The following is a 65,935-nucleotide window of genomic DNA, read 5'->3' as shown; positions in this document are numbered from 1 at the left end:
CGATATAAAAAGAACCAGACAGGGCTATGCCAATTAGAACTTGTTTGTGGTCTGTGATACAGATACAAGTCATAAATCAGGTATTGTTGATACTTGTGATTATTTGTAAAGTTAGTAGCTTTTGTTTCAGTTGAATGACATCAAAGTTTATCGCATTTTGCACTATGTTGGAACACTATCACGACTACCTAACATAAAATATAATAATTAAATAATCAAATCGCATGCCTTACCAGTTTATCGTGATTTATTAATTGTATTTTGATTTCTTTAAATCTGAACAACCGTAATTTCAACTAAAAGTGGTCGTCAGCAAAACAAAACGGCAACATTGAAAACCACAAAAGACAATTATAACTCCGGTGGCTTTAATCGTTGTGCTGATCTTTGAGTTATATGTATAATTCCTTATGAAAATGAGCCGAGACTAGTCTCAAGTTTGGATGGAGTCATACATTTATAGACCTAATTTTTTCACAACTTGCCAAATAACAATAATGCGTCCATAATCATTACACAATATATTTCTTACAGCAGCCGGTTGTACGAACGTGTCATTAGCCTAATGGGTCATTAAGTCTTCATTAAGCCTTTATGATGCATTAGGCTAATGGAGACTTAATGACTCATTAGACTAATGACACGTTCGTACAACCGGCTGCAGAGCAATAAACCGGATTCTTCTAGATATCTTACTAATAAAATCAAAAATTAAAACCTAATTATTTCAATACTATATATGACGAATATCAGCATTCAATAACCCAAATTAATCAAAGATTGGAAATAATATTTTGGCCTCGATCATCACTGAAGAGACATCGATTGTTGAAATGCGCATCTGGTGCAGAAAAATTGGTACCGTTTAAGTTATTACTACCACTTGGTCGATGCCTCTGCTGGTGGACTGATAGTCCCCGAGGGTATCACCAGCCCAGTATCCAGTACTTGAAAATACGGGTTTTATGTTATTAAAATTTGCTGTTACAAAACTATGGAAATTATGTAAAATTAAGGAATGTATCTCCCTCATGGGAAGCTCTGATTCCTTGCCCAGCTTTGGCTATACTTTTTGGTCCCTTTTTTTATAGCTCTTCGTATTTTTAATAAGCTTTGGATTTTCAAATATTTTGGCCTCGAGCATCACTGACGAGACCTTGATTTTCGAAATGCGCATCTGGTGCAGAACAATTGGTACCGTTTATGTGATTACTACCACTGGGTCGATGCCTGTGCTGGTGGACTGATAGTCCCCGAGGGTATCACCAGCCCAGTACCAAATACTTTGGTACTGGCATGAAAATACAGATGTTATGTTATTAAAATTTACTGTTACAAAATCTTGGAAATTATTTAAAATTAAGGAATGTATCTCCCTCATGCAAAGCTCTGATTTCTTGGCCAGCTTTGGCTATACTTTTTGGTCCTTTTTTGTATAGCTCTTCATATTTCTAATAAGCTTTGGATTTTCAAATATTTTGGCCTCGAGCATCACTGACGAGACCTTGATTTTCGAAATGCGCATCTGGTGCAGAAAAATTGGTACCGTTTATGTTATTACTACCACTGGGTCGATGCCTCTGCTGGTGTACTGATAGTCCCCGAGGGCATCACCAGCCCAGTAGCCAGTACTTTGGTACTGACATGAAAATTCCGTTTTTAATGTTATTAAAATTTGCTGTTACAAAATTTTGGAAATTATCTAAAACTAAGAAATGTATATCCCTCATGCAAAGCTCTGATTCCTTGCCCAGCTTTGGCAATACTTTTTGGTCCATTTTTAATAAGCTTTGGATTTTCAAATATGTTGGCCCCGAGCATCACCGAAGAGACATTGATTGTCGAAATGCGCATCTGGTGCAGGTAAATTGGTACCGTTTATGTCATTACCAGTACCTCATTAGTTCGCAGGAGTTAATTTTGGTTTAATAAAACTAAGGAAATACGGTATAATTTCGAATGATACAACTATCCATCGAAAGAAATTGATTTTAGCGATTATAGGCATCTGTACTGCTTTCAACAATGAGAAAACCCAATACCATATGGTCGGCTATAAAAGGCCTAGAAAAGAAAAATATGAAACAGTTCAAGTGAAAAAAAAACAGCGGCCTAATTTATAACAAAACGATTTAAGAAAAACAAATATGACAGATATGAGCGAACGACAGCCAACTAACTACTGGAAATTGAAATCCAAAACTCCACTACAGACACGGGCATAACGAACGAGTTGGGCTATACAAAAAAAAAAAAAAAAAAAAACGTAAGACGGTGCAAAAGGGACATCCCCGTCCAAAAAGGAAAATTAACAATAGTGAAAAATTATCCATTTTGTCGTAAATTTTTGTGTACAGTTTCTGATGTAACACTGACATATCTTAATCTTGGAATAGACAGTTATTGCTGTCAATATAATAATGATTTATTTAAAGTAAGTTCCTTTGGGTAAAATTCAGCAGTATATTTAGAGAATTCTTGATTATTTAACGAAAACATATCATCAAGATAACGGTAAGTGTTGTTGAATTTATCAATTACTAGTAAATGGAATTTAGACGGTTCTTTACTGAGTTTAGCCATAAACTTCGATTCAAAACAGTATACGAACAAGTCTGCTATTAAATGTTGGTTATAGATTTGGGCCATGTTCCAAAAATTCCACTAAACCATATCTGCCGTTCCTGTACTCGAAATATCACTAACATAATATTATCTTTAAGTTGTAAACACTCGTAACCAAACAAACCGCGTTATATTGCTATGCATGATAAACGAAATATATTTTCATACAAGTACCATGATTACTAGTAATAATAATATTTCTAAATATTCCACATCAATTTCATCCACAATATAAACACACTTTAGATCTTACCTGAAACCCGATAGATAGGGCTGCGTGAATAGTTAATTATATACTGTTAAATTATAAAGATATATTAAGGACATGCAATAAAAATCATTCTTTCAGTGCAATATTTGAATTATATGCATGAATTCTGACAACAATCCGCTAGAGACCAAATGATGTTATCCTATATAGGCCATCGTACTACTTTCAACTATGACAAAAAGCATATCTTATGGCAAGTTATAAAAGCCCCCGACATGAAAAAATGTAAAACCACTCAAACAGGAATACCAACAGCCAGATTTATGATTAAAAAACGCATTCCAATGACGTATTGCTTGTCCTTATGTGAACGATAGATTAATTTACGTTCTGTTTGTTTTCAAGCATTTCTTCAGATCAATATGAAATAGACCCATTATCCGCTAACAGACAAACATGTACAACAGGATTAAATTCAATTTCTACGGCGCCAATCTTCAAGTTCAAAATATTAATGTGTACATATGTAACATGCAACAATGGCAATTTCAGTGAATGTCACGTTCAGTTCAAAATTCTGAAGCGTAGAACACATCATGCACTTTTGTCTTAAATCGGACAATGTTTTGTTATTTCTTTTTTACTGTGGAAAATAGTTATGTTATGATAAATAATTATTAATTTGACCGATGTATTATTGATTAATTTGCGGTATTCTTTTCGGCGTTTTCAGCTGATTGTGTGAATATTTTTTCCTTCTTTCAAAGCAAAAACAATGTACAAAATCAATTGCAGGATAAAGACAATAACTGTTTATAGTGTCCTTAAATATCAGCTGTATTTGTACTGGGATCGATACAGGAGTAAAAGCTCGCTGTTTCTTAGCCTCGTACAAATACAGCTGATATTTAAAAACACTAAACATTTACTGTCTATTTACCTGCATCATAATTTGCTTATATAAGCTTTAAATAAAGAAGTCATCTGTATTTATGATTTTTTTTTAATTTTAGATTTATAAAAAATAACAGCATGGTATCAAACGAAGAGGAAAACTTTCTTCGTATTGTTTATCTGAACTACAGAGTAGCCACTGGAGCACTCACAAGATTCTTTGATAAACTACATCCACATTTATTAGCTGATTTACATACACCAGGAAACAAGGCTATATTGCAACAGCTGTATAATCCCCCTCCCGGAAGAAGACGAGTTCTCTATCCAGGACAATGGAATATTCTGTATCCTCCACCGGGTAGGCAAAAGCAAACTCTTTAAAGATACCAGGTTTTAATTTTGTATGCCAGTAGCGCGTTCTGTCTACAGAAGACTCGTTAGTTGCTCTTGGATCGAAATAATTGGAAGGATAAATACAATATGCATAAATAGAGCATTAACAATTAAAAAAATAGAAAGGTGTACACAATTTTTGCTATGCCAATCTATGTCTGGTTTGAGTATTTTGAGTGATTCATTTTTTTAGATGGCATATTATGTATCCTTCATCAGTAAGATCCAAGAGAAAGCCAGACCTCTGTCGTATCAAGTGTTTGACATTTCCTAAAGACAAAGCCCCTAGACTAGCCTCTTAGGAATTTTGGGCTGCCCTATAGTTGAGCTAAATATCCTGCTGGACCTGCTTCTTATGATTGAAGCCGAAACTAAAAAGTTTCACTCTTTGCGTCATTCATTCACAAACCAACTTTCGTCAAGAGTTTCATGTGGTCAAACTTTGTAGTTAAGTTGCAATTGCATTCTTCTAATGCATTGTCATGCATATTGAACGCCACCTCGTAATTGTAATTTGTAAGTCATATTTATCTTAAGATTATCAAACCAACTTGTTTTTATTACTCTTTTGTTATATCTCATCCAGTGCTGAATATGCATGAAATAATTTCCACTGGATGGTGAGCAAACATCAATCAATCAATCATATTTCCATCTTCGTATATAAACGATGAATAACGTATGGCTTAACAAAAAAACTGTTAACGCTGACAAACAAAAAATAAAGGCGAAAAAACAGTCTACAAAACACAACATAGCAAATTTAACACTGAGAAATTCAAAACCCGCCAAAAAACGTAGAAGTAAGTAGTAACTAGTGTGTGAACTACTAGTATTACAATTGACAAATAGTCCCGATTTCTCTTTATCCGTTGTATTCTGATACAGGGGACCGCCATTGAAATGTTTGCAAACCATTAAAGAGGGTATAAAGGTACCATAAAGTGTTGATTCCAAATTAATATTAGAAATTCGATATTGTGATTGTACTGTCACATGTATCATCAGAAATCATTTCTGGTGATTACATATTTTCTATTACAATATTACTGACAGTTACCTCAGCCAATTAAAACCCGACAATAAGTATTTGCTTGCTCCGGACTATTGCTTCTGCAGTATCCGCGTATTGTATCCATTATTCTATTGTTATATATTTCTATTACAGGGGCACCAGCAGTACCCTCGGCAGAGTTAGACTTGACATTAATTGTTTGTCTACTTCGTAACTTACCTCCAGTGGTGGTAGCTCCTGTGAATGGATTTGACCTGCTACCTAATCCTAATGAAATAAGTGACGGGGCAAACATTGCACGCTTAAAATATTATAAAAACTTTCTGGTGTCGCATTCGGAGGATGGTACACTATCCAATGTAGACTATGTGGGTATCTGGAATACTTTAGAGCAGGTAATTATAAAATTGTAATATATGGCTGCTAAAACTATCTATATAACAACTGCGAAGTTATAACAAGCCTTTTAAACATTCTTTGCAAAATGGATAAAAATCAACTTGTTTTGTTATAGATGACATAAAATATGAAAGACATCAAATCTCAGGGACATTATGCTTGCTAAACTGATAAATTAACGGGATTGGATCAGGCAGATATCTTAAATAAAAAAGCAATTCTAAAAGATTGTTATACTACAATAGGTCAAAATAATTCAATTAAACCCTATGTTAATAATCATTAAACAATAAATGGTATAAAAAGCATGCTTAAAAAAGTAATCGACTCTAAAATGATTACAAAACAAATTTATAGTAACATTATAAATGACAACAAATAAAGGCAACAGTAGTATATCGCTGTTCAAAAGTCATCAATCGATTGAGAGAAAACAAATCCGGGTTACAAACCAAAACCGAGGGAAACACATCACTTACAAGAGGAAAACAACGGAACAACAGAAACACTGGAGTGCAACAAAAACAAACAAAAAAGTTTCAATCAGTTTAATTGAGGTCACATGTCAATAACTGCTAATGGTCCTTTGTTAATTTATGTATAATTGTCATACTTAGTTTCTTCAGTTACCTATTCTAATATTGGACTCGGACTTCTCTTACACTGAGTTTTACTGTACGTATTGCTGTATGTTTGTTTATTCAACATTGGCTAGAGGTATAGGGGAGGATTGAAATATCGCAAAACATGTTTAAATCCGCAGCATTTTTGCCCCGATCCCAATTCAGGAGCATCAGGCCTTTGTTAGGCTTGTATGTCTTTCTTACATTTTGGTTCACTTATATGTTTATGATTTGAGTATCACGTCCATTTTCGCTGAACTAGTTCACATTTTTGTTTAGAGGTCAGCTGAAGTCCGCCTCCGGATGCATGATTTTCTCGCTGTGTTGAAGACCCATTGGTGGTCTTGGGCTGTTTTCTGCTTTTTGGTCGGGTTGTTGTCTTTTTGACACATTCCCCGTTTCCTTTTTCCATTTTATTCTAAATAAGGAAAATCTTATAGTAGGATATAAAATAAAAGATGAAGCTTACCATGAAATTAACTACCTCATATGAATCGGAGTTTCTTCAGATACTTGTCAAAAACAAGAAGATCAAAGAAGCCAGGTCATTTAATTTCACATATCAGATATATAAATGATGTTCTTTCCATTAACAATCCTAATTTTTCCATTAATATACCCCCCAGAACTAGAAATTAAAGAAACATCAGACACGGCTTCCTCCGCCTCATTTTTACACTTATACCTCGAATTTGACATACACGGTCATCTCAATACCAGAATCTATGAAAAACGAGACGATTTTAATTTCCCCCACCTTAGTAGCAATATACCAACTTCACCTGCATATGGGATATACATTTTCCAACTTATTCGGTATTCAAGAGCAGACTTTGCAAAACGTCACCAGTGTCTGAGCGGAAAGTTGTGAACCAGGGGTATGTCAAAAAATGTCTCGTCCTTTTTCTATAAAAGTTCATCGGAAGGTACCAAGACCTTGTTGATAAATATTCCGTATCAACTTCACAAATAATACACGATGGTCTTGAAGTATAAATTCTGGGTACTGACGTTGTTTATCATCTTAATAACGTGTTATAATATTCTTTTATTTGTCTTTATGAATATTACTTTTACTGTTTAGTCTGTTTTTGGTGATACCCATTTGACGTGACTCTGTACTTATACGTCCCGTCATTGTGTTATTGTTCTATGATATTTTTTGTATTCTTGTCTTTCATTTTTGCTAATATGCTTTGTCTATATGCCTTTTTGTGTTTCTTTGATACACATGACGTGGCTCTGTACTTATACATCCCGTCATTGTGTTTTTGTTCTATGATAATTTTTGTATTCTTGTGTTTCATTTTTGCTAATGTGCTTTGTCGATATGCCTTTTTGTGTTTCCATGATACATATGAAGTGGCTCTGTACTTATACATCCCGTCATTGTGTTATTGTGCTATTGTAAATTGTTGTATTCTTGTCTTTCATTTTTGCTAATGTGCTTTGTCTATATGCCTTTTTGTGCTTCTTTGTTACAAATTGTTTGTTTTTATAGTGATTAAGATTATAACACAATGTTGACTGCTGTACCCCTATTTGTGACATTTTTACGTATTATGTCTGTTTGTTTTGTTCACACATCGTTGTCAATATAATGGAATTTAGTGCGACTATCATACAAGTGAGAGGTTTAGCTAGCTATAAAACTTGGTTTAATCTACGATTTTCTACATAAGAAAATGCCTGTACCAAGTCAGGAATATGACAGTTGTTATCCATTCGTTTGATGTGTTTGAGGTTTTGATTTTGCCATTTGATTAGGGACTCTCCGTTCTGAATTTTCTGAGCTCAGTATTTTTGTGATTTTACTTTTGACTGTAATATTTTTTCCATATACAAATCATGTTATATCTCTGAATCTAAGAGAAACAGCATATATATATATATTTTTAATATTTAAAGCAAAAATATGAAGAAAAAAAAAACTGTTCTAAAAAATGTTAATAAAAGTATACATTGCAAATTAATTGACAAAAAAAAACCTCAACTTCATATAACAATCATCAAAGTGTTAACTCTAAAGATATACTGTACTACCTTACCAACATATGTAGCACGTTACTCGATGACTTTTGCATATATGTACTTTCCAACACCAGAAACATGTTTAAAAGATATGATATTGAATAACACGTACACTTATTTTCATTTTTTTTGTAATTTTGTGTTGTAGATTTTGATGTATGCATAATTATGTCTACCTGGGTATTTTATAAATCTAATCAAAACTTCACAAACAGGTTCAAATTGTGACTTGGATGGAGAGTTGTTGCATTGGCACTCATACCACATCAATACCTAAAGGTTTACATAATAGCGAGACAATTGTAGTTCAAACTAAAACTTATGCTACCAAAAATGAATGAGATTATGATAATAATTGAAAATTTGTTTATATATATTGTATGTATTCAAACTATCGAGAACATCATAACTGATGCTGGCAAACACGCTGGATAAATGAACTAATGAGAAAAACCATTATCGGATAGAAATGACCTACTCTGGTAAACATGGAATCATTAAAGGGAAAATTCGCAAAAAAATAAAAATTTGATATTATGTTCATTCTGAAAAAAATAAGCATAAATCCAAAATACTAAAGGTTTATTCGTCTAGATAAGTGAGTTAATCGATTTTTAAAACCGACTATCAATTATCGACAAGTCGCCATTTTGACAGCATTTCGAAACTAATAATCACGTGATATCTAAAGCCCACAAAGTCCTAGTACCTAGCATGACATGTCATAATCGTTAATCAGTATTAAAATGGCTTGTTAAGCTCAGTATGGATGTTCTACCCGACCAAGTAACGGAAAAAGCCTACATAGTTTCCCGGATCCAGTAAAAAAAGAATTGTACCAGACTTGGATCTGCAACTTAAACTTACAAGAATTAAGCTTTACTTGTTACCTGTTACCTGTCGGGTAGGTTCACCCTTTCTAAGGGTCACTCCCAATGGGATTTATTTAGGTTAATAATATGTACATCATATTCAGTTGTACATTTAAACTTTTATAAAATATCAATATGTACCAAGAACAAGGTTGTGTGTGAGGACCATTTTGAAACATCTTGTTTCGAAGGAAATTTGATGGTAATTATAACTTTTTTCTTGGCAGTTATATTAAGAGCAGACCTGGGGTAATTTAAAATGTAATTGTAATTAGCTGTAATTAATTTCAATTTTGAAAGTAATTCAATGTAATGTGTAATTGAGCATATTTTCAATTACATGTAATTGAAGGTAATGAATTACATTGCCTATTTGACATGTAATTATGAATTACTTTTCGATTACTTTGAATTACATTTAAATAATTGCTAGGAAATTTTAATCATGTTTTGGCTTTTCTGATACAACTTGTGATTTTTTTCCCCTATATTTAGTATGCACTTGGTACTTTGATTTATTTAAATATTTTTTAAACATTTATCATGATGAAAAAAAATATAACATTCCTTGATGTTCATTGATCATCATAGGATGTATAATAATCTTTATTTGTATCTAATACATTAATTTTTTCACATGTTTACATGAAAATCTAAAAAATAAGACCATACCAATTTATTTACTTAGCACATTCTTACAACTTCTCGTCCAATCAAATTGCTTATATTTGCCTTCTAATTTTCATAGAACATACTTTTTCCGTGTACTAAGTAACTTCGCATGAATGACCACAAGGGTAAGATTTCATTGTATCGTAATCAAGATATTTAAAACAAAAATTGCCACTGGCTATTTTGAAATAAAATGCTGTGTTCCAAATTAAATTAAATAGTTTGTAATTAGTTTTCACGTTGATTTTTAAATATCCTGCTTTTAAAATCTTTGGATCTAAAAAATGTTTTTGACAATTGCAAATTTCTTTCATTTAATTAAAGGGTAATACATAGGGTTCTTTATACCTTGATTAGAGTACAACGATATCTTAAAATTATGATAATGTATCATCCATGCAATTACTTTGTACAAAAACAGTGTGTACTATGAAACCTTGTGAAGGGAAATTAAAGCAACTTAGTAATAATTTTTCAAACTTTCTTAAGGAAGGTGATCTATATATTTTGAATTGATTGATTAATTGATTATTGATTGCTTAATGTCCAGTGGCAAATATTCCATGCATGTTCAGGACGATGTCATGAATTGAAAAACTGTGATTATGTCTGAAGATAATATGCCACCTATATATATACTAAGTACATATAAACATATTCTGATAAATCTTTTAGTTTTTACTTAAATTTGAAATGATAAAAAAAAAAAAAAACACACACACAAAACCTATAATCTCTGATCTATTGGTAGTTGCTTTTTAATGCCTATCTGCTAGACTATTTCTATGGGGACAAACTATCTATATGTTTCAAATTTATTATAGCTTTAGTTTTACTGTGAAATTAAAAAAATGCTTTCAAAACATGTAAAGCTTCCACTGCAATTTAATTATTGCCTGCTTTTGGTCAATTTATTTGGTCATCTTACCATGTAAGAAGAACATGTATAGTAAAACATCGCTTTATATCAATATACATACTTACACCAGCAGCTACCATATTTTCATTCTGAAGTCAAGGGCCTTTTGAAATAACATATTTTACAATGATACTAGTGAGTAGATTTACAAAACTTCGTTAATGAGCTCCGTTTTATAAACCTGTGATACAAGTAGTGAGCCAAAATAAACTATCAATAGACCAATTAAAAGAATACTCGAGTTGTAAATATGTGCTAAATTGGATAGTTTATGAAAAGGTATATACTATGAAATTAAGAGCTCGGGGCAAGCCCCTCGCTCTAAATTGCATAGTATATACCTTTCCATAGACTAACCTAGACATACAATTTATAAATATGTTGTTCTAACAATTAACTACAATCTTAGCCTCAGGATATCTCCTTTCACTTAACTAAAATTATGAAATACAAGTTTGTCCCTGGATTAAAAGGCATTTTTTTTAAACCATTATATATATATATATATATATATATGTTAGAATCTGTACAGATGGATATTATTTTAATACTTTCTACACAATTTTAAATACAGCAGTCAAAAAATACAAGAATGGATACCAATATACTTGAGAGTTTTGACTTGCCAAAAGACAAGACTGGAAAATGCTACCATTACTGTTCTGTATTAAATGGAAGCTTAAAAGTGACTTCAAATTTCACATGAGGTACACGTGGAAACCTTTAATATCTAAATTAACTTTTTTTAGAAGAAACTTGAAATTTTTTGAAAATTATTTGAAGAATAAAAAATATATTAACTTGGATGTATATCTATATATTTATTTATAGTGTTCCCCCATAAAAATAAGAAATGCAATCAAATAATCAGCATTGAAAATCTAATGGTGATTAAATGTAACAATGACTTTAGAAATTTGAAAACGTTTTTGTAAAACAAATCCTGTACAAATGTTTTCACTGTTAAAAAATGCATATATAAATATAAAAGTTTCTATTCTAACCCTTTGTCATTTTTATGATTTTATTCTAAATGATATAGCTCTTGTATTCCTTTGGACAAAAGTAATTGCAATGTAATTAATTACATTGGCAATGCAATTGTAATGCAATTAATTACATTTAAAAATCAATGTAATTTCGATGTAATTAATTACATTTAACAATTAATGTAATTGAAATGTAATTAATTACTTTGGTATGTAATTGACCCCAGGTCTGATTAAGAGATAGTTATTGCTTTTCTGTTGTTCTCTGTTCTAAAGACATGGTTGTGCAAAATAGTATGAACTCGAAGGCCAGGTGCTTTAAATCTATTAAACTTAATTGTAACCTGCAGTTGTTAACTTCTATGTAATTTGGTCTCTGGTGGAGAAATAAAACAACACTTTTTTTTATTTTTATTTTTTTTGTTAACATGTTCAAGTGCTTTGGTATAAAATAATTCCCACTAAGATTATTAAAAAAAGAAGTATGAAAAACAGACAATATTATAAAATCAAGTAATGCTTTACTAAGATTGATTAGAATATTTAAAAAAAATACTTTACAAGACATCTTAATTGTTTCAGTGGGTTTATATATAAGAAATAGTCAGCGTACAATGCCGAAGTCAGATTTAAGAGCTGTAAATGACAGAAGATCGTACATCGGTTTTAGCTCGTCGTTAAATTTACATTTTTGCATTGAGATATAGTATCAAGTATTATATAGGGCTTAGGCTATTATAATGTAATAGTAGTCTCAATAAAGGAAAAAAAGTCCGCATATACTTATTCTGGAGGAATTATAAACTGAGATATACCTTTATGCTCTCATTTAGATTTTAAAAAGGTGTTTATTTGAGATCTTTTGAAAATATCTTTTTTAAATGCTTTTTTTCAACTTATATTTTTAGTTTATTTTTGGGTTTTCTCCCTAACTTGACCAACGTCGTTTCTAACGGTCGACTTCCTGCCAGGTTTGTTAATTTAATACACAATGAACAAGGTACATGAGTCGCGTGCGTGATCGCTAGTGAACCAGGTGTGCACAGGTAAAATTTATGAAATATGCCATACCAAATAAACTGTCCGTGATATATACATCCTGTGTACAACTGTGTGTCACGATTCTAATAGTAATATATAACATATTTGTATAAAGGGATAAAATGTTATTCCAAGTTGTTTCCCGCGGTGCCAAATTGCAGTGCATACTTAACTTTTAGCTTATTTTTTTTTCAAAATGTAAATAAAAATATCTGCCAGTCTCAATTACAGAATGACTTCCGGATTATTGTTCAGGTTGTACAAAATAGAAGCTAGGACAATACGGAAATAGAAATACAAATGAAGTTCAGGGTCGGACCCAAAATCTCCATGACTTGTAACACGTAGGGCTCAGAGACTTGGGGGAACAACATTTAAGAGTTGTTTAGAATATGTATAGTACAGGCCAAAATTTAAGAGTTGTTAAGAATAGGTATAGGCCTAATCCCCATGTGATCTATTTCCAATCTAACAAGTATTTATATTTCAGCTCCTATTCTTCCGTTTTCAATAATGTTTAGGTCCCGTTATTTCTAATCAGTACATACCCTCACATATGGTAACGGAAACAATTTTCATTTATCAAGGTCTTTGACCTTTTGTCTTCTGATTTTCTGTAAAACATTCGGAATGCATTTGTGTTATTCAAAATATACGAAACAGTTCAATATCACAGCTGCTCATCCTTCCACAAAAATATTGAATTGCCCCCTCCCCTTTTCCCGATTTTCGGAAGTCAAATTTAGCTGTGACTTCATTTTCACTCTAGATAAACAGTGTTATATTTTGAAATGAATGCCGTTTTTTTCATATTTGTTCATTCATTTGAAATATGAATATCAATTAGTAAACTTCGGGCTATACAAATGCAGAATATACCGTGCAGGTTTGCTTTCGTCGAAAGAGATGAATGACCTGGAAAAAAATTTATCACATCTATATTGCAAGACACCCATTAATTAGTTTGTACTTTAGAGTACCAAACTTCCGCAAAATAAGATAAGTCATTTGAATCAAATAAGGAGTTTTAGTAGGTTTGCCAATGAGACAGCTACACAAATGAAGTGGATTTAAGCAGCTATATAAGTCACGGTATGGCCTTCAACAGTGAGCAAAAGCAAAAGTATAATGTATAATGCAACTAAATATGAACATGAAAGGATTGAAGGAGACATATTTATAAATATACAACAGAATATATATAGCATAAAACAGTTTGATGAAAATTCGGAAATCAAATCAAATCTAATATATGTCCATTTTACAACTATTCAAAGTCTGACGTGTCACTTTCACATTCTCTGAAGCCTTCGTAAACACCATCTTGTGACGGAAATTCTTTCCTAAAAATGTTTACAACACAAGCTGGTATAGTTACTCTGTTTCTCTTGCCAAGTGGTTGACCTTTCCTGACCCAACAAACAAACTGACGATAAGACATTAGTCTGTTTTGCCTGTGAGTTAGTACGTCTGGAGCTCTACCTCTATAGCGCTTGTACCTAAAAATACTTATGAAGCTTGTTTCGAGAACAACCGGGTTCAGGCAAACTGTTCATAAATCGATATTGTCACTGATACATTCACTCAATTCAATCTAAACATAGAAGAGAGTAAATTCGTGGCAACATAGACATTCCGTCAATAATGGCATAACTATATACATGTATTTAGTACATGAACACCAATCAGTGTTAAACTGGCGAGGGTTGCTAATGGTATCATGATGTCGGGAAGTTTCTGCAGCTTCCATTTCCTGGAGCTCCTCTTCAGTATACTCTGGTTCTAGTGCGTACCCAAATTGACCACACCGGTCAAAATCAGTCTCTCTTAAGGGACTGGACACACTTTTAGTACTATCACTCTCTTTTTTTTCTTTTTTGAGCACTCAGACTGTAATTTACATTTACACTTTTTTATTGATATAAAAAAACAAAAATAAAGAAAACTTTTTGAAAAGTGTTACAATTATTTCTTATATCATTACTAATAAAATTTTCCACATATAATAATTAATCTTATTTTCTTACTTTTTGAAAGAAGAAAAATAACAAAGTAGTAACGTAACATGTATGTAAGTTAGTATTAAAGTTTAGAAAATAGCATAGTTGTGTTTTACAGATGCGTAGAAGGAAGAAAGTGAGAAAACTCGACCAGAGAATGTTTAGGAGATATATGTTTTAAAATGAAAATAGAAATAAAAAATAAAAAGATATCACAAAGAGATAACAATAAAAAAAACCCCACAAATTATTAAATTTTACTTGCTATATTCATATTTATTTTCAGTTTCGGCATTTCCACCATAAAAACCTAAGTACTATCACTCTCCGAACAAGTTTTTAGTTATGATTTTATGATTCATTTGTAAACCATATATACACTGTCATATAAAAACAAGCACGCTCAAATCAAAAGAGAAAAAATATGTGAGTAAAAGTAAATTGGATCAGCAAAATTAACAACCTTTGATCTCGAGTGTATTGGTAACTAATTAATGTGTTTTTATAGTATAGCTCCTTCCATTATCCAAATATCAGATAATCTATATTATTTTATAAAATAAACCCTCCCGACCTCACCGATATATAATGCCAAACGTTAAAAGTATTACAGGTTTTAAGTCATTAAATGAATTATAAATTACAGTAATTAATCATAAATGCGCTCTTTATTCGTACATATTCTAGGTTCTATTCCGTTCATGTAAAGTTGACTTTGGATGGTTTCCGATATTAATTAACACCATTTGGTCTCGGCTTTCAAATGTCTAAATTTAAGTGTTCACGTACATTTTTGCCTAATAAGGACAATCAAAATGCTTTGGTAAAACTAGTTCTATTTTCACTTTTTTTGTGAGACAAATAAATGATAAGAGTGTATATCAGTTCATTCTGACACCTGAATTTAATTTCCTGACTTAACCGAAAATTGTTCATCTCTTAGTTATTAACTAATTAAATTCAAATAAATAATAGCACCAAATATAATTAAATCATTCCACGGCGATCTATTTGTATTTGTCACCACCTTGAATATATATTTTAACTTTGTGTATTAAACGCGATCTCCTGTCTTATAGTCCACTGATTCTAATTGACAGTCACACCTGCACGGTGTGCCCTAGAGGCCCGGCCAATTGCCGATCTTCAAATAACATTTTACCTTTTTACAAGCCTTCCACGAGTATTGCCAGAGAATAATACACACATCGTATAAACCTAGTCATAGCGTAAATAGTAAAAGGTCAATAAGCGTACACCTATATTTGGTCTTTACAGTTTAAGTTATATACTTTAATGTTCACGTTATCAGTCGGAAAAAGCAAATATTAAAAAAAAAATATATATATAATTTTTTGTGCTGTCAACAAAAATAAATCGAAATATATGCGATAAATATAGAAAATTTTATCTCATGAAATTCAATGTAAAAAGTTGCATGTCTGTCCGTTTTATTTTCTTTTTATCGGATGGTCATAAGCTATCAAAATTGGTCATCGGTGCGCTTATGATTACGTAAAAAATTTGATTAAAGACCAAGACTTTAAATGATTGTATTTTAAATCCCGGCATGCAATACCAGGAGAAAACGTCACGTACTACAGGAAGTAGTCGATAATTTATTTTATTAATTATTGATTTTCTTCTTTACTACTGCACATATAGCAATAAAACTTTGTGAATATGTATTTCATGTTATAATGAACATATTTAAACTATAAGTAAAAAATCGCGAATTTTCCCTTTAATATTGTTATGTAATATATCAAACTACTTTTACACTAAGTAAATTGATAACAGAGTGCAATAAAAAAAGGCCTTTTAAATTTTCCTAGCTCTCTACTTAAAAAGTACTTTTATTTGTGAGATACCAATTTTTGTGAGTTACCCTAACCAGGAATTTAAGTTGTTAATGCAATATAGCAACTAGTTAACAAGTCAGGACATGAAAAAATACCCAATGCAGATCTTAACCCATGGATACGAGCAATTCAATATATACTTGAGAATTCATTGAATACCAGCACTTACACAAGGAACTGTACAACTGCAGAGAAGATTATACCCGTGAAATCACAACACAATTTAACTGAATGAGTTTTTAACTTTTATTTCTAATGATGAAATGTGAAAATTAGTTTACCATTTTCATCATATTCGTATTACACATTTTGTGTCAAACCTAGATATTACAGCCAAATATTTCAAGTGATCAATTGCTTATTGATTTTTATATGTTTGCTAACAATTGAATCTTTTTTAAGCATGTTTGCCAATTTGTCATGGGGTAAGGGTATATATATTAATTGTGAGAAGAATTGCTAACAACGAAGCTGATAATATTTAGAAAACTAATAGCCTAGGCTTGCAATTGAATTGCAATTGAATCCATACTTGAATATGTACTAAACTCTTGTATATTGGTGGACTTCATCTAATGTACAGTGTGTTGTATTTCCAGTGCCTTATGTCAGCCATCTTTTATACTGCAGTCCAATTGGATTGTTTTTTCTAGGCGCCATATCTGAAATAAGTCCATGCCATTCAATCTTTCATTATGTATAGTTTGATGCTTTTACCTTTAAGTTATGATATCAGCTGACTATAAACAGTAGATATAAATGCATGGTTTAGATGTACTTTCGGATCTTTTGCCTGTGAAAATTGGGATAATATGGGAGTGGTTTATTGTTACAAATTAGAGCAGCTGCAGGTTGAGGCAACCAGAATTGTCCCAGGTCCTCCTATTTTTATTAGTAATAGAACTATTTACAATGACATTGGTTGGGAAACTCTAGCTGAACGAAGAGAAAGGAGGAAGTTACAATGATCTTATAATAGTCAACATATAATGCACTAAGCTATCTTTGCAATTTAATTCCACCAACAATCCAAAGTACAGCTGTTTACCCCATACGTAATGAGAATGATATAATATACACGTTTGTAGACTTTCATCGATACAATAATCTTTCCTACCTGCAACTATACGACTGTGTAATAACCATAATGTGATTGACGTTTTAAGTAAATTCAAAACCGAATGAAAACATATTTAACTGAATTCAAAAGCCCAAGTACCTAGACATTATGAATTTGTCATTCGTAAACTCAACATTATTTTGACTCAACACGATGCTCAGCTTCTTATTTGAATTATGGGCTTAACAGAGGAACCAAACTACTTTCAAATTTCTTTTTGTCGCTGTAATGCAAAGCGTACAGATTCGTATCACATCTTTGTTTAATGTTTTAATAATGCGAATATAAGAATCAAACTATATAATAATCTTGAATGGTTGCCAGAGAACTCTCCACTAACTGTAAACATCTTAACCTCCGATGATTCGTCATTTACTAATGATCGATGAAAATGAAAGATTTTTAAAGAATGAATATGAATTTATGAAAGAGTTGAAGAGGTTTCTAGTTGTATAATATAGCACACAAAAGTGCATATACATGTATATTGTGCATAACAATTCACATCATCACGCACCATTTTTGACATGTCCAATATATATAATGTATAGTGTGCAATAATGCTTTATAAATATTCTATTGTCATAAGAGAAGACTTTATAAACTTGGTTTGTGTCTCATCCCCTTTGCATATTTAAGCAAATAGAATATGTCAGCTTAACTTTTGGTTGAAATAAAGGAGATGTTTTGCTACTGCTGGTTAACAAAAAGTCTCCTCCGGTTTCTTATAAATGTATGGGTTACTTCACACTGGTTCCAAAATTTATGATTTTGATTACTTTTAAACAAAATTAACTGAAAAAAGTCATAGATGAAAGCATGACCTTGTCCTGTGTCGCTGACCTCATGTTGTTTTATATAGATAGACATATGCCATAAAATCAAAACAACCTAGGTCTCTATAACTTTACGTAACGGATTACGAGTTACAATAAAATTTCACTTATGTCGAATACATTTACGGAAATCGCTTTTGTTAAAGTTCCTAATAACTAATTTCATGTGTGTATATAGCAACTTGTAAAACAAAATTCTTCGTTTCTTTCATGTTTCCAAATTAGTAGCAAAAACAAACAACCGTGTTTGGTTAAATTGGAAGAAATGCAAAAGTGCAATAACTCTTTGACATCAAATGCCTAATATGTACTCGACATCTTTTAATATCACAATACGGAATAAGAAGAAAATAATTCAGCAGAACAAATAAAATAAAAAGGTTATTCGACCACAAAAGTTGAAATATCCCAAACCTTAGAACTGACAGCAGCATGGACATTTAGTCAAGTTTGAAACATTAGTTTAAACAATAAGCAAGTCATTTGTATTTTATACTGCAACTCATTTATAAAGAAATCTTATTTTTCAGGCTATTAAGGGTCTTGACAATTCACAACCTACTGCTACAAGTTTAAAGGATGCAAAAACAAAGATACTGGATAACTCAATAGCACAAATGTTGTCAACCCAAATACAACTCAACACAAAGGTTTCTAGACTTCAAGATGAGTTAACACAGATGAATGAAAATATAGAAGACAAAATGAAAGTAACAGAAAGTAATTTAGAAATGGAGATTAAAGAAAGTAATGAAAACATACATATTTTATATGAACGACTGAATACCAAGGAAGAACAAAGGGTTGAAAGAGATTTAAAAGAATTTCAGAATTGGCAACAGCTTCTTGCTTCAAAATTCACTAGTATGGAAACCATTGTCAAGGAAAGTGAAAAGAAGAAAGAAGCAGTAGAAAAAAATGTGAGCTCATTTTTCAGTCAGATTCAAGATTATGTTGGCAAACATAGAAAAAGAATAGAAGCACTTGAACACACATCTGACGGTTTTGATGAAGCACTTCACGAAGTACAGGAAGATGTTGACAGCATAAGAGCGACCACAGGTACCTGCTTTTAAGTTCAATTTAAACATTTCATAATGATGGGGTGTGTGGAAATATACAGATAATTCATATTAATGTTTTGAATTGCAGAATCTGATAGATTGTTAATAAAATGCAAAACGACTAACAGTCGCATTTGCCATGTTTGAAACATTATGTAGAGGTTTTTATGAGTTGGTTTTAGCTACCATTTTGTTGGTATTAGGGGCCATTGCTCTAAAATGCAAGTTTAAGCACCTTATTTTTTTTTTAAATATTATACGTAATAGTTGATTGCCTCTACGATTGATGAGGAATGAATTTCGAAAAGTCCCATTTTATGCATCAATCTAAAATTAATTTCGTGTAGTAGTTTACTTTATCTATCTAGACACAATTAATTTAACACTGATATTCTAGTACATGGATATTTGTGAATAAATAAAAACAAGAACTAAACATTGAAGGTTATTGATGCTGTATATCATATTTGTTTTGTACATAAATCACAAAAATAACAAAAATTAAAAAAAAAGTCAGCTTGTTATTATAACAACCCTCCAATCGTGCCCTGTCTGGCATTCTGTCAGTTGATCTGATTTCTGTCTGTTTGTTCATCCTGTCGTCTGTATGTAAATTCTATATTAATATTTGGGAGTGATTAAGATTATGTTACAAAAATCGCAAATTTTGAAATAAATCTTTTTTTGCTTTCATTGCAACAACATTTAAATGTAGGTTATAATGCATGTAAAAAAATTATATCGAAACGTTACTTTTTTTTACATTAATTTAAAGAGAGAATTGGTGTAAAAACTGAGTTTTGTTAAAAATTCTCAAATTTTGAGAAGCATCTGATATTCTTATGTGCTAGGATTTAAAAATAGGATTTAAAAAAAAATATAGGTGTGATCAGGTAGGATTTATGGTTGGGTATAATATATTCTTCTTTATTGATTCTCCGTGTTAAATATGGGGTGAATTTGAGAAAACAGGATGTTACCGATATTCAAATCTCAAAAATCTATTTAGAAGAAACAGAATAAGGTCAGTGGGTATATTTTGTTAAGAATAAAAAAAAAATATGTTTCTTGATTAACTTTTTCAGGAACATTCTAGACCAATGTTGTTTTGTTGTTTTTTTTAATGCAAGGAACAACAAACAATCCTTAAAATATTACATGTCTAGTTAAGGTGAAGTAAGATAAACATTTAACTATTCTCTCATTCGATAAAACAATAAGATTCACCATGATAATTAATTTTGAAGAATTTGAAAAATTAACTTTCTCGAATGGATAGACATCGAATCACACTTGATAAAGTGGTCGACTCTATATATACAGCATAACGTTTATTGTCATACCATGGCTATGCTACTTCGTTGTACTTAGAACGAGCTTCAGCTTTAAACACAAACATTGTAAGATAAGTATAATAGGTGCAATGGTTGAATAACGATAAAAACATGGCCGTTTTTGGCCCCAACCCCAAATTTCATTTAATTTGTCATGTTGTAACTATATACCACAGACATTCTGAAAATGTTTGCATTTTGGGTTCATCTCGTATATTCTGTTGCCTAGGAACCTGTTTAATGGTGGCCATAAACTCATTTAATACGCATTTGATGTTGGATGTGTACTGATTTATATTTTAGTCTTAGATACATGAGTTTTGTTTTAGTAGTTGCTATTAGCTTTGAACCAGTTGTTAGTAACTGTACTCTCAGGTTTGTACTTATTGTCTTTTTGTATACATACAAGTGAGAGGTTTAGCTAGCTATAAAACCAGGTTTAATCCCTCTACATAAGAACATGCCTGTACCAAGTCAGGAATATGACAGTTGTTATCCTTTTATTTGATGTGTTTTAGCTTTTGATTTTGCCATTTGCTTAAGGACTTTCCGTTTAGAATTTTCCTCGGAATTCGTTATTTTTGTTATTTTACTTTTTGTTGTTAGGTGTGAGGGATGGATATATACCTGTCACTTCCTGTCTGTGTTTTTGTTTGATGTTTTTGTTTGAATCGATCTGATGAGTTAAGCCTTTTTCAACTGATTTTTATATTCTGTTCTTATGTTGTGCTCCTACGATATACACCACCGTCCCAGGTTAGGGGAGGGTAGAGCGTTCACAAGCATTTGTAACCCCGCCACATGATTTATTTGCCTATCCCAAGACAGGAGCCTGTAGTTCAGTGGTTGTCGTTGGTTCATGTTTCGTATATTTGTTTTTCGTAAATTTCAAAAATATGCCCATAGCAACGGCAAGTTGTTTTCTATTTTACAAGATTCAACTTTCATATGTTGAAACAAAAAGATTATTTACGATGAACATTGTAAAAAGTACTAAACTTCAAGGAAAATGTCAAGTATAAAAACCAATGCCCAAAATTATCAACAAACAAAACAGACAAACAACTGTAATTCTGCAAGAAATTGCGGTAACAAAATGCACTTGTAGAGCACCTTTGTGGAGAACAGAAATGTAACATTGATCTTATTGTGAAATTGCTCCTTATTTCATCTGCTTAAAGAATTAATACATGCACACTTTATATATTATTTTCAGTATACCCAGTATTGATGAATATACAGATTTTGTGTAATTTTACAGTTAAAGCATAATAACTCCATATTGCAACTTTCTCTCTTTCGACCTATTTCTTTGTCAACATGTTTATGCTATCCACTATATTATCGAATCTTAATGGAAATTTAAAAGAAGAAACATTTTTTTGTGTCGGATACTGTTTATTTCTTTAATTCTGTACCTGTCGAATCCGTTGCCCATTTATGTCAAATAATGATACATGTTTTGGTTATGATTCAAAGATCTGTTAGCAAACAGAAATGTGAACATCTGGATGACGAAACCATGAACATATAAGGTTTACCTACTATCTTGTAACTTGCCCAATATTTAAGTACACATCTCTTTATTATGTTTATCAATATTGACTCATGAAAACTTATTACACCATTCTCTATATATCTTTTAACATAAATGTCTATCTTGAAATTTTACACATTTTGTTTAAAACTTGTGTTTTAGTCTCATCCTTAAGTAACAAATTCAAATAACACATCATTAACCAAAGAATACTTAAACTCTTGATAGTCTTAGATACATGGGTTTTGTTTTAGTAGTTGCTATTAGCTTTGAACCAGTTGTTAGTAACTGTACTCTCGGGTCTGTACTTATTGTCTTTTTGTATACATACAAGTGAGAGGTTTAGCTAGCTATAAAACCAGGTTTAATCCCCCTACATAAGAAAATGTCTGTACCAAGTCAGGAATATGACAGTTGTTATCCTTTTATTTGATGTGTTTTAGCTTTTGATTTTGCCATTTGCTTAAGGACTTTCCGTTTAGAATTTTCCTCGGAATTCGTTATTTTTGTTATTTTACTTTTTGTTGTTTGGGGTGAGGGATGGATATATACCCTGACACGTCCTGTCTGTGTTTTTGTTTGATGTTTTTGTTTGTATCAATCTGGTGAGTTAAGCCTTTTTCAACTGATTTTTATATTCTGTTCTTATGTTGTGCTCCTACGATATACACCACCGTCCCAGGTTACGGGAGGGTAGAGCGCTCACAAGCATTTTTAACCCCGCCACATGATTTATTTGCCTATCCCAAGTCAGGAGCCTGTAGCTCAGTGGTTGTCGTTGGTTCATGTTTCGTATATTTGTTTTTCGTAAATTGTTTTGTTATAAATAAGGTCGTTACAATTCTCATTTGAATTGTTTCATATTTTTCATGTCAAGGCGTTTTATAGCCATTTATATGGGATAGGTTTTTTTTTATCATTGTTGAAGGTCGTACGGTTGCCTATAATTGCTTGCATCCGCTTTATTTGAACTTCGGTAGGTAGTTGTCTCATGTCAATCATACTACATCTCCTTATTTGTATACATCTTTGATCTCTTTATATTTAAAATTCAATCGGTTTAACATGCAGTAAATTAATGCAGTAAATTATACATTCATACACTATTTAAATTTAAATCAATTAACTGCAGATTTTTGGGCGAAATTGTTGTAACTTATTCCTAGCAACAACAATATGCCCATAGCAACGGCAAGTTGTTTTCTATTTTACAAGATTCAACTTTCATATGTTGAAACAAAAAGATTATTTACGATGCACATTGTAAAAAGTACTAAACTTCAAGGAAAATGTCAAGTATAAAAACCAATGCCCAAAATTATCAACAAACAAAACAGACAAACAACTGTAATTCTGCAAGAAATTGCGGTAACAAAATGCACTTGTAGAGCACCTTTGTGGAGAACAGAAATGTAACATTGATCTTATTGTGAAATTGCTCCTTATTTCATCTGCTTAAAGAATTAATACATGCACACTTTATATATTATTTTCAGTATACCCAGTATTGATGAATATACAGATTTTGTGTAATTTTACAGTTAAAGCATAATAACTCCATATTGCAACTTTCTCTCTTTCGACCTATTTCTTTGTCAACATGTTTATGCTATCCACTATATTATCGAATCTTAATGGACATTTAATAGAAGAAACATTTTTTTTGTGTCGGATACTGTTTATTTCTTTAATTGTGTATAAGTCGAATCCGTTGCCCATTTATGTCAAATAATGATACATGTTTCGGTTATGATTCAAAGATCTGTTAGCAAACAGAAATGTGAACATCTGGATGACGAAACCATGAACATATAAGGTTTACCTACTATCTTGTAACTTGCCTAACATTTAAGTACACATCTCTTTATTATTTTTTATCAATATTGACTGATGAAAACTTATTGCACCATTCTCTATATATCTTTTAACATAATGTATATCTTGAAATTTTACACATTTTGTTTAACACTTGTGTTTTAGTCTCATCCTTAAGTAACAAATTCAAATAACACATCATTAACCAAAAAATACTAAAACTCTTGATACCCAGAGGTGAAATAAAATATAAATCTCATGTTTCTCGCGATTTATATAAATCTTTAGCATAAAATTGTTCATATCCTTTTTCGGTATATTCTATTCTGTTTTGTGGAACCACCTCCTCCCACACACTTCCCTTTTTTAAATCCTGGATCAATCCCTTATACCAAAGAAGATATTGCCCATTTCGAACACCAAATTTTGAATTGAGATTAACCGAAACATTAGAAATGATCAGATTTTGTTATGTTATATGTCTATCTTTTAGTTGAAGTAAATATAATGTTTTCAAAAAATCAGCTGTTTTCCTTGAAATAACATGTATCCTTGAATCCCTTACAATATGTTGTTCATTGTTTTCTTTAAAATAAAAATAGATATACTTACGAAAATTATAATAGAAATGTATGCTTCAGATTCATAAGTGAAAAGGTCAAATGCATATAGACATTAGCATGTATAAATTAAACATTGTCAGAAGAATTGGTGGCATTTTATAGTCAAACTTCTGTGTTTAATAGACCATTTCCATATTACCGACTTATGAATTTGTATTATATGATTTGTCGACAGGTTACTTACTTTGTAGTAGGACATCCCTGTACTTTGACAGGTTAGAGCAACACAAAGAAATAAAACTAAATATATAATCGGTGCAATTTGGTGGGAAAGTTTACTGCTTTCCGATGATTTTTGTCGTGTACAGAAAAGATAAAACAGTTAATTTTGCCACAAAATTGTACCGACTGAAAGCTTTATTTTACTTCTTTGCGTTGCTTTTACTTGACCAAGTACCAAGATGTCCTACCACATAGTTGGTAACCTCTCGATAAGTCTAAAATTCCGGAGTCAAAATTCAGTGATATGAAAATAGTCTATTGCTCTGCTTGGCTATGAAAAAGTATAAAATAAACTATCGCACCAACCTTGCACCAACAAGATTTTTGATTCTGAAGGTTGATATGTATGAAGTAAATGTTAAAATTTCAATTTGGTGCAAGCATGGTGCCGTGGTAAAACATAAAATAAAACCACTCCAAGTTCTTTTTTTGTCATATTTTCCCGATTAGGACGTCATTTACGCTCACCATTTTGACGTCATTAAACATGTTTTGTTATATAAAAACAGTGTTATGAAATCTTTTACTCTAGTTCTGATGACTAATGGTAAAAAAGATGATCAGTTTGACTTTTTATTAATTTGTAAATATAGGGCCATTTTGGGCCATGTAAGCCCCTACTCCTGTTTGTACGGTCGATTTTACTTGAAAAAAAATAGTTAAAAATCACATTGGCAGTATAGTATTGTAGATTATCTATTTATTTTCAGAATGCATAAAGGCAGAAATAAAAAAACAAGATGAAGATCATATTCCGAAGAACATTCGAGGTATGCTTATTTTCTTAATTGTCATGAAACCTCATTGTAAACTACATGTGAATAATATGTATTTTTCTGTCATGAATTATCTCAACTAGCATAACACCGACAATTTTGACTAAAAGCAATCATCATTTATCATGTTGTGAACTATATCACATGTATATATAGCATATCCTGTTTCTACAGACTTACAAGTATCTTTTCTTTTATACAAACAAAAGAAAGCAATAGAAGCATAATTGATTTTCATGCCCGCCTTTATAAGTAGAAAACACTATGTAGATTTATTGTTGACAATTATCAATTTCTAAAATACAAAAAAAAAAAAAAAAAAAAAAAGAATTACTGGGAAAGTAAGTTGATATACCAAACATATTTAATACAGATAATTGAGCAATATATATTATACTGAAATAGGGTGTTACTTAGACTGGTATATCATGTGTATATGTGACTTATTAAATAATAAACTTAAAAAAAAATGTCAATGCTTCATTGCGAAGGGAATGCACTGTTACGATTTTGAATTTATTTACGCATTCAATAATCCATGCACATGATTCATATTAAAGTTTACAAAACATATTTTAAATGATTATGTTTCTTACTTTAGAATGTTATAAATTGTAAACATTTTTTTTATACAAATAAGAAGATATGATATGATTGCCAATGAGACCACTTTTCAGAAAAGACAAAATAACCAACAAGCAAATATTTTTGTTCGGTTTTGATGACGATGAAACAACATGCGATTCGGCCAAAAAGGGAAGTTATTTTTTAACTTTGAAAAAATCTGCATGTGTCTGGTCTGATTTTTTTTCTTTTTGTTATGTATATATTTTGTTTATCTACAGTTGAATGGCTTATAAAGGTTTAGACTGTTTTATACATAACTAGTAATTTCATTTTCTTACGAACGAGTCCTCTGTAAGATAATGACCCATTACGACTGTTATTTCTAATGTTTTCCAAATGATGTTCTTCAACATTTTGCCACAAATACATCTTGATGTGTACACTAACTGTTTTCGTGTCTAATAGAAATCAGATGAAGATCAGGAATCTGGGTAGGTTTTTATCTGCTAGTATTTGCCTATATATATGACGACGTCACATTGTGTACTATGATCTGTGCATCTTTGTCTGTTCCCTATCACTGATACAATTTTTGGTACAGAATGGTTTGGTAATTCGCCATGAAGTTATTGAAGGTCTTTCCACTTGAGATGAGACTAATGTTTTGATAAGAAAAATAGAAAAGGTAAAAATGAATACTAATAGTATGAATAAACATGTAGCCAAAACACTTTTTTTTAAAATAAATATAAATTTACTTGTAACAAAAATATAAGAGTTTATCAGCTACTTTTGGTTTCAAAAAAATCACTTTCAATGTCATATGAAAGATCATTTTAAACTGATTTGAAAATATTTAGTTGCTACGGACTTTTCTGTGAAATAAGGAATATAATACGCAACTTCCGGTTTACCGGTGTCATTAAAAAACTCAATATACAATAATTAAAAAAAAAATATGGTTCTATATAGTTTTGCGTGAAATAAGGGTGATCATGTTCTTTTCCTGGGTAAGAAAATGTCGACTCCGGTACCATATATTAATTTTTCTTTGGTTTATTACATATTTGATTTATATGTACTTTCACTTAGCATATGAGAGATAATCAACCACAAGCCATAAGATAGCTTACTTTACACCGATTAAAAAAAATTATGGTTTCTATGCACTTTGGCTTAACAGAAGGGAGATATATTACCACCTTCGGTTTACAAACGGTCACATCCGGTGCCATAAAATAACTTACTTTACACTGATCTTAAAAAGATATGGTTTGTATGTACTGTTCTTCCAAATAAGGAAATATTTAGCTACAACCTGTTAAAAAAAGGTTTGCTTCCGGTGTCATTTGAAGGTTAATATATTTCAAGGTCATATGTCACCCAATCTATTTTAAACAACTACATGAGTTAAGTATGTGCCAGGATGAGGTAATAATCAACTAAGGCTGAAGTTCTTAATTTCAAAAGCAAATCTCATATATGCATCATATCGTGTTAAACCGAATATACCATGTCTTCTGATCAATAACCCAATCATTTTGCATCTAGTCTTCTTTACCTACTTTTTAGAGTTTGAGAGGTGATGCACACATAAGCAAAGGAATACATTTAGAACATGACCTTGACCTATGACCCTAGCCTTATCTTTTTTTGTGGATTAAGGACATCAAATTAAGATAACCTAGGTCACTTTCACTTACGGTACACGAGTTACATTTGTATATCAATTATATCAAAAAAACAAAAGGGGAAATAACTATCATATGGAGTCTCAGTATCGCTTTGATAAAAATGGAAAGGCGCACCACCATGAGGATTTAACGAGCAATTTGGAAAAATAAATATGTCGATTTCGTTTACGGTTGTGAAGGAGATGTGTACACAGTGTCGGGGAGATTACTCTTACAAAGACAATTGTTAGGTTCTGTAAGGTCAAATAACTAACAGACACAACTGTACGATAACAAAAACCAAATATCTCAGCGACATGTTGTGAAACAATATTGCATGCAAGAAATAAGTTTGGCGGAAAAAAAATAATAATCGAAACAAAATACCAAGGTCTTTCAACTAAGAGTGGATAAATCTAATGAGATGTTGAATGTTTTCCAAGGATACACCAAGGTGTTGCCACAAGCGACTTCAGTAAATGGATGTAAACAGCTAGAAGATGTATCGTTCATTGTACAACCTTAAACAATAAGCAAAACCCATACATTGTCGTAAGTTATGAAATACTCCGAGATGTTGAAATGTAAAATAATTAAAATTAGAAAACTAACGGACTGATTCATGAAAAAACAGTAACAAAAAGTCAAAAATATAGCAGACAGAAACCAACGACAACAACTGAATCGTATGCTACCGACTTTAGACATGCCCATCAAGAGTACTGTGAAGATCACATATAATTGTGAGGTCCAAAACCCTTCCTTAGATGATTCATAACAGTACAAGAACATGTTTGCTATTAAAGGGGCGCAATTGGTGCCCATAGGAATACCTACAACCTGTCGATAGACTTGATTGCCGAAACGTGCATAAATATTACCAAGGAAAAAAATTAGCAGCTGCCATCATCTCATCACGCCTCTAGTAAGAAAATCTAGTATAATTACCTCTTTCATTAGAGAAGATGGCTTTAAAAGAGTTGCAGCAAATCTATTGGCATTCAGATTTACCAAACAACCATTTAGTTAATTAGGAAAACTCTTGTTTGATAAGATTGTGTGGGTGTGTTGTGTAATGAGTTGAAAAGTAAAAATTGTAAACAGAATCAAAATGACCATCAAAAGCACGTAATTTATCTAAAACGTTCAAAGATTTTTTTACTCTCCAAAAATAGTCAATTCCACTATTTTCATATATTGCATTACAAAAGTTAATGATAAGTTCTTTGATAATAGTTTAGGAACCTAGTAAAAGCACTGAAAGATTAGTTGAAGAACACTTACTTGAGGCCGAGATAAAACGATATGTTATTGTTTTTTTTGTGTAGTTTAGGTTACCAATAGATAGTAGGGACCTTCAAATGTTTAGAAGAGGCCTTCAGCTGTGCTGTGGTTATAGTACGTTTGTTAACTATATGACTCACTGTGGAACACACAGACTTGAATGTAGAAGAATTTAAAATTTCAATCTTCAAGGACGTTCGTGCAGTATTTATGGCATACCGCCACCACATTGTAGGCTGCTTTGTCGGCAGTTACAAACACTAACCGCTTTGAAAGTACTTGTAGTTTGTTTCTTATTCTAGAAATAGGCGTATTATGTACCCTTTTTATTTATTTATGAATTATTTTTAAAATGTGATATTCGAATATCTACAACATTCATACAATTGTTTAAATAAGAATCCAGAGATTGTTTATCAGATTTTTTCCGTTTACACCAATTTTTACAATACAATTAAAGAGCGTTTTTGTGACCTGACGACACTGTTTCCAATCTATTTAAGATGGAGGACGATATTTTGGTCCTTTTTTTTTAAATTGTTTAACCTCTCGGTCTTGAACGATATTGAGGTCCCCAATGATAACATTGCCATAGGGATCATATCTTTAATTCGACGATTTAGTCTCAAGTTAGAGGACTATTATTTTCTATATGACGTCTGATGTTACCGACGTATAATTAAAAAGTAATCTTATGCTGTTTTTGTTTTTGTTTTTGTTTTTTTTGGTATGTATACGAAATGATAGGTGGTTCTGTGTTATCAACATAGGGAGGTATAAAGTCTTGAACGGTAGAGTCATTAAATATTCTCGATAAGTTAATGAAATCAATACCTCCGTTAATATATGTAATTTTCAGAAAGTGCCGTATATGATCTCAAGGTTTATCGACACGCGGGAACAGCCTATGGTGGCAACAAACTGTAATTATACCCGAATATTCATAGGGTGGGCTGAAAAACGAGATTGTGTCACACTCTTTGAAAATATGATGTAATTTATTAATTGATATTTTACCCAGTTTACATAATAATTGATGCCTACCATTGTTTTTAAAAAGAGATGTTCAATTCGTTGATTTAGATTGATACGTTTGTCATGAGACCTATTATTACGTTGTCTTTTATCAACAATATTCATGATATCAATAGAAGAAGTTTTAGATATGTTCCCTGGTCCCAATATATTGTCATTTAGACCCCGGGGATATGCTATCAGCAGTCGTTTAATCCAAGACAATTCGATAATTAAAATTTCATTTTTAATGCAACCACTCAGCATACGGCTAAATCATATACCATTCGAAAGCACATCATCTATACTATCTTTTTTGCCGGGTGGTCAAATATTCGTATGGTGCACTTACCGTCAAATCACGATGAAAGGTCAAGGACAGACAATTTCTAACTTTATGTCAGCATTTTTGCATATTCTGTCTTCTGAATAATAATATTGTCTATGGACATATGAAAATCTGTTATAACAGATGTTAATAGTTACTTATCAATAGCACTTTGAAATAGCAATGTCGGATTTTTGATAAATAGCGCCATTTTCCAGAAATTCTAGTGAAAATGATAAAAATGCGTGAAAAACAAACTTTTTGTCTGTGGTTAAATTGTGATTTACCATAAAACCAAGTAACATATTTTATTTAGTTCTATGGATGTTTTTAACATTCTTGTTAATTAAACAGCCAATTATAACAACTCATGCAGTTGCCTAAAATACCGCCATCTGCAAAAAGATAGCCTGTTTAGCTGTTTCATGTTCAAAATAAATATAAGTAATCAATGATAGGTTGAAAAAACACAAACTTTTAAAATGCAAAAAGGTTAATGGATATATTAACAGGCAATTCATGCTTTTAGGGGAAAGTAACTTTGATATTTCAATATTTATACGTTTCTTGGTTGCTTATAATGCATCGTCCATTGACTAAGAAAGTGAAAGCTATTATAAGTTAGCCGCTGAAAATGTTATTCAAACCGGGTCGAAGTATTTAATCCTACACATGTATCAAACTACATTATTTCTTTTAAATAAATTAAGACATGTTGCATATATATTTACTTACATTAATTTTTGATTTGGCAATTTTATCAATTCGTAACAACAATACTTACACTTCCTGAATAGTTAACATATTAGTTCATTGTAATATAAAGATGATTGATTGCTTGTTGGTGTTTAATGCAATTTTCAGGAATATGGGTACTAAAGTATTTTGCAGCGATCACTTTTATTGGTGGAGGCCAACGGAGTGCCAAAGGAACCTCCGACTTTCGGCAGGAACACTGGCAATCCCCGTAAAAATACATTAGTTATATTTATTAGTATCAAGGACGAAATTACTGTGTAGGTGTCACAACAAAAAATCTACCAAAAAGCATCAACAGTCCTTTGTAAAAGTAGGCAACCTCGACCAAACAAAGCAGTTTTGATATTAATGTTTACTTCAGCTACATGTTAGAAATAATTTTGCTTAATAGAAACTGAGATATAAATGAATTTGAACCACTTTTATTTCAAATTTAAATGGCCATGGTTTTGCATCAAAATTTCAATGTGGATGTGCCACACAATATTTTCATTTGAGGCATTCAGAATACAGAGCGCTATTTTAGTAGATCATCTGGCAAGCATTGATTGAACATTGACATATTAAAGATAGTGCATGTATATCAAGAATATATATGGTTAACTAAAATATTTATACAATTATGAGAAATGAAAATTTTTGTTGAATTTATCCAGTTTTTTAATTGGTTTTATGTCATCTAAACTCAAATTATGTTTGTGGATATTTAGTCTGCACTAAGCCCTCTGTTGTTGATCGGACAGCGACTTTTGGTGATTTTCTCACTTTATTTTAATTTTTGTTTTGTTTGGGTTTCTAATGGTGCGAAGATCTCACAACAATAATAAGTGATATTAGTTAACAATTGTATGTATCAGTGTAAACAACATGGGTTAAAACAATCTTACTAAAATTCAGATGTATCACGACTCGCCTGCTCATATATCTTATGAGTATAACGAAATCAGAGATCTACAATTTAATTAGATTGAGATTAGCTTTATGATATAGCTTAATAGCAGTTATGTAATGGTAAATTTGAAGTGCTAACTATTTTTAATTTTATTTGAATATGTGTATTATGAAAAAATCCCTTCATGCACCACCTCCATATGAGCACTTTCAAAACTTTGAACTTCATTAAAATCTACCCATCAATGTAGAAGCAATATTGCTCATTACAAAGTTTTTAGACTAACAGATGAATATAAGAATGGAAAAAAATAAAGAAAAAGGACGTAGGAAGAGAGAGAGAAAGAGAGAGAGAGAGAGAGAGAGAGAGAGAGAGAGAGAGAGAGAGAGAGAGAGAGAGAGAAATCCGTTTTGAATTTTCCTGTGAGTTCGCTATTTTTGTTATTTTACTTGACGAAAATAACAAGGAGGCAGTCTCAAACCATAGTCGAAGAAAAACAGATGACAGCATGACCAAGGTGAAAAAATTGGACAGAAAACAACACTCCTTAAAACACTTTACAGAAATGTGCGAACACTTCCTAAACCCACCACCGGGTTCGCAGTTGCTCAGGAAGGTTATTCAATCTTCCACAATATTAATTTTCAGTCAAATTTGATAAAACAACTAATACAATATATAATTATGGGCTAACATCAAAAGGAATTCGCCGGATTTGTTATTGAAAAGTGCATGGTACAAAGAGTTTTCATTCGAATACTCTGGAATCTTTCGTCCCTCTTTTTTGAACAAGAATAAATTTCGTAACATGACTTTCGACATCGGAAAACTATTTTTTATTTAATATATCTTGTTTGTTCTTTAAGGTACTTCAATTACCGTCTTTTCAAATATAGTTTATTATTTTCTGCCGATATTGACAATATAATCTAGCCAAAAAAAAAAAGGCAAAATGATCCCTATTTGCAGATGGTGTTTGTTTAGGTTAACTGCAAAAGCTTCATTAGAAGGTTGCATCCTGACCTATATCATATTAATTGCAGTTTAAAATGATGAAAAAATTCCCTTGGCCTATAAACGATATATTTATTCTATTTTTGACATATGAATATTCAAATATAAGGAAACATTTAGCTTTTACTGCAATTTTATCATTTTTGGAAGTTTTTTTTCAAGAAGTGCTATTTTCTGTAAATATTGGGCAATCAACATTTTAGTTTCCATTTGATTTGTAATAATGGTATTTTGTTTTATAAGGTTCAGATAATTTTTAGAAAAATAAAAATACAAGTACCAGGAAAGGGGATTTTGTTAAATTCTAGCAAAATTTAGGAATGTTCAGTTTTGACCTTTGACCTTGATTGATCGAAAATTGCACCGTACGAATTATTGTCGATCGGACAAAACAGAAAGTACAGTCAATAAACTTTCGAATGATATATAATATAGCCGTGTGTTAGGTGGGTGAATTAAAGTCGTTAACTAAGCGTCTCTTTGAAAACTGTCACTCGCCTAAATTTGACAGGAATTTTCAAATTGTGTATGCGATCGCCCTTGTTGTTTCTGGATCGTTTCGAGTAATTGAAGTTTTATACATTTGATATTGTTATTGTTTCTTCTTAAATGTTAGTAAATAATACTATGAATTTCTTAGTTTTTTGGAAGCGGTATAGATGTTCCTGTGCTCGTCTAAAATTATCCCGTCCTGTGTGTCCTACGTATTGTATACCACACTTTGGCCTTGTTCAAGTAACCAGATAAACGAGGCTTTGGGTTTTTCATGTAATGTCAAGGGAAAAGTAAAGCAAAAAAGCTTTCCAGTTTACTGTTGACCTAACAGTATTATTAGACGAGGAAAAAAATATCTGCAATATCTTTGTTAAGTTCTAGTTATTTTGGACTGTCATTTTTCTTTCCACAAAGGACTTTTTGAAATTTTTGAGGCAATTGTTTGGCAGAAGGCATAGTCATTTATATAAATAAATGAACACTATAACTCCATGAAATGTCACAAACTAGTTCTTATTTTTTTCTTTTTGGAGATTTCTGATTTTTCTTATTATCTATTCTGATGGCTTTAACTCCTTCTATTATATGTTTTCTAAGAAACCTTACTAATTCATCAACTTTAAGCACTGTTACGTTGTTATCTTCCCCAAACGGTAGTTTTTGTAAATTTTTACTATCATTGGCATTTTATGATCTGAAACAAAAACCCATTTTCTTTGAGTTATAGGGAATCGTGAACAGTAAAAAGCTTGACATATTTAATAGTCAAATGTCACTTGTTGAAAACTGTTATTTGACATCAAGATGGTTGTTTATTTTGTGTATATTTTTTCTCATGTCATATACCACACCTCTATTTTTATCAATCCCCCCTGGGATTTCCTTGAGCGCAGAGGGTCTAGGGTCCAATCCTTAGCCGAGTCAATGAAGCTATTAGTGACTTCTTTGCTAAGCATGCGGCACTTATATAATTATGAGAAAGAGAAAATACTTTTTGTCTTATATCAGAATAATATGTCTAGGTAAAGTGGTGTGTATTCCTGTGGACTATTACCTTGTGAAATAGTCCGTTAAAAATTTGTCTCAGTCAATTAATTTTGTACCAGATTGGATTCATATGCATATCACATTAAAATGTTTTGTCTTTTTATGATTATATAGTTTCTTAGTTTGATTAAGTAACAGGTAAATTAGGGGACGATCAATTGACATTTGGGTTTGGGTGGAGATGGGGGGGTTATTAAATTACTATACTAGTCAACCACAGAAACGATACAAGGCAATGTACTTCATATATAATGAAATTGGATACACTGTACCAAGGTAAATAATTGCCCAATTGGTCTATTATTTACAGTGTTATTTTCTTATAATAACAAATAGATTTAAGGCAAATACGAGAATTTTTTTTGGCAATTTTTGTAATTTCAAAAATCATATTTTCACCCAAAAATCGATATCAGAACTTAAAATTTGAAACTTAAGCATGGTCTGCTTTAAATTTTGAATGCCTTTGCACTTCCTGAATACTTCAGGTTGTATTGGAATTGTTCCTTTAATTAAGGACCTTGAGCATTCAAACATCAGAAAGAAAAAAAAACACATACACTGACATTCACATATTGTTTTATTGAAAGGTTAAACGTATACTATATAAAACAGTTGTGCTGAATATCATGCAATGGAATGTTTGGTCAACATAATGTAATTCAATTTTATTATAAAATAAATATTTTTTGATTATCAAAGAACATTCTATCAGAAATTATAAACCTAGGTTATTTCATATATACTCTGACAATTAACTTTGAGATCATGAACATAATCGATTAATGTAACAAAGAGGATTGTAACATTAAAAATGCGTTTCTTCTTTGCAAAAGAAGTAAAATAGCAAAATTACCAAAAATTCCAAGGAAAAATTCAACACGGAAAGTCCTTATCAAGAATCAAAAGTTCTAACTAATAAAACAAATAGAAAACAACTGTCATATTCCTGACTTGGTACAGGCATTTCTACATGTAGAAAATGGTGGATTAAACCTGTTTCTATAGCTAGCTAAACCTCTCACTTGTAAGACAGTGGCAAGGGAATTCCATTATGTTGACAACAATATCTTGCAACCGGACATAAATTGTTTTTCTTTAGTTTATGGTCAAAATCATACTTTCAATACTGAACAATAGTTGTTATTATTTCTTTTCTGTGTAGCTCAACATGGACAAGAAATAAAAGAATGGGAGGAAGAGGAGACTACCTTTGTCGAAACAAGAGCCACACTTCACATACTGGGATCTTTGCCCTTAAATAACTGTATTATTGTGACAGGGAGCTCGGGCTGTGGAAAATCGTCAAACATACATTATGCTGCATTACACTTACGTGACAGTTTTGAGTATGAGATAATACCTGTTTTAACAGGACCAACGGACATTATGAATTATTTTAATGAAAACAAAAAACAAGTCTTTGTTGTTGATGACATCTGTGGAAAGGAAACAATCAACAGACAGACGTTACACACATGGAGAGATGCATCAGACTACATGATGAAAATATTTAAAATTGCAGAAAATGATGTTGCAAATAAAAATGAAGACACTGTTTCAAAAATAACAAGTCCAAAATTATTGATTACTTGTAGACTGCATATATATAAAGATTCACAGTTTAAAGGATTCACATCACTAACACAAAAAGAATGCAATTTACTATCACCAGAGTTGTGTCTTCTGGAAGTGGAAAGGATGATTATGCTGCACCAGTACCTTCCAAATGATATAATTGACAATGTTAAACATGTCATAGATAACGTTGATTTCTTTCCCTTGCTTTGTAAAATGTCAAAAGACAAAACATCTGAAGAAGTCAAGAAACTTTTTACAGCTCCTTTAAACAGTATTAAAGATAACATAAACAATATCATTAATGAAAACAAAAATCAATTCTGTGCTCTTGCTCTGTGTATCTTATTTGACGGTGGATTCGATACAATTTGGTTAACATCAAGATCACCTTCAGAATTGAAGGACAAAATTGAAGACATTGTTAAAGAATTTGACATAAACCTTTCCAAAGAGTTGCATAGAAATTCTTTAAAATTAGGTTTTTCTACGTTAAATGGCACCTATTTAACAATGAGAGGCACGGAGTATAGAATTGTTTCATGACAAAATCTATAAAATTGCAGCTTTAATCTGTGGCCAGAGTCTGACAGAATGTTTTATCAAAAATGCTTCTTCGGTTTTTATTCGTGATCATTTCATCTTTGACTCATCGGAAAATCATGAAAATGATGTTTCAATTGTACTCATGGAACATCAGGAAGAAGTCTATTTGGATAGACTGTTATATGACTTAATAGCGTTTGACATTACTAGTACATTCCATAATCAACAGTTAATATATAAGTCGTTTATTGGTAGGCTAATAAGCTTTTTTGAAAGGAGTGATGATGCAAAACTTGTATTGAAGAACATTGATAAAGAAGGTGGAAAAGTAAAAAACGACCATGAATTTCACCGTCATTTCGAGCACCTCATAAGTACTACACCTTTAATAGAAGCAGCATCAGGTGGTAACTTTGATATTGTAAAGTTTTTAATTCTTAATGTAAAATGTAATGTGAATAACACAGACGGAGTAAACAGATCTTCTTTACATAAGGCATCTCAAAGCGGACATTCTTATATTGTCAAACTTTTATTAGAAAACGATGCGGATGTCTCTCAGTGTAACACTTTTGGAGAGTCTCCGTTGTATGTGGCATGTCAAGAAGGACATACAGATATAGTAGATCAATTACTCCAGAACAAAGCTGATGTCTCTCAGTGTAATCATGTTGGAGAGTCTCCATTGTATGTGGCCTGTGAAGGAGGACATACAGATATTTTAATACTATTACTTCAGAACAATGCTGATGTCTCTCAGTGTAGATTTGATGGGGAATCTCCATTATGTGTGGCCAGTAAACGAGGACATACAGATACAGTGAAACTGTTAATGCAGAACAATGCTGATTTCTATCAGTGTAATCATCTTAATCAGTCTCTATTATATGTGGTCAGTAAAAAAGGAGATACAGACACAGTAAAACTGTTACTGCTGAAAAAAGCTGATGTATCTCAGTGTTCCGTTGATAGAGAATCTCCATTGTATGCTGCCAGTGAAGGAGGAAATACAGATACAGTGAAGCTTTTACTGCAGAACAATGCTAATGTTTATCAGTGTAATCTGTATGGACAGTCTCCATTATATGTGGCCAGTAAAGGAGGACATACAGATACAGTGAAGCTTTTACTGCAGAACAATGCTAATGTTTCTCAGTGTAATCTGCATGGACAGTCTCCATTGTATGTGGCCAGTAAAAGAGGACATACAGACACAGTAAAACTGTTACTGCTGAAAAAAGCTGATGTATCTCAGTGTTCCGTTGATAGAGAATCTCCATTGTATGCTGCCTGTGAAGGAGGACATACAGATACAATGAAGCTTTTACTGCAGAACAATGCTAATGTTTCTCAGTGTAATCTGTATGGACAGTCTCCATTGCATGTGGCCAGTAAAGGAGGACATACAGATACAGTGAAACTGTTACTGCTAAACAATGTTGATGTTTCTCAGTGTAAAGATGATGGACAATCTCCATTGTATGCTGCCAGTGAAGGAGGACATACAGATACAGCGCAAGTGTTACTTTAGAACAATGCTGATGTATATCATTGTAATAAGAAAGATGAGTCTCCATTGTATGTGGCCAGTGCAGGAGGATATACAGATACAGTAGATCTGTTACTCCAGAACAATGCTGATATCTCTCAATGTAACTTTGGTGGAAAATCTCCATTGTATGTGGCCAGTGAAGGAGGACATTCACATACAGTGAAGCTGTTACTGCAGAACAATGCTGATGTCTCTAAAGGTAATTCAGATGGACAGTCACCATTGTATGTGGCCAGTGAAGGAGGACATTCACGTACAGTAGATCTGTTACTCCGGGACAATGCTGATATCTCCCAATGTAACTTTGATGGAAAGTCTCCGTTGTATGTGGCCAGTAAAGGAGGACATTCAGAGAAAATGAAACTGTTACTGCAGAACATTGCTGTTTTCTCTAAACTTGTTACCAATAGAAAGTCTCCATTGTATGTGGCCAGTGAAGGAGAATATTCAGATATAGTGAGACTGCTACTGCAGAACAATGCTGATGTCTCTAAAGTTGATAGCGATGGAAAATCTCCATTGTATGTGGCCAGTGAAGGAGGACATTCATATATAGTGGAACTGTTACTTCAGAACAATGCTGATGTATGTAAGTGCAATGCCTTTGGAGAGTCTCCATTAAGTATTGCATGTAAATTAGGTCATACATTGATATCGAAATTATTACTGCTAAACAATGCTGATGTCTGTAAGTATGACCGTAACCACAAATCTCCATTGTATAAGGCTTGTGCATATGGAGATACAGTTATAGTTAAATTGTTACTACAGAATAATGCTGATGTCTCTAAATGTAGCTTAACTGGACAGTCTCCACTATATGTGGCTTGTAGAGGAGGACATATAGACATAGTGAAACTCTTACTGCAAAAAAATACTGATGTTTCTCAGTGTGACAATGATGGAAAGTCTCCATTGCATATGGCCTGCCAAGAAAGATATTCAGATATAGTAGAACTTTTATTGCAAAGCAACGCAGATGTATCCCAGTGTGAAACAGAAAATGGTAATTCACCTCTACATACGGTTTGTAACACGGAATTTTTAACAGTACCCCGAAATGTGTACAACCCAAAATATCAGAGCAGATATGCAAGAAAAATCAAAACTGTAAAACTATTACTTGCATGGAATGCAAATGTTGAAATGTGTAATAAGGAAGGTCAGACACCACTTGATATTGCCCGTACATTTCTATTTTTGGAAATTATTAATCTTCTTGAGGAAAATCACCAATTGAAAGCATCGCAACTAAAGTAACTTTTTCATTAACTGTGGATTTTACAACTGGGGAATAATAGTGTTCATGTAAGAATTGCGTCAGTATAAAAGGACAAACGAATGATTGTGTTGATTATTTTGCATTTTAGTGTTCATACTGTGCATTCAGAAATTATTGTGAGGATTTTATAAATGCAAATAATGCAACTTTTTGATTATCGCAATCATAAAAACTCGTATTATAATGCCAAATACATAATTATATCTGTATGCAGCTTTCCCTAAAATCGCTATAATTGATCTCGCATTTTTGTTCATTCTTCAAAAATTGCAATAATAAATGCAAGCAATAATTTCTGAATTTACAGTACTCTGTTCTTATATGTATGGATTGCACAATCCGGTTGTTACTTTAACAAGTAACTATTTTTGATAGCAAATATCTCTTAGAGGTAAATTTATGAAGAAAAAAAAATGTAATGGTTTTGTGTTTTGCATATCTTATTAAAAAAATAGTTTACTAATACAATATGCATACAATGTGGCCAGTATTGCGTGTAGTGTATTCATTTGATTAATGTATGCATGGAGTATATGTAATTGGTCAGTGTATGGATGGACTGTATAAAATTTGTCAGTATATGTATGGAATGTATGTTATTGGTATATGTTTAGAGTGTATGTAATTAGTTAGTGAATTACAGAGTTGGTATAATTGGTCAGTGTGTAGTATTACTTGAGTGTATATAATAATGTTTGAAGTATATGTTATGAGTTGGTATATGTAACGAGTGTATGTAGTTTGTCCGTATATAAATGTAGTATACATAATTAGTAGTATATGTCTAGACTGTATATAATTGGTCAACACATGTATGGATTGTATATACTTGGTCAGTATACATGTATGTATCGAATGTTTGTCATTGGTCGTTGTATTTTTGGAGTGTATATCATATTCATTATATGTAAAGAGTTTATATAATTGTTCAGTATATATATGGAGTGTTTATAAGTGGTTAGTATATGTATAGAGTGTGTGTTATGAGTCAGTGTATATATGAAGTATATTCAGTTTGTCGGTATAGGCATTTAGTTTATGCAATTGATTTTATATGAAAAGTGTATTGTCAATCAATACGTATCTGCATGTTGTTATATAGATAATGTGTGTCTAATAAGCACTCATATATGTGTGCTGTTATATAAACTTATAGTACATTGATTGAAGTGAAATACTGTGATGTCGAAGTCTAAGAAAAAAATCAATCTTTATTTGATAGAAATCCTGCAAAATCACACATATTTTGCAATATACACACACACATATATATATATATATATATATATTTATGCTACAATTGTTAACAAACAAAATGTTTAGCTTAGGTTTAATTAAGATAAGTTCTATTGTAAATATTTCTACATCTTGTTCTGCATTATAACTTTTCTTTTGAGTTCAATTTTATGTGCATGTATATTAGCAAAAATTAACTCCTCTTTATCAAACATGTAAACCTATTGTTCGCTGTATGTAACTTATATTCTAGTTCGTCCATGATTTGTTATGTAGTTGATTCATATCTAAGAAGACCTCTTTTGTATGTACTTCCATGATATATTTCTACTTATTGTAATGAGTTTCTCCAACACCAACAGATACTTTACCATGAAGTTGTAGTCTAATCGATTTGAAACTTCGCAAAACAGAGGCAAAAGATACCAAAGGGACATCCAAACTCATAAGTCGAAAATAAACTGACAACGCCATGTCTTAAAAAGAAAAAGACCAACATACAAACAATAGTACACAAAACACAGCATAGATAACTAAAGACTGAGCAACACGAACCCCACCAAAAAATTGGGGTAAACATTTTCATTGAGAAGCAAACTTTTAAAATTTGTGTCAAATTATGAATTTGATCTCAATTACACAGTTCACTAAACATGGACGATTCTCATTTTAGAGTTTTTTGTAAAGGTAGTTAACCATGAAGTTGTGGAAACATCAAATTAAAATCGTCTCCTCTGCAATACTGTGCCGACTTCAAAAAATCTTGGCCACACCATCATTGGGGTATCAATAAACGAAACTCACGATATTCCAGGGCTTGTTTTTCCTATCATGATTTCCTGGATAGAGGGTTGCTGCTCCCAAGGAATCTATTAATCCAAGAGCTCCAAGTGATGAAGTTGAAATCATCCCTTCGTACATGTTACGGACGCCATCACAAGTTGGTTGACCGTTATGGAATATCCGTTTCACAGATGATAGCGGATATGTTCCAATTGTCGTAACTACAATCCCGTCCCCTCTTCTCCGAATGTGACCTACCGAATTAGACTTATTACCGGGTTTGTAATAACATGAGCAACACGACGGGTGCCACATGGGAGAAGGATCTGCTTACCCTTCTGGAGCACCTAAGATCACCCCAGTTTTTGTGGGGTTCGTGTTGCTCAGTCTTTAGTTTCTATGTTGTTTGTTGTGTACTGTTGTTTGTCGGTTTGTCTTTGTCCTTTTTTAACCATGGCGTTGTCAGTTTATTTTTTACTCATGAGTTTGAATGTGCCTTTGGTATCTTTCGCCTCTCTTTTATTTTCTACACGGGCAGAAATGTTCAAAATTTTGAGATTTATTATATTTTATAACATGCTGCATTGAACCGTGCAGGATCTGTTCATTGTTGAATGTACATATGGTTGTGTTTTACTAATTGTGTTAAATAGTATCAAATAGATACGCATATATTTTTCTCTCTCTTATATTGTATTAACATTAATAATGGTATAAACATAGAATTGTGCTGAGTCATTTTTTTTAATCATAATCAAGTTTACAACTGTCACAACTCAATCAAATCTAATTGATATAAAGTCTATCTTTTTATTACAAATCAATGATTAGATTTATACATGATAAAATTGCTGACACATGGGTGATACGAACAAAGAGAGGCAACTTTAATACGCCTGCTTTTCCATGTGCATCTATTGCTCCGAACATGCAAATTTAACACACCGAAAGAATTTGCTGGAATCGCCCTTGCAAACATGTACATATGTACATGTACATATACAGAAGTGGTATATAACTACGTTGGAAGTTTAAAGAAAGCGTGTTCTCTTAATTTTACATTCATAACAAAATCCCTTACATTATCAAACCAATAACTATTTAGATACTTTGACCTTTATCTTAACAGTATTACAGACAACTAATACAGTATATTGAAACTATTTAGAAGATTTAAGCCTCATATATGATAAGGATTAATATGATTTTGAAATTTATTTCGTACGTAAACGACACTGCATAATCAGTCTGTAAAGCGGGTTCGTATTTATATACATGTTTTCTGACATATATACCTATGTCAAAATTGTAATGTATTGTATTTCATGTACATGTACTGTAGAATAAAATAAAATCTATGTATCTACCAACTGTCCATTTTAATCAAAACCGTCTGATGAATTTGTATAGGATTTATTGCAATTTAATGACGAATTTTAATAATGTTTTTATGTGTGTATTTTTGCCTATTATATTTAAAATCATAATTGATAGAGAATGATTTGAATAGTATCAATGATCAGCAAGACAGGATCTACAAATAAGCCAGCATGTTTTTAATCGTCATTTGACTCTTTATTGGAGTTATTGCCCTTTAATGTGGAATTTTATCAATTTTTTGTTTGTGTTGTTGCCTTAATCTTGTAAACCATGGTAGATAGAAACTGCAAACATTATTATAAAAGACAAAATATACAAACAAGTGAAAATGGTCCAATCGTCAGTCAACTTCTTATCGGAGTTGTTGCTCTTTAATAATGACTTTTAAGAACTCTTTGCGTGTCTGCCTCTCATTTAATTTAAATTGCAAAAACGATCAACAAGCCAAGAACTACAAATAAGTGAAATGGCCAAAATCGTCAGTTGGCCCCTTATAAGAGTTAGTGCCCTTAAATGACAATTTTAAAAAACAAGATCAGCAAGACAAGTTCCGCAAATAGGCCAGCATAGATGAAATTACCAGTTGTCTTCTTATACATGAATTATTGTCCTTAAATTATGCTTGTTTATTTTTTTGTTTTTTTTTTGTTTTGGGCAAAGATAATGAAAAACTGTAAACAGAGATACTGATCAGCAATACAAGTAAAACAAAAGAGAGGTTCTACTCATGAATTCTTTTCTTATCCACAATCTTGGAGCGTGTTCATTGTTGAAGATGCACACAGACCTAGGTCAGCGACTCTGGCTCTTTAGCGTCTCTAGTTTGTCAAAATTGTCCCTTTAATAAACTCAGTTCTTTAAAAAAATTTAAAGCCAAATAAATATTTGTTTCGGTCGGATAATTCGTGGTTAATTACGCAATACAAAATAAACTAGTAATGAACTCATTAATGGATCAAACTGGTGGATTACCTCTAAATTACATTTCAAATCATATTTCATGAAATACCACAATATTAATCAAAGTGGCGTTAAACGCCATGAAATCAATCAACCAATATATTTTTGTTAAATAAATAGCAGCATAAATCGTAATTGTAAACGTTGGTAATATTTGATTGCTAAACATAATTGAAAAAAACTGATATATTTAGATACGTCTTAACAATGTATTGTTAAATTTGTCATCTTCGACATTCATACTAACACAAATAATGTATAAATGCATAAGAACTATATAGCTTTCTGTGTTTTGTTTTTGTTAGAATATGATGAAAAATTAATATGAAAAACCAACATTTGGATTACACCAACAATACAGTAACCCAACATTTCTCCCCAAATATTTTTGGGATTACATTTTACAGTTTCCATTGATATACGACCGTTAAACCATTTGAATAGTTGAAATCATCCGAAGGTAAAAAACAAATTGATTCTTATGCAGATGACTTCCGTTTGGAATGCTCTGCATAGGAAATTAAAACATCATCTATAAATTTTATGTTGCTGAGGCGCTTTTCTGCATTTATCCTTATCAGAATCGCTACAAACCGAATATTTAAAAGTTAAGGATGTATAAGAAACGAAACAGTTGAAGAGCGTTATGAACAAAAAGGGCATAACTATAATAGCATAAGGAGATGTTGTATGATTGCCAATGAGACAACTATCCACCAAAGTTCAAATCAAGTGAAAAGTCCATCAAACGCCAACTTTGCCTGAGGGAGTTGAAACTTTATTTTCTTAATAATTTATAACTTTATAAACGGTTAGTTTTAGAACGATTGTTATCAATCATGTCAGTACCAAAGGACTGACTACTGAGATGAAGATATCCTCGGGGACTGATAGTCTACCAGCAGTGGTATCGACTCAGTGCTATAAAAATGAAAACACCCACACAATATCATGCGTCCGAAGCGCTTATGACGCAAATTTGCTGAAGCATGAACAAAACTATTTATATTAGGCGTTTATGTTGTAATGTTATAACACTGTTTCAGGTTAGGGGGAAGGTTTGCTCTTGTTAAATCGTTTAAACCCGCTGCATTTTTATGCACCTGTCCTAAGTCAGGAGCCTGTTGTTCAGTGGTTGTCGTTTGTTAGTGTGGTTCATAAGTGTTTCTTGTTAAATTTCTCTTTCTTTATATAGATTAGACCGTTGGTTTTCCTGTTTGAATTTGTTCTACCCTCATCTTTTTGGGGCCCTTGGTAGCTTGCTGTTCGGTGTGAGCCAAGGCTCCGTGTTGAAGACCGTACTTTGACCTATAATTGTTTACTTTTTACACATTGTGACTTGGATGGATAGTTGTCTCATTGGCACTCATACCACATCTTCTTATTTATAGTGACTATGACAGCATTTTCAAGATTGAAAACACAACGACAAACAGCAATGTTTGTGAAAAGGAAATCGAAAATAATCCTGATATCTTTGATGAGTTTTTTCAACAGGTAATGACTACTTTTTATGTATACCTTTGTATTACCTAAAAACAAGCTGAATATTGTTTCTGCTGATAAAGATATCAAGATGTCTTACATTACGACATCAACCCAATGTTTGTCGTGTAAAGATATCTTTGTTAGGATTTTTTTTTTAATTATTGACACATTTCTTGACCTTTAGTCTGATGGAATGGAGAGAGATGAAAATTCATTTATTATGTGCTGAGTTTTGATCTAGCTGAATTCAGTCGTATTCTAAGTTGTATTATACAAAAAGACTGTTTTCACAGTAATCCATTGCAGGCAACCTATGTCCACTGTGAGTAAAAGTATATTTTTTCGAATCTATACTGACAGTTTCCTCAAACCAGAATAAGATACTTCACAGCCATTCCATCGTGTTCTACGCAAATAGATGAATGTCATTATGTTTCATATTATACTTAAACAAGTCGAATTCCTCACTAAACAAACATTTTCTGAATAATCTAAATTACCAATTTTATGAGCGGAAATATGATTTGTCACAGATATATTTACCTTCAAATTGTGATGAACTATCCATCCTAAAACTTCCGAACAGCACATAGTGGCAAAAGTTAGAAAATAGTATACGTAGTTAAGCCGTCAGAATAAAGGATATGATAAAACTACGGAACAGCAGAGCACTAATAAATCAAAACCAGAAAAGTTGTACTTGGTCTGTCTGAGAGAAAATCATATTTTCACGATTTATAAATGTTATTGAAGACTTTTTAAGCTTAACTATTGCAATCACTGTGTGTCGTTCTCTCTCTTCTCTTTAATTTAATATTCACAAATAATTTTCAAAAATAAAGCAGAACACACAATTACACCATATTGCATTCTTGTTTCGGTTACCAAGGAAATACGGTCCAATTTAGATGCTGAAAAGGAACACGTTAAAATCACCAGTTGTGACTTTGCCACAATTATGGTCTTCATACAAAAGTGAGTGTGTAACAATACAACAATAAAAGGGGAATTTTTAAAATTTAGATCTAGAAGCAATGTTATGAGCACATTTTTGTTATTCGATGTGTGAACTTACAAACGTATTGAATATTTTTTCAAGAAGCCTCTAATATTATGTTCAGCCAAAAAAAGAATATACCAAAAAAAACGACCTCTAAGGTAAATGAAAAATGGGGCAAATCCATAAAACCTGAAAGAATCAAACGACCGACTATATAAACTACCAGAACAAATAAAAAACAACTGTCATATTCATGACACGGTACAGATATTTTGAACGGAAGATGGTGGGTTAAACCTGGATACCTCCCAACTTGTATCACAGTTGTTTAAAGTTCCGTTATATTGACACAACTGGGTGACCAAAAAGATATAATTGGTTAACATGGTTAACATTACAATAGTTTTGACCCAGCAGCCACCTGGGTAAACAAGCAGTATAGATATATACAACACAACTGATTTAACAATTCACACAAACATACAAATAAATCTGACAAAGACGCCAACAAAAATGTTTTTGTAGTTGATTGTACTTAAAGTCGATAGTAAAACATAATGACATATCGTTTTCCAATAAATTACAAATTAAGTTAAATGATAAAAAACTATTAATTTCTCTAGCCCGCACCCGCATCAAGAATGCACAGTCTCAAATATTTCAAAAGCTGGATGCACGAATACCGAGCCACATTAAGAGTCAAAGAACATAACAGTAAAAAATACATAAAGGAAAACCTGTAAAGTTGATAAAAGGATATACTACGTCAGAAGCTAGAATCAACGAACAGCGATGTCAAAACACATCTAGATGAGCGATTTGCAGCTTTAATGTAAAACATGTGGCATTAAGAGAAGGAAAAAAGACTGGTAGGTACGGATTATAAATAACGGTTTTTCAGAAATAAAAGCAAAGACTGTAGAAAACTTCGGTCCAACATTATTGTCAATTAGCGCTGACCTCAGTTTAACCTTTTTGATTCGAGCGTCACTGATGAGTCTTTTGTAGACTCTAACATGTTTAATCCGGTTTTTATATACGTGTTCAAGACAAAACAGTCAACACATTCATGGCTGAACATAAAAAAGGTGTAGCCAACTTTCTCCTTTTGGTGACATTATTTTCAATTTTTATGATTTGTTCCCAACAAAATGTTGCAGGAGGCAGGGATGCAAATTAATGCTTTAAAAAGATCAATCTTTTATCTTACTGTGGATTTTTTTTTAAATTAAGATGCTTTTCATCAAGTACAATCACACAGGCACATTATATACCGATCGTTGACCTGCAATCATTTCAGATCAAGTGATAAAATCTGTTTTCAATTTAAGTAAGAAAACAATTAATAATGCTTGACAATTTGCTTTTGACAATGAATATTTTAAAATAGTTTTCAAAAAAGGCTTTTCACGGTACTCATTGTACTCTTAGAGAAAAATGTACATAGTTTGGTTCTAATTGAACGAGTTGTGTTAAGTTCATGTTTTCATGTTATAATATTTTTCGACCGGTTCATGTGCACATTTCATACACAACAACAACTTTAGATTTAGAATGAACAGGATCATGAGGATGCAGTCTTTGAAAATACAAATTATTAACAAATGATAAAAAAATCAGCCATTATACGTATTCTTTGTCAATAAAAAAAAACCAACAAATTATTTTCTTGACCTTTACGTTAAAAGTTTACACTATTCACACGGTAATCTTGTTGTGAAACTCTTTAAGGCGAATTGTGAAAGTGCAATTCCCTTACACCTTTACCTTTAAGTATATATGTGTATGTATACACCTTTTCAGTAATTGCACAAACCGTTATCCCAAAAAGCTGCCTTATAATCGCAAAAAATGGATTGCCACAGCAATACAAAAATTATACACTTAATCAGTGCGGCCACAGTTGACTTCGAATTACAATTTTATAATTCGAAAAGCTAAATATAAATATACACAATACAAAGCAAGGACTCACGCCACCAACCAAAAAGACCCAGACTGTAAAATATGTTTCAACGTCGACCCTGAAGTCTTACAGGCAGATTAAGCACGAGTGCACGTTAATGACATATCACAATCATGATGGATTTGTATTTACTGAACATGCGTACTACTAGATAACTTCCATGTTGCAACAGTCCGCATTTCACTATTCAAACAAATGATGACAAGCAATTCAACAACCTTTTGTGTCTCTTATCCAACAACGCATGCTTAATGAGGAAGCATAAGATATCATTTGTATTTTTGAAATCACTTATCAATTGCTATTAAACGTCCAGCATATATTACGTATTTCGTGCATCTTATGGAAGATAGTACGATTGTGTGCGTAACATCGACTAATTAGAATTATCACTAGATGTGTACTTGCATGAGATGCATGATGGGTGCAATATGTGGAAACGGAGCAGTTTATCCTTTCGGAAAACCGGAGTTCCCTGGGTTTATGGTGGAGTTCGTGTTGTTCAATCTAAAGTTTCTATCTAGCATTTTGTAGACGTGTACGTCTTTTCGTCGTTTACACGTTTATTACTAAGGCGTTGTAAGTTTTTCTACTTTTAAGTTTGAATCACCCTTTGACATATTATGTCTCTTTTTAAAATTGATTCACGTAAGAAATTATTATACCTCAAATAATTACATGGAACTATTTCCAATCATTGTGACATGTGTGATGCGTTGTACATCGTTTATTGATCATAAATGGAATTTCATTGTGCTTCATTACGTTCTTCTTAAATTCAAAACATTCCTAACTAATATTTCTTTTTTTATATCACTAGACGGTACATAACTTTTAAAAAGCCACTTACAGGGATAAAACTTCATCATGAATCAACTGTATGATAACAAATGATTAGATACATACTAAATCGAAGAGCCAATTTATAAACAATATAAAATAGGGCGCAAAAGTCACCAACCTTATGTTACCGAACGGCCTTCAACAATGAACAATACCAATACCGCATGGCAAGCTATAAAAAGTCCTGCTATTACTAAACTAATGTTAAAAATGTCCATCGTGAAAATAAACGGCAAGATTCATGTACTAAGTATTAAACCAAAAAATTGGAATATACAGCAACAAAAAGTAAAATAACAGAAATAGCGAACTCCAAGGAAAATTCAAAACGAAAAGTCCCTTAACAAATGGCAAAATCAAAAGCTCACATCAAACCAATGGAAAACATCTGTCATATTTCTGATATTGGTACAGCGTCACTACCAACTAAACCAAAATCATGAATCTAAGACTAAAACATCAACGACAACCACTGAATTGCAGGCTCTGGTCTTGGACAGGTAGATAAATACTGTTACGAGGTTAGACATGTATGCGGTAGTTCAAACATTCCTTTAACATGGGATAGTGATGGCACAGCACAACATAAGAATAAACTATCGAAATCATTTGAAACGGGCTTTACTCGTTAGATCGGTACACTACACAAAAACAGCATACACAAACACTAAAGACATGAAATACAAATCTGAGAGTACTCGCTGATACTGTTAATTAATTCGGCGTCACTAACAATTAATACAAAATCATGAATCTACGACTAAAAAATCAATCAGTCTACAACTAATGAATTTGGTGTCAAGACGCCATCAACAGTCAGAGAAAAAAACATGATCATGTGTGATACCAAAATTGTAAATATCTACATAATGTGCGCATGCTTATAGCTGTATATCAATATTATGATCCCGTCAATGTAATACGGTTTTAACAACGATATACAGATAGGCATACAGGAGCTTGTTCGCTCTAAATAAAACCCAACACAAGTTGTATGTCGAAAATGAGCATTTAATATAAAATGCCAATATCAAACAAGAGAACACATGTACAATATGATATAAAAAACAAATTTTATAAAATATAAAAAATATCAAAATTATTCATGTAAACAATATGGTAAAACCATGCATATGACTAGACTGTGAATAGTGATTGGTTCATCTGATATAATTAGAGCGAAGGTGGGGCATAAAAAGCGCCCGCAAACATGGATATAAAAATAACTAGACTGTCAAATACTGATTAATTCATGTAATTACCAACAACATGAAACAAACAATCAAAACAAAACACAAATTTACACCTTTTCAAATAAAACAGTTTTGGTATAAAAGGAGGGAGGTAGGGGAGGAAAACGGAAAATCGACGAATTCAATTTTTCTTGGGATAAAATTTCACTTCTTTGTTTCCTTAATGAAGGTGTTGTCTAAAAGGAAACATTTCATTGGTCGATCGGCTATTGATCTAAACAAAAGGAACCTGGTAAAACAATAGCAACAATCCTGGCAGTATTGAGGGACCATACATTATGCTCAACATAATTACCTTTATGATCCCGCCAATGTAATACGGTTTCAACAAGGATATACAGAGAGGCATACAGGAGGTAGTTCGTTCTAAATAAAACCCAACACAAGTTGTATTTTGAAAATGAGCATTTAATATAAAATGCCAATATCAAACAAGAGAACACATGTACAATATGATATAAAAAACAAATTATATAAAATATCAAAAATATCAAAATTATTCATGTAACCAATATGGTAAAACTATGCATATGACTAGACTGTAAATAGTGATTGGTTCATCTGATATAATTAGAGCAAAGGTCGGGCATAAAAATCCCCAATAAAGCTGTTTGAATTTAAACGTCTGAACATGAAAAGTCAAACAGCTGCCCCAACCGATGTATGCCTCTAATAATACATAAGAATAACCCAGTTTCTATGAACAACTATGATAAAAAGAAAGAAATATTAAAGACTATAAACTACTGTAAACAAAACAAAAATATCTTTACACCATCTTCCTAGCAGCACATTTTACCATGCAACGTCCTACAACAATGTGCATATAAATCATGATAATGGTGAAACATAGTCTCAAAAAACGATGCAACTGTCAACCGTAGAACTAATTGATGGATTTTGGCTGTGTCTTTTAATAAACAACGGTATCGAATACCAGGACGGCATAATTATTATTAACATTCAGCACTGTGAATAATAATACACATTACAATGCTGTTGTAAGAGAAGTGTAGACCAATGTCTTTTAAATATAAGTCTACTCCTTATAAAACTTCAATGCAATATAATCATCCGATTTTGATCAAAAGTGTTCTAGCACAAGTCTAAGTTCAAATTTCGTAAAGCAAGCAATGTGTATCCTTGCAATGCATCCAGTATAAACCTTCAGCATGCCGATTTTTAAAGTCTATCCAACAGGTAGAAACGTACATTTTAAATTCCCAAACTGTTGTTGCTGTCCGTAATCGTGTTTCCTTTTATAACGGACAAAAGTTTAGTTCTTACATATTGTTTAACAGGTTAGGCATCACATATTGAGTCTTATTAAATGTGTACAACAGCAGAGTACCTTCTAAAACTATGATACTTTTCCATGTGCAATGTCTTTTTGTATTGTTCCGATTCAAGACTACTGAATAATCCACAGCTTCTCCACGAACAACATCAAATGTCACCATTCCATTCACAAATGTATCCTCTCATTGCAGACTAACTAACATAATGTAACTAGAAAGCTACACTCTTTCACTAAAAAGAGAAAATAATACTGTAACATTTGTAACATTAACAATGCAAGTCACTATATAAATGATGTATTTTCACACATTAAATGCAAAAACTTTGAATAAAGCAAATCCCAAGCCGCCTCAGACAGTCTTGAGAGAAAATAAAATAATAAAAAATGAATGTACAAGCTATCTAAGCCTAAGTCAGTCTCATATCTTTATTAAACTTAATAAAATTAAAAGATAACCGACTTTGTACGGTTATGAAAAGATTTCTAAACCATCTGAAGGCAAGGCAACAATGGCACCCGAATACATGTATATCTGTTGTAAGAATCAGAATGCCCAAATCTTTGAATCAGGAATACCTAACATGTGTACTGTTGTAGCAGCACCAATACGAAAACTGTGCGACTTGTAAAACTTTGTATCATACTTAGCAGACGAAAGCGCCAATGTTAAAATATTACAAAATTCAGATCTTTAAATAGGTCTTGTATTTCTGTCTTGTATTTCTGTAGCAAAAAAAAAGAGGGCCTGTTGCTTTTCCCCGTAATTTTAAAAATTCTCTCATTTTCTTAACAGGAAAAAAGTCAGGTTCAACTTGAGTCTGTAACTGAACAGGCTGTTTAGACAAATTATGTTTAAAGTTGGAAATCTTTAAAATTAAATACGGATTTCCAGAACCAAAATTTTTAAATGTCAGGTTTTCCAAATAAATCAAATTATGATTTTCTTGTTTCTTCATAATCGTTATCTCTTCTATACGAAGGAAAGCATGAAATGCCATTAAAACATCAACGAAAACATTTTTTTTTTATAGAAAGATCTACAGACAAATGGTAATGCCCTGATAATGTCACGGAGAACAGAAAGAGTAATAGGGCGCCTCACATCAGGAGCTGCTGATAAACGCTGAGCACCACAAATCATTTTATTATTAAAATGAATTGAACACAAATCCTGATGACGATTGATTTTGAAAATGTAAGATAATGCACCCAAGTAAGTACTTATAGTGTTTCGTGACTTTCCATCCTCATAAGAAGATGCAATTCATGTGAGCAATTAAATAGAGTATGACATCGAAAAACTTTACTCCTGATATAGTGGTGAGGCCTGGAGATATCCTTTGACAAATCTATCAATCGCATTAAAAAGGCTCGCTCTGGAACAACAACACAGCACGCAAAATTAAACAGCCCAATTAATGAAGCTGACTGAAGCGCACGTAAAGTAACCCTTTTCCGAACTTTCATAGCCTGCAAAGCAGCCTCAATTTTTCTAATTTTATCATCTGGTAACCTTGCTTACATGAGGACAGAATCCAATTCAATACCTAAGAATACCAGACAAGTACAGAAATATTCAGTTTTTTCATCCTTAATCATGTTAATTGGAACTCCGAATGTTTTACAGGGATTTAAAACATTCTTAAACTTTCCCCACAAACATTACTGTTTGCAGGACCTACAAAAAGAAAATCATCTAAAATATGAATCATATGATTGATATTTAGCCTGTTTTGGGCTTTCCATTGCAAAAGTATTGAATTTTTTCAAAAATAGAACAAGAACTAACAAGACCAATTACTAAACAACGGTCAAGATAAAACTGATTCTTCCAATTCATACCCAATAGTTCATAGTCCAAATAATTAACAGGAATATTTCCATATGCACTATCAATATCGCACTTGGCGAGATTACAATTACGATCGAGTAATACTATCAGCCGGACAGCATCATCTACTGCAACATATGAAACACTTTTAGATTCACCAAGAATATGATCATTTACAGAATGAATCGAGGGATAAGACAAGTGGTTTATCAATTTAAATTGACCTTCCTCCTTTTTAAGAACTACTCCGATAGGAGAAACCTGTTAATTTTTAAACGGAATTTCCGAGAAAGGATCAGCAATTCTACCAAGACTAACTTCCGTTGACAGTTTTTTTTATCTACAACATATGGGAGTTGATAAGCTGACTGTAAATTATTTGACATCATTTGTTCCCGAGGCACCCCTCGTAACCTAGATGAACACATTTCTCAAACCCAGATACCAAATAATTTGCATCCTGATTAGGATATCCCATAAGTAAAAATTTTAAAGTTTTAGAGCAAATAGGAGTGACAACCGATTTCCAAGTATGAAGTGAGTTTCATAATTACTTGTTCCTGGGATCGGGCTTGGGTGTTGAATGGTGTTGTTGTTTTGACGGAGCAACTCGTTTGGCACATCTGATAATGGAGGATTGCCTTTACATCCTCAGCAACGATGGGCAAATTTGCAAACTTTGATGCGACAAAATCCATCTTTATTAAAGTTCCAACACACCCCTTTTGGCAACGTTTTGTTCGTTGAAAACCCTTCTTGTCTATTGGAGGAATTCCGCTGACGGTTCCGAAAGGGACGAAAAGGACGACTTCCCTGGGGACTCCCCTGTTGGTGCATTGTTGCTATAATATAGAATTCCATGTTTAAACTATGCCATGGCACCCCTCTTATTTGTCTGTCCATATGGACTTGCTGATCATATGTCAGCCAAGTATTGTTACTTGACTGCGTGGAAGCCAAATCCCTAACAAGTTCTGCATGCTTAGCCAAGTAAGCAGTGGACTCTGGGAATTTTCCACTATAAATTGCCATAAATCTTAAAAAAAAGCTGTTGTCCACTGTTCAATAGATGGGATATTAAACCTAGGCCTGTTAGTAACCAGTGACCGGGTTGAATTCTTAGACACTTGAAACTGCAAGCCATTTTTCTTGGAATTTGCTAACCAATTTTGTGGTCACAATAAAGAAAGATCAATATATTTATCTTGCCAAATTTTTTGTTTAATGCCTGGGTCTACCATTGCTGCTATAGGAGTAGATAACGAATTAGTTGCAGGCAGATATACTTGCCACTCATGTTCTGTGTCATCCATCTCCACCCCTTCCTCCTCACCAATTTCAGAAATATGATCCTCTTGCTCCACACCAGGGATTCCTCTACTGGCTCCCTTCTATGCATCGACTGGATAACGGACTCAGTAATCCTAGCTATTAAAGCCTCTTCTGCTTCAGGGGAAAAGAGGGATGGAGACTCCGTTCTCTGGGCTTTATTTTTTTTGCCTTTTCTAGACTGTCCAGGTTTTGTTTTAGGCATGGCTACTTTCTAGAATATATAGCTAAAAAATAAATTTCTAACAAGACATATAAACAAAATATATGAAGTAACCATATAGCTGTAATGCTATAACAGTAAAATTACCAACTGCTTCAGCATATGCTAATTGAAAGGCCATTCTCACTAATAAATGACAAAAACTAGCATCCTAAATGTAAATAACAAAAATATGCATATTTCGTTGATAGATGTCTTGCCTATAGAATACTCACAACTACAGTGTCAATCAAATCGTCATACACAAACTGCCAATCTAAATAAAATTTGGACACAGTATTAACAGCAGCCCAACACATAGGGCATTAAAACAGCAGCCCAATACATTGGGCACATACAGCATTAAAACAGCAACCCAATACATAGGGCATTAAACAGCACACTAATGCATAGGGCATTAAAACAGCTACCCTATACATAGGACATTATATCAGCAGCCCCAAACATAGAGCATTAAAACAAAAGCCCAACAACTAGGGCATATCAACAGAAGCCCAACTAATTGGGCACAGTTCATTATTTCAGCCCAACCATTAGGGCGAAATATTTTCACAGGTTTCTTTTTTTTTTTTTTTTAATTTTTCCATTTTTCATTTATTTGTTTATTTATTTTTGTTTTTTTTATACCACCGCCTTTATATGAATAAAGGCAACAGTAGTATACCGGTGTTCAAAAGTCGTAAATCGATTGAGGGAAAACAAATCCGGGTTACAAACTAAAACTGAGGGAAACACATCAACTATAAGAGGAAAACAAAGGAACAACCGGAACACTGAAGTGCAACAAAATCAAACGCCAGCGTACATAGAAACGAACTTTTTGATAACAACTGCCATATTCTTGACTTGGTACAGGACATTTTAAGAAAAAATGGTGGGTTCAACCTGGTTTAAAGGCTAGGCATACCTCCCGCTTTATGACAATGTTAAAAAATATCGCTAAAATGACAACACAACGTGACAGAAATACAGCACAAACACACGCAAGAACATTCATCACAGAGAAACGCACAAACAAATTATATAATAGGCGACCCAACATGCAAACCGCAGAACAGCAACGAACATATCCCATCAACGACAAACACCACAGGACATCACAAACAATGACGCGCTTACGTAACTGACATGCAATCTCGAACTTTATACAATTATTTTCACAATACTCGTCCAAACAATTTTCATGACAATGATGGTATTAAACGGCAATTTTATAATTATTTGAACTACAAACGATGAGCCATAACACATTATCCAACCGAAACCTTCAAAAAAAAATACATGAATATAACTTGTCATATCAAGTAAATACATTTAACTTTTACGAGCTGAAACCACTGCAGCCCGAATACTATTGTAATATTTTGGGTAGCATGTATTCATGTTCAAATGTACCCCATCATTGCAAAATGCAAACTGTTTACTTTTTTCTGGCCAAAAACCAGAATGTTTCCAGAAAGACAACATTGTCCATTCTGTTTTCTCTAAAATCATGAAAATAGTGCGGTAAGAATGAGTTTAGTTCATCACAGCTTTTATTAAACCACTTAATGTCCACCTTAAATCTTATTCTTTTTTGAGGGGACACACGGTGCAATTATTTATTTATTATACATTTTTTAACTTCTAGCAGAAGTGCTTTACAGAGCTTCATATATTCTAAACCAAACTTTTTATTTTTTTTCCAGATTACTCCCTGGGTAACCCCTCAGTAAAATATGCTCTCTTAATTTATCTGAATCTAGATTCATGCTAACGGAACGATTTTTACTAACTTTAATGAAAGATTTAAATCTAGATATAAATGAATGACCTAATATAAGCGTTTTAACGACAATTCTTTCCAATGATATAAATTAATAAATACACTGGTTCAAAAACACGCCGTGGATCTAGGTCAGCACAACAGAACAAAGTAAATTAATTAAATTTTGTAAACAACATGAACAACGAACGAAGATGTATATCTATAAATAGCTTTAGCTTCAATGATATAACTTTTAAACAGTATTTGAGATTTTTGTTTACAAACCACTGCTCAAAACCAGAGATAATCGACGAATTAAAATTTTCTTGGAATAAAATTTCTCTTCTTTGTTTCCTAAATGAAGGTGTTGTGTAAAAGGAGACTTTTCATTGGTCGATCGGCTATCGATCCAAACAAAAGGAAACTGGTAAAACAATAGCAACAATCCTGGCAGTATTGAGGGACCATAAATTTATTTATGCTCAACATAAATACCTGTATATTGTTGTGTTTTTATTTATTGATAACAAAAGTAATATTTGTACCGATAGATCTAATTACAAAGTTAAACAAATAACCTTCTAGAATTCTTTTATTCAAACGATCGATAACATTACACGGATCCACTGATATAAATTGACGGCTCGATAAACAACATCGACGTAAAAGTAGGATGTTATAAACCGTTTGTAATTAGTTTTTTACAGCCAAATTTCCAAACCAAATCTGTGTATCAATAGAGGAATTTAGTAAAGTTTTGAAGTTATTGATGGTATCAAAATGCATGACTCAATAAATACCCAGTTAAACATTGATAACTTTCATTAAAATCTTAACATTAATACAGACATATACACAGCGAACGAATTGGGATATCTAAACCACGTAAGATGGTACACAAAAAAAATCAACGTCCAGTAAAAGGAAATTTAACAATTTAGATCGAATAAAAAGTCCTTTTTGTCGTAAAGTTTTTGTAGAGTTTCTTTGATAACTAGTTACACCACTGGGTCGATGCCACTGCTGGTGGACGTTTCGTCCCAGAGGGTATCACCAGCCCATGAGTCAGCACTTAGGTGTTGACATGAATATCAATTATATGGTCATTTTTATAAATTTCCCGTTACAAAACTGAATTTTTCGAAAAACTAAGGATTTCTTATCCCATGAATAGATTACCTTAGCCGTATCTGGCACAACCTTTTGGAATTTTGGGTCCTCAATGCTCCTCAACTTTGTACTTGTTTGGCTTTATAACTGTTTTGATCTGAGCGTCACTGATGAGTCTTATGTAGACGAAACGCGCGTCTGGCGTATTAAATTATAATCCTGGGACCTTTGATAACTATTTCACCACTGGGTCGATGCCACTGCTGGTGGACGTTTCGTCCCAGAGGGTATCACCAGCCCAGTAGTCAGCACTTCGGTGTTGACATGAATATCAATTATATGGTCATTTTTAAAAATTTCCCGTCACAAAACTTTGAATTTTTCGAAAAACTAAGGATTTTCTTATCCCATGAATATATTACCTTAGCCGTATTTGGCACAACTTTTTGGAATTTTGGGTCTTCAATGCTCTTCAACTTTGTACTTGTTTGGCTTTATAACTATTTTGATCTGAGCGTCACGGATGAGTCTTATGTAGACGAAACGCGCGTCTGGCGTATTAAATTATAATCCTGGTACCTTTGATAACTATTGCCGTGTGAAACTGATATAATCTAAATCTAGGGATAAATCAGTTATTCGGCAGTGTATTAAGGACATTTTTTATTATCTAATGAAAACATATCACCAAGATAACAGTAAGTTAATATTAACAGATTTAATCATCTCATCACATTCCCATTAGTATATCTAGCATATTTACAATTTGTTATATAACAGACAAGGCTTTAAAAGAGTTGCAGTAAAACATTTACACAAGGTTTTTCAAATGACAATTTAATCAAGTAAGACACTTTTGCTTGATAAAATTGTGCAAAAGTGTAGCGCAAATGAATATAAATGACAAAACTGTCAACCAATGTAAAAAGACCACAACAAGCACGTTATTGATCGTAAACATTGAAATAATTGTTAGAGCATAACTGATTACAACGAAGCTATTAAATCAAGAGTTCTAAGTGGTGAAGTTGAAATCATCCCTTCGATAATTGTACGGACGCTATCACTAATTCGTTCACCGGTATGAAATATCTGTTTCACAGATGACGACGGATATGTTTCAATCGTCGTAACCACAATCCCGTCCTCTTCCCCCGAATTTGACCTACTGGATTAGACTATCTACGGGATTGTACATACATCAGCAACAAGATTAATACCACATGCAGTACAGGAACTGCATACTGCATACCCTTCCAAAGATCCTGAAATCATCCCTGTTTCTGATGTGGTTCTTGTTGCTCAGTCTTTAGTTTGATATGTTGTGTGTTGTGTACAGTTGTTTGTCTGTTGGTCTTTTTTTTTTTAGTAATGGGGTTGTCAGTCTATTTTCAACTTATATGTTTGAATGTATCTTTGGTATCTCTCTTTTAAAATAAACTTAACCTATAGAAGACTTGGTAGATTGTTGATTTATTGATAATAACTTTCTATTGGTACGTAATAAAGCAGGGAAACATTATGCATTACGTTTGGTGGTATTTTCCTAAGAAACGATCAAGCAGGATTGAGATAATTACACTGCAGTTAGTTACTTTATCACTATTTTTTCAGAGAAAATCTATCAATCCATCGATTTTCAAACAATATGACTTATCTTATTAAATGACAACAGGAGTTATAGTTTGTGAACCAGCAGTAGCAAATTATCTCCCTCATGTCAAGCAAAAATAATATAAAACATTTATGTGTGGACGGTAAGTAAAATGAACTTCAATTTGACAAATGAAGTAACTTTGGTAAATATTGCTAATTATCTCCTTATTCACTTTAAAAATGTAACACGATAGGGTATATATAGTATATGTTTGAAATCAGTATTAGATCAACTATATACTGACACAATAAAGGTTTGGTTAAACCGAACAATAATGTTTTACATTGAAGGACATTCTATTGTTCTCAGGACAGTAGGTTATCAATATTATAGTTTGTTTTTGTCTTTATTTGTAGAGAACAAAGCTAAAATGTCAATTTGGATTTACATTTGTTTACATTAACTATACATTCAATCCGTTTTTGGCAAGAATTGTTTAAAAAAATTGACAATGCCGGGAACATTACCACAAACGAGATGACTTCAACTTTCAAATGATGAACTTTTCATTTTAATGAAGTAACATTATGGCAATGTCTGCATATGGAGTATATTTCTTACAGTTGATACACAGCTTTCGTTTCCGATCATGATTTGCTTGATAAAAGGTTGATGGTTACAAGGAAGGTAAAGACGATTTCATCCATTCGAACTTTGATGGAATATCTGTGCCACAGATAACCATTGACATGTTCCAATTATTGTGGCCGCAATCCCGATATGTTTTACACAATTATGATATCAACGAACGATACTTTTTATCGAATGTGTACTTACAATGAGCACGTGTGTCATCTGTAGATTAGGATTAACTTACCGTTCCGTAGACTGTTGTTTGTTTTTTTGTTGTTTTTCGGGTTTTTGTTTTCATCTTTATATCTTCAACGTATTTGTAATGTCCCTTTCACTAGTATCAATATTTCAGTCTGAAACGGTCATTTTGGTATGATCAAGTCTTAATCGACTGCATTTACCACAAGAGAAAAACCTCAAGACTTTTTCAGACTTTCAGACGCCGTTCTAATCGATATTCATATGAATAAGGTAATTCAGTCCGTTCAGGCATGTCAAGATTAACAAGACGGAATGTTCTAGCGAGCAAATAAAATCTGTTAAAACGGTTTCAGACAAAATCAGACCATGAATACAAAATTACATTAAGATGTTGTCAGACCGTGTTCAGTCGTATTCAGATTTTAACAATTTGGATACAAAACGGGTAAAACTTTCCAGGTGTGTATCAGGGGTTGCTCCCCTTTGAAAATAAAATCAAAAACTAGAAGATGACGTTCTTTTATCTCTTAGTTTTTTTTAAAACCTATTTCATATAGAATCCTTTAATCCTTAAACCTTTTTCTTCTAGTATGTAATTATTAGATATTTTTTTGGGTACTTTTAAATAAATAATAAATTCAATTGTTTTACTGGTTCTTGTTCAATGTAATACGGCTTCGCAAAGTGAAGTCATTTTAAAACACCTAATTATGGTTGCAAAAATATCAATTGATGATCGAAGATTATTTATATTGTTAATTTCTTTTAAAAGTGAATTACACTGTTGTGTGTGTTAGTGTGTTTAAATACACGGGCGTTGAAAAAGGTAGCGATCTCGACGTAAAACTTATTTATAACTTTTCAATTTGTTTGCTTTGGTCATGCTTGCTAATTATTTATTACAAGTTAACCTATCCATTTTTTTTTTGGGGGTCTGTAAAACGGATAGTGTTACAAACTTAAACACTTGAACAAAAACGTTCTTCAACAACTTTTGGCCCTCAATTAATTTTTAACCTTTAAATATTTAGGTTTCATAGTTACATTAGTAAATTGTTAGGAGAAAAACAAAACGCACTTGCTGATGTGGTAGCCTCCGAGGGGTTTCGATTGATTAGTGAGGCACGTTATTTTTGCCGCTGAAGCCAACCTAGACATGCTAGATGTGATAATGTCTATCTTATTTGCTTTAGAAATAGAACAAACCCGTGAGTACGATATACACTATAACCATTTATTTTGTAGTCAATGTAGCCTCCGAGGGGTTTCGATTGATTAGTGAGGCACGTCATTTTTGCCGCTGAAGCCAACTTAGACATGCTAGATGTGATAATGTCTAACTTATTTATTTTAGAAATAGAACAAACCCGTGAGTACGATATACACTGTATATTTTGTAGTCAATGTAGTTTTATCGATGCTGGTCCTTTTATAGCAGAATTAAATTACTGTACCTTTAATAGTTAGGGGTTTTGGTTGAAGAAGTGTTCAAATATCCTTAAAAGAGAGGCGAAAGATACCGAAGGGACATTCAAACTCATAAGTCGAAAATAAACTGACAACGCCATGGCTAAAAAAGAAAAAGATCAGCAGACAAACAATAGTACACAACACACAACATAGAAAACTAGACTGAGCAACACGAACCCTATCAAACACTGGGGGGTGATCTAAGGTGCTCCGGAAGTGTAAGCAGATTCTGATCCACATGTGGCACATGTTGTGTTGCTCATGTTAGTACAAACCCGGTAATAAGTCTAATTCGGCAGGTCACATTCGGGAATAGGGGACGGGATTGTAGTTACGACATTAAGAACATATCCGCTATCATCTGTGAAACGGATATTCCGTAACGGTCAACCAACTCGTGATGGCGTCCGTAACATTTGCGAAGGGATGATTTCAACTTCACCACTTGGAACTCTTGGTTTAATAGCTTCCTTTTGAGCAGCAAACCTCTATCAAGGAAATCAAGACAGGAAATACAAGCCCTGGAGTATCGTATCAACTGGGAGATATATACTCCGTATGCAGGCGCTGCTGGAATGTTGCTACATTATCATGGAAAGTTCACAATTGGGAAGCTGAAATCATCTCATTGTCATAAAGTTTTGTTTTCAACCGACCCTCATTGTCAACTTCTAGATGTAAGTCAAGATATGAGGCAGACTTAACTGTATCTTTTATTGTAACAACAATAAATAACCATCATACCACATCTCCTTATTTCAGTCATTTTTCAAAGAATGCTAAAATTTTAACAATTATTATAAAGTCCAGTGAACAATTTGGAAAATGAGAGGAAATCATATGTGAGGTGAATATAAAGTGCATGTATGGCCACAAGTATTGTAGCTTGTGCATGTTGTGATTTTTCCTAATATACTTCATGTTTATAAAACTAGAAAAAATATTGTGGTGTCATTTCTAAAACGATTTTAATCAACTTGGTACCAATAAAAGCAGAATTGTCACAGGCTTATTTGTTTATTTGGTTATAATTTAGTTCTGGAGTTTTTTTATTTTCTGATGATTTAAACATGCAAAATTTAATTGTTTGTTCATTAATTTGCTCTTTATTTCAACTAGATTAAATTGTAAAAAATTATCATATACATAGAAATAAATAGAGCTTAGGCATGAAAAATGAAATTGTTTCCTACCTCCTTACCATGACCTACAAATATTACCTAATTTTTTGTGTCTTCAACAATGAACTTATACTGTTACATGTAATTGCGCTATAAAATTACAGGACATATTTTTTTCCTTGCAAAAAATCAAACCAGGAATTTACATAGATAAGATTTAGCTCTAAACGACATTTAGTTACCTATATACATGTAGGAGAATGTGGATGGGGTTTTACAGAATAGAGAATAATGGGCAAAAAATAAAAAAAAAAAGAGAAAATGGATTAAAATAATAAAGAACAGAGAAAAATGGACCAAAATAATTAAGAAAAGAGACTAACACGGTGCTAAAATATAAAGAATGGAGTATAATGGGCAAAAAGTATACAGAACAGAGAAAAATGGCCAAAAAATTAAAGAATACAGAAATGAAGGACCCCATCCAGACCCTAATGTAGTGTGACAAACTGGATAACATGCATCAATAAAAATATATATGCCATTGGATGGGACGAATTGGTGCATCAATATCAATAGATTCACCGTATGGACCTTTGGTGAAGGGAATATATATATATGCGGTAAAAATTGTGCAGTATGCTCACCAAAATGAAACCGAGGTATTTTGTGACAACACCGGGAAAGAATATACCATTCAGGGACAAATAAACTGTAAAACCGTGGGCGTAGTATATGCAATTAACTGTACAAAATGGAAAAACTTATATATGTAGGACAAACGGGTGATACACTCTATCAACGGATGCTATTGAACTTTTAAAAAATACGAACAAACAAAACAGACGATCCGATCCGGTAACAAAACACTTCATTCAGCATATTAATCATTCGATGAAAAATTTAAAAGTTACCGCCATAGAAAGAGTATTTAAACAGAAATTTACAGAAAAACTACAGAAGCCTTTTGGATAAAAAAATTAAAAACTTTAGAGCCTGATTGTGTTTCTATAAATTAATTTGGAACTTGAGGTTACATGGTTACAGTAGCTTGTAAACAGGAAAAAGGGGTTAAAAACTTGATTGGTTAGCTTGCAGTGATGGTTATTATCAAAATGCAATGAAATGTATGTGAAATTTTGTCTGTATTACATCGGTGATCTGTTTATTTGGCAATCGCTAACGGCAGTCAGCAGGGTTTAAGAATATTTGTTGTTCGACCTGTTAGTCAAATGCGTTTTGTTAAAATATACTTTTTCACTTTTTTGGTCTTTTGGAAAATGTTGTTTGTGCTGTATTAAGACCCCTCTAACAAGAAATTTGTTTTGCATGCACACGTATAAAAATTGCGGTTTTTATATATACATATAGATACATTGAAAAAATACTTGCATTTAATTACTAACTTATTACTTACAATTACATGGAATTACTAGTAATCACTCATTTTTACTTGTTTTTTTTACATGATTTGAGTAAAAACAATACTTGTTTTAAGTAAAATCTAGTAATTTAATTTTTTGAGTGTGAAAATGCAAAATCTAAATACTGCGATTCCTGTTTTCAACTGTATTGTCAAAATGGCTTTGTAGTAGAAAGTCTTAAGTATGCTTGCAACATTAGGAAAACCAGTGTCATGTTGAACAGTAAAACAAAAACCAACATTGTTTAGGCTAAACCAAAGGTACATGCATGCAACCTGTTTCGAGTCTTGGTGAGCTATAATGTTAGTTAAGGTGGTACCAAACACCTTGACTAAAATTAATTTGGCTCGTTTAATTTCGTTAAAATTTTGACAAAATATTTACTTTGACCTTTGACAAAAATACAAAAATTGCCAAAAACTTGAAGCACACATTGTATCGGAAAAAATTCATTAGATATATAGCACTTTGACACACACTAATTTTGATCATTCAGAAGCTTAATATTTCCTTAACAATAGAAGGTGATTAAAACGTTCAGCTAATTTTTACAGAGTTATCTCCCTGTAGTGTTATGTACCACCTTAAGTACAGGTATAGATAGTCAAATAGAAAATTCTTTGAATTTCCTATTAACAAGACGTCATAGTATACAGTAGAAGACTGTAAGATATGTTGGTAGACTAACACGAACTCGTGTGTCCGAAGTGTTCTTGGAGGGTATCAACGACATCTCTTATGACATCGGTACTTCAAAAATTTAAGTTTCTACACAAAATAAGGAGATATTGTAAGAACGTTAACGAGACAACCATCAAGCATAGGTCAAATTACGTAGAAAATAGTTCGCCGTTCGAGCAAAATTAATTCATTCCGTTTAGTCAGCTGTTAAAAGGGCCCGACATGACAAACATTCAAAAATTCAATAACAAAAACGGCCTATTTATTGCAAAATAATAACAGAATATTGTTACCGACCGGCAAACAACAACAACCAATAAATTACAGGCTTCTGACATTGGAAAGCTGGCGCATATAACATTTAACGGGGCTAACCAAGTTTCTTCACCGGAAATGCAATATTACGCACCATATAATTATCTGTGTTGGAAACTATCAACAAATATTCCTGC

The 65,935-nt window shown here is 32.4% G+C and overlaps 1 protein-coding gene across 2 annotated transcripts; it reads left to right on the top strand.

The window, feature by feature from the left end:
• Positions 1–5,305: 5,305 nt before the first annotated feature.
• Positions 5,306–38,866, top strand: LOC127718977 (ankyrin-1-like). Of its 2 annotated transcripts, none has more exons than XM_052225052.1 (3): positions 5,306–5,536; positions 25,811–25,870; positions 36,115–38,866. In XM_052225052.1, the coding sequence occupies exon 3, from the start codon at positions 37,216–37,218 to the stop codon at positions 38,602–38,604; it is 1,389 nt and encodes a 462-aa protein (XP_052081012.1). In that variant the 5' UTR covers positions 5,306–5,536; positions 25,811–25,870; positions 36,115–37,215; the 3' UTR covers positions 38,605–38,866. The 2 variants fall into 2 exon arrangements, with proteins under 2 accessions (XP_052081012.1, XP_052081011.1); XM_052225051.1 differs by lacking the exon at positions 5,306–5,536 and adding an exon at positions 19,043–19,567.
• The last annotated feature ends 27,069 nt before the right edge of the window (positions 38,867–65,935 follow it).

Source organism: Mytilus californianus, unplaced genomic scaffold (genome assembly GCF_021869535.1).
Source record: "Mytilus californianus isolate M0D057914Y unplaced genomic scaffold, xbMytCali1.0.p SCAF_10, whole genome shotgun sequence".
Classification (NCBI taxonomy): domain Eukaryota; kingdom Metazoa; phylum Mollusca; class Bivalvia; order Mytilida; family Mytilidae; genus Mytilus; species Mytilus californianus.
This window is presented reverse-complemented; position numbering and strand designations above follow the sequence as displayed.

Bases quoted from the DNA above. Each gene is read 5' to 3' on its own strand.
- LOC127718977 (XM_052225052.1), top strand. From the start codon at position 37,216: ATGGAACATCAGGAAGAAGTCTATTTGGATAGACTGTTATATGACTTA.